General features: G+C 35.9%; 1 protein-coding gene across 1 annotated transcript; it reads right to left on the bottom strand.

The window, feature by feature from the left end:
- Positions 1-35,043: 35,043 nt before the first annotated feature.
- LOC140143535 (polyamine-transporting ATPase 13A3-like) lies at positions 35,044-70,784 on the bottom strand. The gene is made up of 29 exons (XM_072165366.1): positions 70,728-70,784; positions 70,239-70,406; positions 69,435-69,502; positions 68,849-68,992; positions 68,480-68,560; positions 67,261-67,330; positions 66,714-66,848; positions 66,148-66,211; positions 65,898-66,029; positions 65,213-65,380; positions 64,819-64,929; positions 64,580-64,626; positions 63,251-63,439; positions 61,089-61,150; positions 60,737-60,881; positions 60,102-60,203; positions 59,165-59,333; positions 55,275-55,395; positions 53,017-53,141; positions 46,562-46,728; positions 45,347-45,445; positions 43,692-43,924; positions 42,535-42,631; positions 41,871-41,943; positions 41,014-41,164; positions 38,579-38,730; positions 37,696-37,784; positions 36,260-36,343; positions 35,044-35,229 (listed from the first exon to the last, which is right to left on the bottom strand). Exons 1-29 carry the CDS (start codon positions 70,782-70,784, stop codon positions 35,044-35,046), a joined length of 3,489 nt encoding a protein of 1,162 aa, XP_072021467.1.
- Between the last annotated feature and the right edge of the window lie 1,305 nt (positions 70,785-72,089).

Raw genomic sequence — 72,089 nt, 5'->3', positions numbered from 1 at the left:
GGACATTTTGGTGAGAAACGGCCAAAATGGAAAGAATTTAAATTTTCTCATTCTTTTGGATGAGAAAATAATAATGTTTGTTTTGAGCTCAGCGGGGATTACCAATTCTCACCAGTTTTAATAAGACAATAATGATTGACACACACACACACCACGAAGTTTCTCATCCAAAAGAATGAAAAATTTAAATTCTTTCCATTTTGGCCGTTTCTCACCAAAATGTCCGTTTTCTCATTCAAAACTTCCTCTAGTGTGGGTACTAACTATTGTACTGTGAATGTGGTCCATGAATCTATTATACAGTGCATTTTGCTGTTGTGTCAGTTGGACAACTGCTTAGTTACTGACATGTGTTTGGAGTAGCTAGAGTATTGAAGTAATCTTATGTTTAATTTTGGTTCATTGTGAAAAGTTTCTGTTTTTGGCTTAGTGTATATAGGTGCCGACAAACAACAACATTGTGATGTTTGAACGTGTCCCGCCGTGATACGACGTACAGTTAAGACGATTTTGCTCCATATCCCTCCCAAAATTCAAGTAGTTGAAATGAAGTCAATTCAAGTCAATTGAAATCATTTGCACATTAACGTTTTCAGGTATGGCTAAAAACAACCAATATAAGTGGTCTCTCGATCGTAACTATATCTCCGGGATAATGTGCATTACCTACAGGGTGTAACAAAATGATTTGTACCGGGCTATGTGACATTTTCAAAAATATATCAAAAATATAAAATGACTAATTAATATAGTTTTTGTTCTATAAATAGAAAGGGGCATATGTTAACTTATTGATCTGATAATCTGAAGATGATAACTTGATGCATCTGGGAGCTATTGTCATTTAAACGAAGATCGACGTAATCATGGTTTTACTTAATGCATAGGTTCACTGCTTGAACTATTTATTGCATACATGCTCTTCAATATCTCACCTCAGTCCACATAACATAAAATTGCTTTACACATGCTTTTAGAACGATAGTTCCTGAAGTCCCTGTCTTACGACTCTGGCAGTGTGATGTGAAGCCATATCTTGAATGAACTTAACACCCGGGATGGATCCATTCTGTAACTATAAATGCACACTGAAGTGTGGAATACTGTGGAGCCATTCCAATAACTTTTACCAGGTCTAACCTAACCGACATTGTCTACGGTCTATAGCCATTTTGCCACACCATCTAGTAATCTCAATGAATCTTATACTACAATTTAAATTACCGCCCTGGAAGGTGTTGATACACAAACTTCCTTCACCCCACCTAAATTATTAAGTCAATAATATTACTCTCAACCAATAAATATTGATTAGAACTTATATATATTATTATGAATGAAGAAATAGGCAAGGAAAAAATTAAAGATTTCCATGATTTTCAACATAGTATTGTCACAAGGTATTTGTCGTAAAATAGAGCTTTGAAAATGGTGCGCTGCTGATCCAGCGTTACCATGAAAGTGTAAAAACACCCACTTTCCTTTAGAATTATGTAACTTCTGAGAAGAATGTGCTATCTTTATGATCTACAATTCTTATAGAAGATAAAATTACTATAATTACAAATATGTAAACAATTAACCCCAAACTGGCACATAAAATAGTAACAAAATTCGGCAAAAATGAGAAGTTGTCGGTACCAATCATTTTGATATACCCTGTAATGGAACAACTTGAAAAAAAATCACCCCTAGCAGAAAAAGAAGATGCGTTGTGTTGTTACTATTTTATCTTTGCCTCTTCTTCAAACATCGTTTAAGTTTTTTTGATATGGCATTTTACGATTCCAATTCTCAGCGGAAACTATAATTGCGTACGCAATGATATTATACCGCAGGGAAGTGTTGCTCAAAAGCCCGCTGTTATTATTATCATCACGTGATCAATAAAGAACAATATGCATATACAACAAAACTTTCCATCAACTTTACTGGGTATTTTAAAGTAGATTGAGTGGGAGGATTTCTAAATAAGCATATATCGTGTAGTTCTCTCGATTTGGTGAAAAATTAATCAGATATAATGTCAACAAAGTACTTTTCTTGGACAGTTTAATAACAAGTATAATTTTATAATATTACATATTAGTCAACCAATAGACAAATATTTACGTCAATTCATTTTATTTACTTCTTTTTTATTTTATTTATTTTTGCACAACCAATATTGGGTACTTTTTGAATCGCATGTTATAATTATGAACAGCTTTACTCTCTCAACGCGGGTGTCGACTGCAGACAACAAGTTTCAACAATTTTTTACACAATTCAAATTTCAGATTTGTAAATTTTCATGATCATATGTGACGTGTCATGTCAAAAGGAGACACTTTTGAGCAGGATCGTAATGGAGAAATAGCCAAAAATCTGCCCGGTGGTGATTTTTTCACAATTTGGGTTTGTTGCGAATTTGTGATGTTATTAATGTTACAAATATTGTCTGATAGTTTCAGACCGGAATATAACTGGCATCTTGTATTTTTTGAGACATTTTTGAAGGTAATTCCTACTCTCAACATTGTCAATAAAATTTTTAAAGGCCGATATCTCAATTTCCAATTTTATAATACTTACGAACTCAATATCTTCGCTTTGGAATGTCCGATTTTATTGGAGAAAACGGCGTTTATGGAGCAAAATATCTTTATATTTAAGATATTTAAAAACCTCAAAATTGATAACCTGCCCAAAAGTGTCTCCTTTTGACATGACACGTCACATATTTGGAATCGGCATGAAAAATGCATTAAAATGAATACAAACAAGCCTAGTATTGGTTCAGTGGTCTTAAGGTAGCTCTTGATATTTTGAGAAAATGCCTAAAAGATTACGGCTAGCGCAGAGCATTAAGACATATGTTAAAAACAAGGGAAATTAAAATGTTTACCATAGATTTTGGCTATTACCGTATCAACCGCGTTTATCCCCAAAGCAAATCAAAGAAAATATGTCAGGTCCTGGATGAATTAATCAAACAAAACAAATCTGTGATATCAACAGCGAGATTATAATCTAGTACTGGGACTATTTGAATTGAATCAAATCTTTTTCAAAATCCATGCCATTATTATAATACTGCTTTTTTTGTGTGTGTTTTGTGTGGTTTTATTTTAGGTCAATTGAGAAATGGAGTGACAAATAATTCTAAAGCTACAGCTAAATGACTAATGCAGATATGGTTCTGCTTTGTTTCTTGATGTTTTCCGTGCGTGGGGGGGGGGGGGGGTTGTATTATGTGTAGGGTGCATGTTTTGCAGTTCTGCTTGTACTCTGATATAGAATTTCATTGATTGGTTTCAGTGTCGCTATATTATGGCCCTTGGTCATGCGCAATTGCTTATGAGTAAATAATCGAAAGAGTGAAATAAAAACTATTATATTTTTAAACTAGATTTTGGATATGTTGCAATTTTAAGACTGAAAATTGCTACGACAGAACGTTAAAACCATTATAATTGAGTGTGTTGGTCTCACATGCCATTTATATTTTACTTGAATAGACAACTGGTATATGATCAACCTGATCTATTATCATTTTGCAAAGATAGCAATAACATCGTAAATCAGATGAGTGTCATTTCATTCAGTAATATTTAAGCAACAGAACACTTGGACTGCCAAACACTGATGTCCAGTGATACTAAAAACACCTTGGTTAGCACCATAAGAACAAAAAAGAAAGAAGGTAAAATCAAGACTCTCAGATTCTGATCCTTTCAAATTTTTGAGCAGCCTGTCTGTAATGATACTATCATAACATGGAAATCTGACACTTGTTTCATTAAATCACATGGCAGCTTACCAAGGTGTAAACATCCTGCCTATTATCTATCTTCAAGATCTGTTGAAGGGTATGGGGATTGAATGAAAGCTTTAAAATGCACATTCTAGAGCCTAGTGTCATACAGTATAGACAGCAAACAATCCACTTAGACGCAGATACATAAATCCATTCTTGACTTAAAGATCTGCATGTTTTGTTATTTGGTGTTGCCGTTGGCGTTGCGCTAAACGCAATGGCAAATTTACTGCAGCGTGAAAACACAATAACGCTAAAGAATCTGACTAAATGTAATTAATTGGAGGACCATCATTTTGACGACAACAAGTTACCAACAATGTTATAAGTGTGTTACCGTATGTTATCAAAGTGAATGGTAAGGGGGAGACTCGAAATGAAGTCCTTTATCGGCCATTGCATTGGCGGTTGGGCTTGGAGCTCGCTGTGTACGAGTATGCTGGTGCTAGAATAGTCATGCCATTATTTGAATCCAACAATCAAATGAAAATCTAATACTTTAAATTGTTTTTTCTTAAAATTAAATTTTTGTCAATAAAAAAAGCTGTACATAATAGAAAGATAGTTTTTTAAGGTTCACGAAGATTGTGTCGTCATACGAGGTATGTTGGTACTTATTTTGGTATAGACGGAGGAGATCCATACCAGTCTCATGGTAGTGCACACACATAAAACATATATTTTGAAAATCCGAGGGGTGGTAACCATATCCCCAATCCATCCCCTTTTGTTAAACGGTGTTGCAACGGCTTGGCAAGACGAGTGTTAAAGGTAATCTTTCACTTCACATTATTTAAATTATACTGTAATTTTGTGCTCAATGCTCCTTTAATCTCTCTTAGGCGACTACTTGAAGAAAACAAGCTGCTGATTCTCATTTATCGTATAAATCCTCACCGCCGTGTCATTTAAGCTTCCTGTTTATCGTAAGCAAGGTACGGATAGTTCAATGACTGCTACGACTGTTTGCTCAGGTGGTGAGGCAACTTGGCTCAGAGATGGTGTCTTTCCTTAAATACATTTAAGCGCGACTAAGCCTCGTCTACTGAAGCTCTTTTTGTAACACGTCTACCGAAGAGGAGGTCTTGCAACCCTTCTTGATTTTTCTATACTAAACATATAAAGAAACAAAGTACCAACAGTCTCCATGTTATGTCAGTATAAGATTATTATGTAAGTAAGTATTATGGAAAATCCCATTTAATTTCATTTTTGATTCAAAACTAATCTGATATTATGTCCGCATGATATAGTCGTGCTGACAAAATAGGGAAATAACAAAAGGGAAGCCCATGAATCTCAGTGTGAAAGCTATGGAGCGTAAAGTGTCTCAATGTCATAACAAGGCGCCCTAAAAGCCAACGCCCTTTATATCAGTTTAGTTGATAGTTGGTTTGTCATGGGACACAAAAACAGATCAAAACCAATCTTCGGTGAAAAATCTTAAAAATATGCAATTTTCATCAAATTGGCGGTGTTATATTTATAAGGCTGAAGACCCGCCCCCTCCAAATATGCAAAAATATTGTTGGTGCAGGCACAAACACGACCGGCAGTAACGGGATGTGCTCTTTATACAGATAAGCGCCCAGCATACGCATCATTCAAAACTGCAAATAAATTAAAGCCATAATGTGTGATTTGCTTCACAGCAACGCCCTCAATTTTTGTTCGAATTTCTACTTTTTTGCACCGTTGTAATGGCCATTGGTGTACATAAATGACATGTGAAGGACTAAGCCTGAAGTGCTTTGGTTACAGTAACATTTAACATTTATAATAAAACCGGAGATTTCCGGTTTTATTCTGAGCTCACTGATCGAGTGCTGGATAAACGTATCGCGTGCGTGTTTACCATTGAATCATTAAATAAGTGACTTACCGTATAAACTGTATGCAAATCGGGGGGCTATTCGTCTTACGTCTTGTTTGTACATCACACCAGCTGCGTGCAGCTTTGCCAGTATTCATGATAATAATACGATCGGCGAGATTATACACATATTGTAAGCTCTGTCCGTCTTGACGTATGATCTGTGTGCATATCACTCTTCGTAACTGTGTAAAACTACGCCAATATTCATGACGATAATACATTCAGCGAGCTGATACACGCATTGTAGGCGCTGGAATGAAATAGCAATTTTCTTTAACTTATTTATTTGGCTCGAAATTAAAAAGGGACAATGTGATTTAAATAGGAATCTATTCTTTATGCAAATCACACGTTATGCTTGCTAACAAGAGCTGACTCGAGCAGTGATGACTTCTAGCATATTCAGCGCGTATCACTGAGCTTTTGTTTTTTCAATCGAGACAAACAAATGATAAAGGCTTATATTAACCATGAAAACCAACACCATGTCCAATTTTGTACAAGTGTAGGCTTAGAGGACAAGGTGAAAAAAGCAAAAACACCAAGTTCAATTTTGTTGCAAATTTAGGCTTAAAGAACAGAAAATAATAACGACAGGAATTATGGGTTTATGAAAAGAAGCGGTGACGTTCAAATTACATGGAAAGGTACGAAACATTAACTTCTAAAATTGCATTCAGTAAAACCAATAAATTTTGGAATTACAGGCCAGCTTATCGTGCAAACTAAGTCTAATAAGGGATCTTTCCGTAGTCCAAGGCGTCATTTTAAAGGTGATGTACAACAACTTTACATGCATGCAGTGCGGCCACCCAAATTTTAAAATGAATGAGTTCTGAAGGAAACTATAGGTCTAGAACTCTTGAAAAGAACCTTTATCAATCAATAGGTCTAAAATTTTAGTTTGTGTAATTAACTATAAGTTTTCAACTGAACTTTATGTCTCGAGTCTCAAAATAAAGTTGACAACATAAAGTTGTCAATAGAGCTGACAGGCTGCTGACTCTGACCCCACTTGGGGGGGGGGTGGGGAAGGGGGGCGGTGGCCCAAATAGAGAAATTTTGCCAGGCTTATTGATAATAATCGTATGATATTGCATATATCGTATGGATTCCCCATCTCTCTGCCCCTCCTCTCCCTCTCTCCTCTCTTTTTCCTCTTTCTCCTCCTTTTCCTCTTTTTCCTTGCCCTAGGGGGGGGGGCCCAAATCGACAATTTTTGCCAGGGGGGGGGCAATTTCCCCCTGCCCCCCCCCCGGCAGCTACGCCACTGGAAGACAACGCGTTCTAACATGACAAAGGGACTGCATGGCAAAGGGCTATTTTATAGCTGCAATTATGTTAATATTCCAGAAATATCAAGTGAACATGGTTATGAAAGTATGATAATGGGAGCATCACTTCAGTGTTCTAAATTTCAGCAGAAGACAAGGCGTTCTAAATTATGACAAAGGGACGGCCTGGCAAATGGCTATTTTATAGCTGCAATTATTAAGTGAACATTGTTTAATATGTAAGTATGATAATCATGATAATGGGGGCATCACTTGATCTAAATTACTAAGGCAAATGGCTATATTATTGCTGCAATTATATTCCAGAAACATCAAGTAAACAAGTTATGAAAGTATTACTCCTCCGAGGGGGGGGGGGGTCGTTCCCATTGTGGCCAGTACACCATCCGCGATAATGAAAACGCGTAAAAAGGGTAGTTTTTCGTGGGTAGGCACGATACGTGCGTATCGTGTTTAGGGTGTCAAAAACATGAAAAAAAAAAAAAAAGGTAGCAAAATTGCAATTGCTAATACGCGGAAATGAAATTTAGGGTATGAAATTTGATGCGAGGAATTTCAAAGTTGTCATTCATTCCTAGCAGGTGCAGTGAGCCCGTTTCGTTGATTATCACTTTTTGCCAAAAGTGATAATCAACGAAACGAAGTTCTCACGGCTACTTCTGAATGAATTATGAATTGATTTTGATTGCAAATTATGCAGATAGTCACAGCGGATGTTTTGATACCCATTTCAAAGTTGTCATTCATTCCTAGCAGGTGCAGTGAGCCCGTTTCGTTGATTATCACTTTTTGCCAAAAGTGATAATCAACGAAACGAAGTTCTCACGGCTACTTCTGAATGAATTATGAATTGATTTTGATTGCAAATTATGCAGATAGTCACAGCGGATGTTTTGATACCCATTTCAAAGTTGTCATTCATTCCTAGCAGGTGCAGTGAGCCCGTTTCGTTGATTATCACTTTTTGCCAAAAGTGATAATCAACGAAACGAAGTTCTCACGGCTACTTCTGAATGAATTATGAATTGATTTTGATTGCAAATTATGCAAATAGTCACAGCGGATGTTTTGATACCCATTTCAAAGTTGTCATTCATTCCTAGCAGGTGCAGTGAGCCCGTTTCGTTGATTATCACTTTTTGCCAAAAGTGATAATCAACGAAACGAAGTTCTCACGGCTACTTCTGAATGAATTATGAATTGATTTTGATTGCAAATTATGCAGATAGTCACAGCGGATGTTTTGATACCCATTTCAAAGTTGTCATTCATTCCTAGCAGGTGCAGTGAGCCCGTTTCGTTGATTATCACTTTTTGCCAAAAGTGATAATCAACGAAACGAAGTTCTCACGGCTACTTCTGAATGAGTTATGAATTGATTTTGATTGCAAATTATGCAGATAGTCACAGCGGATGTTTTGATACCCATTTCAAAGTTGTCATTCATTCCTAGCAGGTGCAGTGAGCCCGTTTCGTTGATTATCACTTTTGCCAAAAGTGATAATCAACGAAACGAAGTTCTCACGGCTACTTCTGAATGAATTATGAATTGATATTGATTGCAAATTATGCAGATAGTCACAGCGGATGTTTTGATACCCATTTCAAAGTTGTCATTCATTCCTAGCAGGTGCAGTGAGCCCGTTTCGTTGATTATCACTTTTGCCAAAAGTGATAATCAACGAAACGAAGTTCTCACGGCTACTTCTGAATGAATTATGAATTGATTTTGATTGCAAATTATGCAAATAGTCACAGCGGATGTTTTGATACCCATTTCAAAGTTGTCATTCATTCCTAGCAGGTGCAGTGAGCCCGTTTCGTTGATTATCACTTTTTGCCAAAAGTGATAATCAACGAAACGAAGTTCTCACGGCTACTTCTGAATGAATTATGAATTGATTTTGATTGCAAATTATGCAGATAGTCACAGCGGATGTTTTGATACCCATTTCAAAGTTGTCATTCATTCCTAGCAGGTGCAGTGAGTTTGTTTCGTTGATTATCACTTTTGCCAAAAGTGATAATCAACGAAACGAAGTTCTCACGGCTACTTCTGAATGAATTATGAATTGATTTTGATTGCAAATTATGCAGATAGTCACAGCGGATGTTTTGATACCCATTTCAAAGTTGTCATTCATTCCTAGCAGGTGCAGTGAGCCCGTTTCGTTGATTATCACTTTTTGCCAAAAGTGATAATCAACGAAACGAAGTTCTCACGGCTACTTCTGAATGAATTATGAATTGATTTTGATTGCAAAATATGCAAATAGTCACAGCGGATGTTTTGATACCCATTTCAAAGTTGTCATTCATTCCTAGCAGGTGCAGTGAGCCCGTTTCGTTGATTATCACTTTTGCCAAAAGTGATAATCAACGAAACGAAGTTCTCACGGCTACTTCTGAATGAATTATGAATTGATTTTGATTGCAAATTATGCAAATAGTCACAGCGGATGTTTTGATACCCATTTCAAAGTTGTCATTCATTCCTAGCAGGTGCAGTGAGCCCGTTTCGTTGATTATCACTTTTTGCCAAAAGTGATAATCAACGAAACGAAGTTCTCATGGCTTTTTTTAAGCCAATTATGGAATCTATTTAGAGTGGAAATTATGCAGATTGCCACAGCGCATCTTTTGATACCAATTTCAAGGTTGTCACTTACTCCCATCAGGTGCAATGAGCCCGGAATGTTGATTTAGAAACACAGTTCTCACGGCTATTTATGAATGAATTATGAATTTATTTCGATTGCAAATTATGCAGATAGTCACAGCGGATGTTTTGATACTCATTTCAAAGTTGTCATTCATTCCTAGCAGGTGCAGTGAGCCCGTTTCGTTGATTATCACTTTTGCCAAAGTGATAATCAACGAAACGAAGTTCTCACGGCTACTTCTGAATGAATTATGAATTGATTTTGATCGCAAATTATGCAGATAGTCACAGCGGATGTTCTGATACCCATTTCAAAGTTGTCATTCATTCCTAGCAGGTGCAGTGAGCCTGTTCCGTTGATTATCACTTTTGCCAAAAAGTGATAAATTCTAGTTCAAAACAACTGCTTGTATCACAAGGGATTGATTTATACCCAAATCACGGATGGTTCTTCCATCTTAAGGTAGAAATGACCCCGTTTCGTCGAATATCAATTAGGGGGGGGGGTCCAATTGATATTCGACGAAACGAGTCAATTACACCTACTTGTGACTTCATTTCAAATTCAATGATACTTCAAAACAACAGCTTGTATCACCTATTCATTTCAAATTGAATAGGTTCAAAACAACTGCTTGATTTATACCAAAATCACGGATGGTTCTTTTATCTTAAGGTGTTAGGCACAATTACCTCGGGCCTTTCCTTTCAATAATGTCCACAATATCTCGCTGTGCGCATTTTAATGATAACTTAAATATTATGGTCGTTTGTTTTTAATACTGAAATAAAATTGAATTGAATTGAAGGTGGAAATGACCTCGTTTCGTCGAAATCAAGGGGGGTCCAAACTGATTTGTTTGAAGGATGATGGTACCTGCACATTCTTTGAGAGTTGTTCTTTTCAGGTTTTATCCTAACTGAAGCAGGTCCTTAAATATTGTACCAGAGAAAATCTTTTCTTATCTTCCCAGGGCATACTTTAAAGATGCTAATTAGACACTTCTGTTTGGTAATTAAATTCACTTCATTTCGGTATTAAAAACAAACAAAAAACCATTCAAACAAACAAACAAAAAACACGCAAAACATACAAGCGAGTTATACTTTAAATCAGAATGAGTTTCATGCAAACTTTTATTCATAAAGTAACTAATAAAACAAGGACGTCTATAACAAAGTCACGTTTTTGCAATACCATACAAATATATATACATTGAAAACAACTGTTTCACAGCTTCAAATCTCAACCACTTTTTAGGTGTAGCGTCTTTTCATTTCATCAATGTGGGGGTATGCCCCAATCGAATCACCAATTTTTACATTCGGTATTTTCCATAGAAAAAATGGGGTATTGACATACTGCGGTTTATGGTCACTGAATATATTAACAAATTCGGTAATTGGGTTGTTTGATTTCTCGAGTACCTATTGTGTTTTATTTTGAACTCATATCAGCAGTGTCAACAAAATATACCTAAATTTTCAAGAATGTTAGGTTTTATTGACAATATTAAATGATAAATCACATCTCGGCATCCACCCATCCAAATCCCTGAAAGGAATTGTCCAAATCCCTGCAAATATTAATAACATACTCCTACTCCAGATGACAAGATCTGAGCAAGGCAAGATCCAGCAACTTGCAAGGTTTTAGTTGCCTGATTAGAAAGTTATTACCTCAACATGATTTTTGCTTCACATATCAATGCAATGACAACGATACAATCTAAAATCAATCAAGCTAGTTTCCAGTCACCCAGTCCCTGCGAGGGTCTAGTTGTCCAGACACCAATCAAGCAAAGCTCCAATTGTCCAGATCCCACCATGCCAATTCTATTCATCCAGATCCCTGCTACCAAGATTTTAGTCACCCAGATCCATGCAAGATCCTCTTATCCAGATGTAAGCAGGAAGGGTTTCAGACATCCAGATTCCGCTATGCGTGGTTTTAGCCATCCAAATCCCTAAAAAGAGATCTAGTTGTCCAAATTCCAGCAAACGAGATTCCAGATGACCAGATCCCTGCAAGCCATGTTCCAGTCAATCAGACCCATGCATGGGAGGTTCCACGTGTCCAAATTCAATCGAACAAGGTTCTAGTTGTCCAGATTCAGCAAGTAAGGTTCCAGTCATCCAGTTCTCTGCAAGATATGGATTAGTCATCTAGATTACCCAAATAAGGACTCTAGTGGTCTAGATCCCCAGCAAGAAACCAAGTTCCACACATAAGATCCCTGAAAGAAAAGCTCTTATCATGTTCACCTCAGCAAATAGTAGTTTAAATATAAAAGCAATATAAATTTCAAGCAATGCAAGGAATAGCTAGGTTCCAGTCCGCCCAGTCCCTGTGAGGGTCTAGTTGTCCAGACACCAATCAAACAAAGCTCCAATTGTCCAGATCCCACCATGCCAATTCTAATCATCCGGATTCCTGCTGCCAAGATTTTAGTGACCCAGATCCATGCAAGATCCTCTTGTCCAGATGTAAGCAGGAAGGGTTCCAGACATCCAGATTCCGCTATGCGTGGTTTTAGCCATCCAAATCCCCAAAAAGAGATCTAGTTGTCCAAATTCCAGCAAACGAGATTCCAGATGACCAGATCCCTGCAAGCCATGTTCCAGTCAATCGGACCCCTGCATGGGAGGTTCCAGGTGTCCAAATTCAATCGAACAAGGTTCCAGTTGTCCAGATTTAGCAAGTAAGTTCCAGTCATCCAGTTCCCTGCAAGAAAGGGTCTAGTCATCCATATTCCTCAAGTAAGGACTCTAGTAGTCTAGATACCAGCATGAAACCGATTCCACACATAAAGATCCCTGAACGAAAAGCTCTAATCATGTACACCTCGGCAACTAGTAGTTTAAGTATCAAACCAAAAATGTGGACGGTTGTATTATCTGGATTAAAATAAGGATCTAATTTCCTTAATCCCAACAACTTAAGATCTAAGCTTTAAATATAACAGCACACTGAATTCCTTTTGTCCAGATCCCTAGTGTGATCAAACATGCAGGAAGAAAGAATCCTGTCAATTCAGTGCAATGGGTATCACAACCAGTATTTTCTATTTCATTCACATGTGGTGAAGTTATCCCTTATAAAAATGTTATAAAAAAAAAAAAAAAAATATATTGTGTTGCCCTCCCAAGTGTAAAGTGCAGAGGGTCGGACGGTCGGCAAAAGGTTTTTGGGGTTTTTTACAAATGCCAATTACATCTGTGTATGATATATATGTCAGTGTACACACACTGTGAAAGTACCAAGCTTATAGGCTTCTGATCTTTTCAGGCTTTTGCTTGAAATTCAGACACAAATTATTCATAAAAAAGCCGGTCCTTTTGGACCGGCACTTCTATCACTTCAAAATCATTCCACTGTACCAGCTTAACATTTTCATTAAATTGTCTTCCTTTCTTCATGGTCTTAGGTGTCAATCTGAATGCCATGTTGTAATCCTGAAAAAAGGAAAAAAAAGAAAGAAATCGTAGTATGAACTTTTAAAAATATATTTGCATATCACTCAGATTAACAAATTAAATCAGATTCAGATTAAATCAGATTCAGATTAAATTTATTTCAAATTCGTGACCCGTAGCCCAAATTACATGAAATATTACATTTGCATTATTAACATTAAAAGACATAAAAACATATAAAACATACATGAAAACACCATAAAATTACTCAAAAAATTAATTGCACTTTGAGGCAAAATCTCACACTCACACATCTCACACACCCTTACATCTCCACACACACCCCTTACATACACCCCACCCAAACAGCCCTCCATATACACACCCCCACACACCACAGATGCACTAAAGAATTTAATTTAATAAAACAGTAAGTAATAAATAACATAACAAAGTATTGCACATAAATTGGACAAGCCAAATTATAAGGAACAAATTGAATACATCAAGATAAAAATGCTGTCATAAAATCACAGTTAAACACAATGTTGCTGTCATAAAATCACAGTTAAACACAATGTACAAAAACCATGGCAACCAGATTTCACTTTATAAATTCTAAGATATAAAAAAGTTCTAGGTAGAGTATGTCATATTTCAACAGATAGTGGACGCCAAATATGCTTTAAAACCGCTCTTTTGTCGCTTAATTTGGGTCGATGCATTTTGTTTTTATTGGGTGCTTCCCCAACCTTCCAACTTCTTAGATTCACCTTAGGGGCTGTGCAATAATTATGAGCCGGGGGGTAAAATTTCCCCTCTCGGCCCACCAAAATCGCTTGCCCCCCCCCTCTCGGCCTGCCAAAAGTCTTTGCCCCCCCTTGCAAATGCCAAATTCTTGGGATCCCAATTTCCAAATCTTAAATGGTCTATATACATGTTGCGAGCGCAGCGAGCAGGAAAATTTGCATATTTAAGCGTTTCCTAAGCGTTTCCTAAGCCTTTTAGCGCGTTTTATTTAAAAGGCGCCCCATGAATGTGTGCCAAAATCGCTTCCCCCCCTTCTCGGCTTGCCAAAAATTGCTCGCCCTCCCCTTTTGGCTCGCCAAAAATTTCTTTTTACCCTCCCCCCAGGGCTCATAATTATTGCACAGCCCCTGTTATGTTGTCACAATCACACCACATGTTGTTGTGGTGTGCTGCCTTATAACATGTGATTGATCATTGTGAAGTAAAGTTAAGATCATCATCATTCATGATCATCCTCCACATTCCCTATATATTTAACTTGTAAACCTGAACTTGTAGTATTAATTCTTACCTGGATATATCCACAGCCATGCATGAGGCACTGACAATGTCACAAGCTACTCGGCTTTGAACGGCTGCACTCCCAAGCAACGGCGCAAAATAAATGATACAGCTCGTCGTACAACCAAGAGAGGGCGCACAGTACTAAATCATTTATTTATCTGGTAACAAACACACGGCGCATGTGCGAGCCGGGAAGTTCAAGCGTGTGAAAACGAAGCTGAGTGATGTAAACATGACCGAGAGCAGAAACGACTCGGTGCAGAAAATCACGTCTTTTTTATGAATCTAAACAAAATCACAGCAATCCTTTCACGGAATATAACGCCAAAGTCATATCTATCACATGTCAAAAAGAAGCTGAATTTATCAGATAAGCGAGAAAGGGTCGAAATTTCGGGTCAAAAATGTTTTCAAAAAAAAATCATATTTTTGTACCCAATAAATGGCTATAAAACATCCCATACACCAACAATCTGCATAATTCCCACTCTAAATTGATTTCATTATTTGCTTTAAAAAGCCATGAGAACTTCGTTTCGTTGATTATCACTTTCTGTAAAAAGTGATAATCAACGGAACCGGTTCACTGCACCTGCTAGGAGTGAGTGACAACTTTGACATGGGTATCAAAACATCCGCTGTGACTATCTGCATAATTTGCAATCAAAATCAATTCATAATTCATTCAGAAGTAGCCGTGAGAACTTCGTTTCGTTGATTATCACTTTTGGCAAAAAGTGATAATCAACGAAACAAACACTGCACCTGCTAGGAATGAATGACAACTTTGAAATGAGTATCAAAACATCCGCTGTGACTATCTGCATAATTTGCAATCAAAATCAATTCATAATTCATTCAGAAGTAGCCGTGAGAACTTCGTTTCGTTGATTATCACTTTTGGCAAAAGTGATAATCAACGAAACGGGCTCACTGCACCTGCTAGGAATGAATGACAACTTTGAAATGGGTATCAAAACATCCGCTTTGACTATCTGCTTAATTTGCAATCAAAATCAATTCATAATTCATTCAGAAGTAGCCGTGAGAACTTCGTTTCGTTGATTATCACTTTTGGCAAAAAGTGATAATCAACGAAACGGGCTCACTGCACCTGCTAGGAATGAATGACAACTTTGAAATGAGTATCAAAACATCCGCTGTGACTATCTGCATAATTTGCAATCAAAATAAATTCATAATTCATTCATAAATAGCCGTGAGAACTGTGTTTCTAAATCAACATTCCGGGCTCATTGCACCTGATGGGAGTGAGTGACAACCTTGAAATTGGTATCAAAAGATGCGCTTTGGCAATCTGCATAATTTCCACCCTAAATAGATTCCATAATTGAAAAAAAAAAAGCCATGAGAACTTCGTTTCGTTGATTATCACTTTTGGCAAAAAGTGATAATCAACGAAACGGGCTCACTGCACCTGCTAGGAATGAATGACAACTTTGAAATGGGTATCAAAACATCCGCTGTGACTATCTGCATAATTTGCAATCAAAATCAATTCATAATTCATTCAGAAGTAGCCGTGAGAACTTCGTTTCGTTGATTATCACTTTTGGCAAAAAGTGATAATCAACGAAACGGGCTCACTGCACCTGCTAGGAATTAGAATGACAACTTTGAAATGGTTATCAAATCATGCGCTCTGACTATCTGAATATTTTTCCATCAAAATCGATTCATAATTCATTCAGAAGTAGCCGTGAGAACTTCGTTTCGTTGATTATCACTTTTGGCAAAAAGTGATAATCAACGAAACGGGCTCACTGCACCTGCTAGGAATGAATGACAACTTTGAAATGAGTATCAAAACATCCGCTGTGACTATCTGCATAATTTGCAATCAAAATCAATTCATATTTCATTCAGAAGTAGCCGTGAGAACTTCGTTTCGTTGATTATCACTTTGGGCAAAAAGTGATAATCAACGAAACGGGCTCACTGCACCTGCTAGGAATGAATGACAACTTTGAAATGAGTATCAAAACATCCGCTGTGACTATCTGCATAATTTGCAATCAAAATCAATTCATAATTCATTCAGAAGTAGCCGTGAGAACTTCGTTTCGTTGATTATCACTTTTGGCAAAAAGTGATAATCAACGAAATGGGCTCACTGCACCTGCTAGGAATGAATGACAACTTTGAAATGAGTATCAAAACATCCGCTGTGACTATCTGCATAATTTGCAATCGAAATAAATTCATAATTCATTCATAAATAGCCGTGAGAACTGTGTTTCTAAATCAACATTCCGGGCTCATTGCACCTGATGGGAGTGAGTGACAACCTTGAAATTGGTATCAAAAGATGCGCTGTGGCAATCTGCATAATTTCCACTCTAAATAGATTCCATAATTGGCTTAAAAAAGCCATGAGAACTTCGTTTCGTTGATTATCACTTTTGGCAAAAAGTGATAATCAACGAAACGGGCTCACTGCACCTGCTAGGAATGAATGACAACTTTGAAATGGGTATCAAAACATCCGCTGTGACTATCTGCATAATTTGCAATCAAAATCAATTCATAATTCATTCAGAAGTAGCCGTGAGAACTTCGTTTCGTTGATTATCACTTTTGGCAAAAAGTGATAATCAACGAAACGGGCTCAATGCACCTGCTAGGAAGGAATGACAACTTTGAAATGGGTATCAAAACATCCGCTGTGACTATTTGCATAATTTGCAATCAAAATCAATTCATAATTCATTCATAAATAGCCGTGAGAACTGTGTTTCTAAATCAACATTCCGGGCTCATTGCACCTGATGGGAGTGAGTGACAACCTTGAAATTGGTATCAAAAGATGCGCTGTGGCAATCTGCATAATTTCCATTCTAAATAGATTCCATAATTGGCTTAAAAAAGCCATGAGAACTTCGTTTCGTTGATTATCACTTTTGGCAAAAAGTGATAATCAACGAAACGGGCTCACTGTACTGCTAGGAATGAATGACAACTTTGAAATGGGTATCAAAACATCCGCTCTGACTATCTGCATAATTTGCAATCAAAATCAATTCATAATTCATTCAGAAGTAGCCGTGAGAACTTCGTTTCGTTGATTATCACTTTTGGCAAAAAGTGATAATCAACAAAACGGGCTCACTGCACCTGCTAGGAATGAATGACAACTTTGAAATGAGTATCAAAACATCCGCTGTGACTATCTGCATAATTTGCAATCAAAATCAATTCATAATTCATTCAGAAATAGCCGTGAGAAATGTTTTTCTTAATCAACAATGCGGACTCATTGCACCCGTGAGGAACAACTGGTATCACAAGATGAGCTGTGACAATCTGCATAATGTCCAATAGCCGTGAGAACTTCATTTCGTTTCGTTTCGTTTCGTTTCGTTTCGTTTCGCTGAATATAATAAGCCATGTCGACGCAGTTAATTTTCTATATTATTGAGATAGTTACCTGAGTATTTCGATGTGTACAACACACATCCTCATCAGGAGGGCTCCGTCCAATGATGAACTGATGGAGTTGAATGTCCTGCTCTCGACCTTTGATGTCCTTTCTATTGATCGGATTAGGGCATTATAATGAAGGGAGCTCAATTCCTTGATCACGGTTGAGCGCTGGAGTGTGTTTTCTGATTTGAAGGGCCGATAATCCGATCAATAGAAAGGACATCAAAGGTCGAGAGCAGGACATTCACATGTTAAGGCGATTTAATACCCTGATTTTCATCAGTACCCATCTTCTTTTTTTTTTGTTGCAAATTTATAAAGTATATAAATATGTTCATCATCTCATGTCCTGAACTTATAAAATATCTCTACATAAAAAGTGGTTTTAAACCATTTTAGAAAATCATTTTAGCCCTACATATTTTTTTTTTTTTTTTTACTGTATCCTGGTAACTGAGATGTGTGTTTCATAACAACCCATAATTTATTCTATTGAACATGTCCAAGTAGAATACATGAATAGAATACATTAAATCCTTTGTTATACTATCTATAGAAATATACTCACTGATTATAACACTGAATAAATTAAATAGGCCTAAATAATCTCTTCCACATAGACAATTTTATACTACACCATGTATGTATCTTCTATAATATGTTGTTAGGAAAAGAGATTAAAAAAGGCTATAAGGTCATCAAAGGTCAGGTTATAGGTCAATTGGTTCAGGTCAAATTCAGGCATCAATTTTGAATACATGTGATAGTCTGTGATATCATACATGTCATAATGAGGCATCAATTTTGATATTTTGTCTGTTACTGGATATATAATGGAAATGTGTGAGGTGGATATACTAAAATACCTTGGGATGTAAATGGTGAGTACAATTTAGATTGCCTAGTTGAGTTGGATTGGGCAAATAAATATAAAATAGTTACCAAAATCACAAAAATGAAGCTTACGGAAAACTACCTAATATGGTGGTATAGGTGATAAGAAATACAATCTTTTTCAACATTGCTGTAGTGTGGTTGTGGTAACCTGTTACCTATGGCTTAATTAAGTTTCAGTGACATAGTGTTGCAAGTTCAAAATACAAAATATAGCTCGACATTGAAAATAGAAGCATTTTAACCGGTTCGTTTTTTGATAGTTGTGGAGCACCAAGTTCATGAAGTCATAAAAGAAATCAGGGACCACTTATTCCCATTTTACATATCAACATTATTTCTCTAATGTGTTAGCAACACATATCCAAAATTTTAACGAAATCCGTTGATAGTAAGCTTTCCAAAATGAAGTGAATTTAAATCATCAGTGATGTACCTCCTTTTGGCTCCTATCTTCAAAAGCATGTAAGCTTCATTGATACCGATGCCACCAATAAAACGAGAAGATTTGCCCCTTCATTTTGCATACCACTTTGTCCATTTTTTTTTGTAATTTCTTCACAAAATGTAAAAATGCAAAAAAAAATCAATGGGTGTAGTACCCCTTAAAGCAATAACTTATACAACATATCCACATAATGGCTTTTACTCGGCATTCATTTCACCAATTGTCGGCTTTTCAAACAAAACTTGTTCATAACTTTAGTACCAAAATGGTCCTCCAAATGGCTTCAATCGGGCCTTTATTTTGCTAACGGTGCACATCCCCCTCAGACACCCCTAGGATGCGCAAGCGATACGCGATGGCTGACACATCCGCCGCTCCTAATCGTTCCGCCGCCACTGGTTACTCGCGCATTTTGACAAAAAAGCTTGAAATCCTAGTTCCGCGTCCGAGGGCACACATGGTACTTTCCTGACAGGGCTCTTTTTCTTAAATCCGGTCCGGGGGGTGGGGGACTACCTCCTCGACCCGGCTTGACCCACTCTCCGATGCCCACTACACTTACCAACGTGCAGTGACTTTTTCCGCCTAAAATAGCCCCTGAGAGGGTTCCAAAGATGATGGTTCTTGTTCTTTACAATCTTAGCTTTGAAGTTTCTTCCCTGCGACAGTAAGGTTCTCTTTCTTGTGGATTTTATGAATGTTAATTAGAAAACTTTAACCTTTTGTGTTGAAGTTATTTATTTTTCCCCCCAAAAAGGGGAAAATGGGCATCTTCAATATAATACGAAATGTTAAATGTTCAAACGATAGACGGATGTTCCTCCCAGATACATACTATTTAAGCACATATCATAAGATTTGTAAACTTTACTTCGAGGACTGTTAAATTAAATATCATAAATGAAAAAAAAAAGATATCATATTTTAATAATATGACACACAATTTGTATCATATCGCGAATTTCAAAAAAGGCATTATTTGATATCAGAAGGACATCAGAAGTACTCAGAATGCAATTCGATATGTCTGATGTGCTATCATGTCCCACAAAACACCTTGCAAACGTCGCATTGTGGGATATCATTTAATCTGAATCTTCGATACAGTACAAAATAATGTAATTCTCTATTAATGAATTTCATTAAATATATCAGCACGTGTTTGTAAGAAGTTAAAACTTTCATATCAGTTAAATCGCAACATAGAACTTATATTAAAAGCCACTCTTTAATAATCAAGAAATGTTAAAGTTTTATAAGATGATTCTTATCAGCCAGTAGAGATTATTTCCCATTATATTATTTTTCGTGATTATGCGGATATGGAGATATGTATGATTTTATATCTGTTTGCTTGAAAAACAATTTATGAAATATTAAATAAGTACGTGTTCGTGTTATCTTATTGAACAAGGTAGAAGTAATCAAGATACAGTCTGATGCAGTAATCATGGTGATGCTGACATATGTGACCGTTCACGGCGAATGAGCCGTAAATTCCTCCCCCGGTCAATTTTGTTTTATTTCGTGTTTAAAAAATAAACATCATAAACTTAAAAATGGTATATCATTTGACTTCAAACGATATCCAGAAACGGGGTTATGGTTTGTTAAACTTTGCTCCTTCAACAAAATTATAGCTTTTTTCGTTTCTACGTGTGTCTCTTTTTCCACATTGCTGGCAATAAATATCAAACAGTCATAATTGGTGGTCATTTCAAATCATCCCCAAGTCAACGAGGTTTAAGAAAGTTCTCTCATTGTTAATTGTTGGTTATGCATACCTATACAAAATACAATGCCTGGTAACCCACCACTTGAACAGGATTTAGCAAAAGCAAACAAAGACCATAGCTATTAAAAGTTCTATAGCCATCTAAGGTAGAAGCTTATTATCCACTTCAACAATAGGATAAATGATTTCACTATCAAAATGAGATCGATGTCGGGCCAGCTTAAGTTACCGATGAATACGACCTTCGTACACATTTTACACCGTAACTCAGAATACAATTTAGGGAATTTACGACTCATTTGTGTTGCCGGGTCACATATCATCATGATCTTCTTCAACATATTTCCTGCCAACCACAATTTATATGTGGCTAGCTTAACGTGCCTCCTGGCAAGTTTGTGCAGTGAGATTAAAATTCCGTGCAGTGAGAATTAAACATCCGTGCTTAAAATATATCTATGCAGTTCGATAAACTCAATAGGTGTGCTTTAAATATAGCAGCTACTGTATGCACTTTCAGGTAACATGTCAATTTTTTCGCGCTGCGCGCCCTTAACATGTAATCACCATTTTAGACGTGTTTCTCGAAAACGACCTGAACAAGGTCTTACAGCTTTGGATTGCCAACGTGCGTGCTATATGTGTGGAAACGCTCAGCGATCCCAACAAAAAGACACGGGCGTAGATCCCGCGGGGAAGGGGGGGTGGGATCCACCAAAAATAGAGGCTATCCGTTTTCTTTAAGTTGCATAACCTATCAGCGACTGCTATACCTTGTTTAGGATTTTCACAAGAAGCTCCGGCATGTGCAACAAAGAATGTTTCAAAATAGCCCGCCAAAGTCATGCAAGTATCTCCGAGGTCGTGCATTAAATTGGTTTGAATGAGGAATACTACGGGAATCAGCGCCTTTTGTTAGAAGTCGCGAGTAACGTGGATAAACTCTATTGTTTCATATGGGGATGGTCATTGCAATCAACCTCCAGTTGACGCCTGTTTGTGGGTTTCTGACAAAATTTGGCCAGTTTTTCGTAAAAAGTGTCATGCTTTATGCTATTCTCCAGTATTTGTTACACTTTTGCATCAAAGGCCTATTTGAATATTTTAGCTTCAATGTCCAAGTAGCGTGTCTTTATTGTATTGTTTTCAGGTCAAACTTTAGCATTTGTGGAGACCAGGAGTAGAAGAGCTTGTTCCAGTTGATGTCTATTTGTATGGCTGTCTCCCAGCCTAGCCATCTACCTTATTGTGCCATGCTGTACAAGGATACCCACATCTATTCTCCATCTGATACGAATCTTCATCAGGAAAGAAACCAAGGCAATGTCGGCTATGTTGTCCTCTACAGAGCTCGGTGATGTTTCTTCATTACATGAATCTCCTTTCCACTGCTTTTTTTCTTGCCTCGATACCATGTGAGCATACCCAAATTGGGTATCATATATATATAGTATACTGCATATTTCATATGGTGCTTCACAACTTGCATACACTTAAATGAGTAGTAATACTATTGAGTTGTAGTCCGTTATTCTCCCTTTTCCTGTATAGGATTTGCCAATCTTAAAAGTCACAGCCACCTCTTGAGGTAGCGTGTTGTCAATACGTACCTGGAGATCCTTGACATATTCTTAACACGATGTGGTTTTCATAGATGCAGTTTTTTCTCTGTTGTTTTCTTTAAGAAGGTCTTCAATTTAGCTTTAATTCTTGACCTCATCTCTTTATCACTAAGATCCTAGAAAAGATCCTGAAAATACAATTAATTTACAGTTAATCCTACAGATATGTATCTTCTACTGGGATATATCATGGGCTACCTTCTCTCCCCCTCTACCCTGAAGTTTACAGAATTGAAAAAAAATCAAATGAAATATGCATGAATATTAAAATGCTGTCGATGTCAATGTTTGCAAATCAATAATGTAAAATATGTTTTTATATTTCTAAGTAAATCATTTTAAATAATTAAATTGCACCAAAACATGAAAATTAAAAGCGAAGGCCAATTATCAAAACTTATATAGTGCATAAAATATTTGCCATGGGCATACCTTTATTTAAAAGCTAGCGCCTCAAACTTCTATGAATATAATATTATATTCAGTTAAAGTGTTTAGCAAAGTAAGGTTGTTTTCATAACGTCTTCAAAGGGATAAGAATCCATTATAATGTCGTTTCACATTTTGGGTATCTTAATAAAATGTATTTTTAAGTATTTTTTTTTTATTTTAGGGTACCGCCGATTTGCACGTGGCTTCCTTATACTGCAGTGGTCAATTTTTGAATAGGTCTTACGGTTTCCAGCTCCTGGAAGCCATCAAACAAATGGGTCAAAGGACATTCAGATACATAATTAAATGTGGTAACACGATGCATATATTAAAATTACAATTCGCACCATGTTTATGATAAAGGTTTACATGTAGTTTAGTATGCGTTTAAAGGCGTTGTGCTCTGTAGCTGACTGTACAATACACAAGCTGGAATCATTCTTATCATTTTGCTACCTCAAGATATTGTCAGAGTGGGTAAATAGAAAAAAGTCACAGGCAGACACTAAAAGAGGAAACCAAATGGTGAAGTACTCGTACAAAATATTACCAGTTAGGGCTGACTTGATTTCCTTATTGACGAGCAGAATTATCAGTGTTATAGCTTGAAACTCACCCGAGATTCATCAATTATTTATTCTGGTGAACACGGTTGTTTGACGTATGTAGAATTGGCTTCATTATTAACTAAATGCAAACTATTGATGGCGCTATTTATCCTAAATCATATTTCTTTATTTGCAAGAGGTAGGTGATTAATACTGCCATTAAAACACCTGGAATAGGTGAAACAAGCAACAAGGAAATTTTATAAACATATTTTATCAAACAATAAAAGGAATTATTTGTATTTAAAGCTTGAAAGAGTAATTTCCAGTAACTAAATAGCGCCACCAATTTTGTCATTAATAGGTACATTTTATATCCAAAAAAGCTTTAAAAATGCTATAAAAGTGAATAATTTTGTAATATAGGGGAAATTGATGTTGAGAATATATCAAATTTGTTTGCACATGATGTTTTGTTTTAAAAACTAATAAATGATCCCATCAAACAACCGTGTGAAAGATATAATTCACACCATAATAGATGACCGATGGATCTCAAAAACAGAAATAGACGGATAACATAATATAACTTCACAATAATCTTTAATTCCGCATCATCAAATCAACAAAGTATCACAACATAATACAGATTACGGATTGAGTACGCTAGCGGTCCGTCTCCTTCTATAACTGGCTATCGACTACATAGGATTGTAGGCTAGCGTGATTGATGAGAGAAAGACCGCGGAGCGATATATTTAAATTATTGAAATATAGAAATAAAATAGCGCCATAACATCAGTCACCAACATTAGAAGGTTGTGGCTAACTAAAACCATTAATGATCTTCGGAAGGTAATGGTCGTCGCATGATACGATATGAAAGTTTTTCCTAAGACGATTTACCTATGGTCAACTGCTTAAAGTAGTTAAGTTGGAATTATTCGCACATTAACGTTTCCAGACATGGCTATACATAACTAATACAAGTGGTGTGCCATAACTATGGGGTATGGTACATTACTAACTGAAACGTCTTAAAGTTATCAGCCCCGAGGAAATACAGAGAGATGCGTCTTATTCTCACTAATGTATTATTTTTACTTTTTCTGCTTTAAGCATCGTTCAAGTTGTTTGATGTGGATTTTTTTTTCAGATTTTTTATAGAGAACATATGCTACTACTACCCATTGGAAAATATTATTGTGTATGGAGCGACGTTGTACCGCTAGGGTACGTTGCTAAAAGCCGGCTGTTATTACACTAGCATTATGCAATACATAAGGAACAATATGCTGGCAACAACAAAATTGTTCTCAATTTTCAAGGGTATTATAAAGTGCATTGAGTGGAAATGTCATTTAAGGACAAGACGCTACTGTGGTATGTTCTCGATTTATCAAAGAAGTACTTTGTAGATATCTGGTTAAAAGTTTACTTTAATAATAATTACTTTAGTCAAGCAAAAGACAAATAGATAACATTACTAAGTTGAATTTAAACTCTCTCATTAATTGTGATATATCTATAGACTTTATAACCTACCTTTACATGTAAACCTTTTAAATATAAATTACCGTGTAACACATTTGATCCTACTTAAATACTGCCTAAGGTCAAGATGTAAGAATTCAACAGGATATCATTAATATTCCTAATTCTACTTATCACCGAACTTAGTCTCTCTTCACCATTTAAAATTAATGAAAAGTTTGCAAATCCTTCATGAAAGATGAAGACTTAACCGTATTGTATCTCGCCTGGGGGGAATATTGTATTTCCAATTCAGTCTGAATGCGTACTTTAATTTAGTACTTTAAAGTGCATGATGTCAAAGTTACTCTTTTCGGGCTCAAAAGAAGAACATTATTATAGTCCAAATTAGCTAAAGTTCATGACTCTAAACATATTTACACTCATTATGTCAATCAAACCGCATGTTAACTAAAACAAATTTATAAGTATCAATTAAACTGTATATCAAAATTAGTTTTCTTTGGTGAAAATGTAAATGCTGTTTGAGTCAGCTGCTTTTAAAAATTCCAACATCCCCCGAGTAAAACTCTTGACAACATGTTTTACTAAAAGGCGTTCATTTCCAGCTATATAAATGTTTGGCAGACGACGAACAATAATGTAAAGTATGAGTAAATGGAGCAAAGTTATCCTGGGAATTTCAAACACAAGGCATATTTTATTACGTGGATATATCTCCCAAACCATTAGCGGCAGTCAAAAGCTGTTAGATTGAGAATATTTTAACTCACGTTGACGCAACCTTTGTTAGCAAGCAGCACTTGTGGTCTGATTCATTTTTTGTAATTCAGCGGTTCACACAACGGTATCAAGGCCTTACAACAGTTATAATTTTCCGGAGAGTAACTTATGCTTCTCAAGACTAATTAGACTCACACTTAATATGTCAACATGAATCTGATTGTTGTTACTGGAATCACTTCCCAAACATTTTGTATTGTATATACGGTTGTTTGAATTCATGTAAACTGTAGTCATTTTAAAGAAAATGCGAACAATGATGGCGCTGTTTATCTTTTTAAAGATCGTTTTTGCATCTTTATAAGCGGTAGACACTTGTACAAATGGCAAGGGCATTTTATCATGAAAATGTAAGGAATAACACATATTGTTTGGCTAATGTACGTTAAAAGCGCCCTTAAGTTGCACACAATCGTGCAGTTTATAGAATAAATATTACCACAAAAACAGAAGACGATGAATAATTTGATTTAGAAATGACAATCTATGTTAAAAATAGCTATAAAATATATGTGTATATTAGTGTGATTACTGTTGGTATTGTCCCGGTCTAGAATTTAATATTATATAATGTTTTGTTAGAAAAAAATAATAAATTATCACATTAAACAACCGTAATAATAACGCTGTTATCCTGGTACATTCTTACAGTAAGCAACAGAGACGTTGAAACTCAATCAGCCAATGACAAGCCGAAAATTACCCAAATGTGTCCTCATCACGAAATGTAATCACTAGTAGGAGAAAGAAACGAATTGCAGGCTACAGTCAAAAACAAAGATGGTGTACTAAGCGCTAAAAGTCGGAACACAGGATTCGCCAGAGCTTCAGGCATTATTCACTCCATCCCAGCTGATGCTGAACCTCCAAAAACCTATACAAGGAGAGGATGCTATCAAGATTTTTAAAGAGTACAATTAAAGTAATGTGGATTCAGGCCTGGGTAATTGCAAAACATCGATCCCACTGTATGTCAAAATGTTAGCCTTGACGATGTACTTGTTTTTATTTAGCATGTGGTGTACTTTTTCACCCCATTGTGAAAGTTGTGGTGCAATTTCATATGACGCAGAGTAATTTGAAATGCAGTATCAGACAATCAACACATTATGTCAGCGCAGTGTGATATCGCAATTTTGCACCACACTTTTAAAGTTTTATCGCAAAAGGCGAAGGAGGCGAACGCTGCTTTTATGATTACCTAAATATTGGTATTTAGAGAAAATGTACATTTTAGGCTACCAGTCGCTCTAGACTGAGAAATTTGCATTTGAATATACACCGAAACCTATAGGGTTATGCATTTGTGATGTTCACTCATAATTCTACTTGGATAATAAACTATTCAAGGAAAGATAATATCTCTGAGCCAAGGTGTCTCGCCACCTGAACTAACAGTCATAGCGATCATTGAACTATCCATACCGCACTGATGGTAAACAGTAAGCTTAAATGACACACCCGGCTGAGGATTTACAAGATCAACATTATTTTCTTCAATTAGTCGCCTGAAAGAGATTAAAGGAGTATTGAAAACAACATCAAGGAAATAATTTTACTTTAAGGGTATACGAGGTATTGTTGGTCGAAGCAGCTAAAAATCGATTTTCATTATCTGATTCAATATATTATTGAAAAATAACACTTTGGTGTTTTGCAAAAGTTCATTCTACAAATCACATACTTTGAACACTTGCTTAATTTATTGTAGTTAATGAGTTATATACGTTTTAGAAAAGTTTTTGTTTCAACCCTCTTTACAACATAACTCAAGAACCACAGGTCCTACAAAAGAATATAATTATGTGATATTTGAATTCTTCTACACGCTCGCTATGAATTTGGCAATGCAATTTAGGAGCAATTAGGCAAAACAATAGAACTGTAATGCCAATTAACGGCAAGCTCCTAAGATTAGCATTTCTATTTGGACACATTCTGCTTTACCAATAAAAAATCAATAATCAATAATCAATAATCGAACTAAATAAGTAAATAGATTGTAAAGGTTACATGGGGGTTTAATTACCTTGTACATTGCACCTGCTGATGTAATGTTTATGCTATTTCCTATCTGTTTAAACAAAAGGCGAATATCAGATTACCTCAATACAAATAATTAGGTCGGGTAAAATATTTACCTTGAACACAGCAAATGCAAATCAACAACTTGATGCGGGGGGGGCGTGATTGTCCTGGGTGAGGGCTTGATTAATGATAAACCTTTACTATCCTGGGGGTGCCGGAGTGGAAGGGAGTTAAGAAAATTTTCTGTAGTGCCGCATAACCTGTAAATAGGGATGCCTGAAGGGTTATTCTCGCCTTGTAATCAATAACTTTGTAGGTCCTGTGGTTCTTGAGTTGAGTTGTAAAGAGGGCTGAAACAACACTTTTATAAAACTTACATAACTCATTCACAACAATAAATCAAGCACGTTTCCAAAGTACTTCTTCAAAACATCAAAGTGTTATTTTCCACTAACATATTGATTTAGATAATGAAAATCGAATTAATTGCGAGTCTCAAGTTTTACAAAGTGTCCGTGTCAGTGGTATAACAATTCAAATTTTCAAATTGAGTTCGGTTCCTTTTTGTTTTGTTTAAAGCAATGAGAATAGTATAAAAAATTATGCATCAAATGGCTTCAATTGGACCTTCATTTTGTCAAATTGTTTGAGAAAAAGTAAAAGAAAATATGGTTCAAGCATGCATATAAACATATTTATTCGCCAATCTTTGGATAAGAAAAAATGATAATGAGAAAAAAAAAGGAATTATAAGAAACAATTACATAACTGATGCATTTGACTTTCTTTGTATTTAGCCTGTTACTTCTTCGGACAAACAGCTGAATTAGGCATAAATTCCGGTGGTAAAATGCCTACAGTTTTTCACCTGATTGGTCAATGTCAATGGCATTATTACAACGGAACACATGCTAATAGAGACATGATTTAGGCAAAAAGCTCAATTCGGCTGAAAACTGAATTGGGCATTTTTTGTAGCAGGGTGATGATATGTAGAGCGTAAGGCTATTTGCATGAAACGGGGTGTACATATGTAGTTCCCGGTATAAAATTATTTATTTGCAGTGTCTTTATTGAGCAATAACTTTCAAAAGTTGAAACATTATGTTGCAAAATGAGCGATTCCAACTAATTTATATTAACGAGTCTTTGTATTCAGATAATGAGTTTAAATAAATGTATTTCGCCTGTAACAGTTATATAGACATGAGACATTCCGAAATCAAATTAAGCCTAACTTATTTTTTTTTACAATAATATATATAACATAAAGTATCGTTACAATGATTTATCTATGTTCATCCTTATTTAAAAGAATTCACATTGCATCAGATAAAATAAATATAATCATCGTTTGCTTGACTATCAATTACGATTGAAGAAGATATGATAAGCAAACAAGGTTACAATTTTATTGTCTAGCTGTCACTATACCAGGATGTTCACGATTGAACATAACGACATTCATTCTTCTAGGTCCAAAGGTTGCTATAAAGATAACCGTCTTTATTATCACGATGTCATGGCGAACAGATGATGCGCTCCACTGTCTTTCTGGATTAAAATATCCGTGAATATTGAGTTTATGTTCATTGGGTAAGTTTCTCATTTATTTTGTTATGGTAAAATCATATATTTTGGTCGTTCACATGTTTTATAGATACATAAATTATTATGACTTATCTTATTATTATTCTTTTTATCTGTGTATTTTTCCTCTTCTTTTTCTTCTTCTTCTTCTTCTTCCTCTCCTTTATCATCATCTTCTTCGTCGTCGTCGCCTTCTCCGTTTTCTTCTTCATAATCTTTTATTTCTTCTTCCCTTTCTTCTTCTTTATCTTTTAGCTTCTTCTCCTTTTTCTTCCTCTTCTTTTATCGTCTTCTCATTGTTTTATTTCTTCTTTTACTACTTCATATTCCTCTTCTACTAAACATAGGCATAATAATTCGTTGTATATTGAGGAACAGGTTGCTTATTTAATAATAGCCATTGTAACATGCTTATATTTTTTAATTGCATGTACTTGATTATGAATTTCTTTGAAGCTTATAAAGTTGTTATTTGTTTTTTCAGATTCATCTAAACAAAATGGCGCAAATAAGCAGCCTGCAATATATCTCATTTGTGATATCTCTTCTCGTCGCCTTCATAACTCCATCATATTGCATACGGATCTATAACATTACCAGCAATGCAACACAAAGTTTCACAGAAGTGTTCCTAACATGGGAAATAGACTACGAAGGAGTATCATACGGAGATGTTGAAACCATTATTTGCACAGACACAAACCAATTTTTTGAGATATATAATTGTGAACGTCCAACAGCAAATGTTACACGTTTTAAACTACAGGATTTAAAATCAGGAAGAAACTATAGAAGCTGCATATTTCCTCTGACGGCATACGCGAAAGAAATTTTGGATGGTCAAGGATGTACGCCCAAATGTACGGACATTATTAACGATATATATAACGATGATACAACTTTTTTACCGGATCATTACGGCGCATGCGCACGATATATAACAAAGTATGATAAGTGGGACGTAAGAAGTCAAACGGCAGTGGTGGTGTCAGCATTTTTGATTATCTGTCTGTTAATCTCACAAGGTATCGCTTTTATTTGTCCCCGACAAAGACACAGTAAGGGTAATGTAAACGATGATGAAAAAGATGTATTTACTGCAATAGAAGATGACGATATGAATTATGGGAAACATAGAAATGACGTCATCGGTGACAATGATCAAACAGAGCCAATAGTCCGTGGCCTTCAATATGAGGAAGCGAGTACTTCGATGGGAAATGTGCAGTATCATAACGAAGGATACAATGATGACTTCTTCTACCTGAAATGAAATTAATTGTTTCTATTTCATCCGACCAGGCCTTCCGAATAAAATGACTTTGTAGTGAACAATAAATTAACTTGAATTTTACTCGAAAAAACATAAAACGTATTTAATCCTGTGATTGAATTCAAGTAAAATATTGAACCTAATTTCCAGACAAATAATGAAATGACAGTCTAATAGTTGTCGGTTAATTATTCTATACCGACAAACAGAAAAAAAAGTTCACAATAATGCATTTGGAGGTATTGTAACACAACCCGTACCATACATTTATTTTTAAGGAACATTTTCATGAGCTATTTTTAAAAGCATTTTTGTTACGTTTCTTTTTATAATTGTTTTTCATATTTTCTAAATCTGAATCCTCGAATCATGGAAAAAAATTAAAAAAGAAATGTTATAAGTGCAAAGATATTTTGAGACAAACCTCTTCTATGTTTGTCTTTTACTGGCTTCATTTATTTTAATTACCTTAACGCGGTCCAAAGGTTCATGTCTAGAAAACGTAATTCGTTTAATAAACTGAGCTCAAAAAGAAACTTATAATTTTTTACAACTTGTGAATCACAAGGTCATATCTTAAAATACTGTCAATAAAAATGAGCCAAAATTACTCACAGGATTACCTTAATACTCTACTCAAAAAAACGTCAGTAACCAAGCAGTTGCCCAACTGACACAACAGCAAAATGCAGTGTCATGGGACAGCTTCCTGGACTTCCTTCACTTTCACAGCCCAACATTTGGCACCCAGGACAAAAAATATGTGAGAATGCACACAAGATCCTTGCACAGATGATAAAACGTTGCTGCTTTCTGCTTTTCATACACTTTTTTCATGAAACAGGGCTGGGCTGTGAATGTGGTCCAGGAAGCTGTCCCATGACATGTGTTACTGACATGTGTTAAGAGTAGAGTATTGAAGTAAATCTGTGTGTAATTTTGGTTCAATTTGATGGACAGGATTTCAAGATATGACCTCGTGAAAAACTATAAGTTTCTTTTTGAGCTCAATTTATGTTTACATGGGTATTCTACATAATTACAACTACACTGTCAAACTGTCTCGGTTTCATCACCGGGTAAAAAATTTGAGCTAAAACCACCATTTCCTTCACACCAAATATTAATACCAACACACCACTAAGCCCTAACTACCAGCAACAAAGTTATAGTGCTCCTGGAGCACTGTGTGTCGACGAAAACTCAATCAATCTACAGACCAACTTATTTATTTTTTATAATAGCTCTCCTAATCCGAGACTGTTCCGCTTTGATAGTAAACTCCCTTCCAAATAATTATCAAGCTATGTAACGTGACTGTTGCGTCAATTATGATAGCCCCACCCCATTGTCAATTCAAATATGGTAGGCACATAACATGCATGAGCCAGTTCTATTGTCATTTTGTGCGCGCGTTGGTTATGATCAGACTATCAATGAAAACCCATTTCAAATATCGCCTTGCTTGCTGAGATCTATGTTGATTGGTCAGATTAAGTAGCCGCTTACACAAACGGCAAGACAGTGAGACCACGGACGTGATATATAGAAAACTCGTCTGACCCAGGATCGGTAGAAGTGAATTCCCACAAAATGCTGGGAAGTGGAAGGCAACTTGCCTACAGATTGGAAGGGTCCATGTATCGGGTTTATTTAATGTTATATAATCTACATTACCAGTCGTTCTCCATGGACCCGAGGGAGGGTCTAAATTACAACGATTATACGTTAGAGGTCCCGAGGTTCGAAGTTACTTTTAAACTTTTGCAACATTCACCTTTGGAAAATTCAGACAGCAATTACATTTTTCCACATTTCGAAATAAATGTGACGGCAATAATTAATATTTTGAGAATATCCTTAACACCTATTGGTACCCAAGTTTTCCGGCCGTGTCTGCACTCTGATCAAAAAAGATATATCGCAAATTCGGACTGCCTGTAAAGACCAAAGTATGCATTATTACTGCAAATATTATATCGCAATAGACGATAGAATGACTTTTTAGTGAATTTTGACACACACAGTAGGGAAGTAGTTAAACTTTTCTTTGTAACTAAATGTAACTTCATTAAACCAGATTAACTGCGCTCGGGACATCTTGCACATGAACACCCCGATTGCCACTGCGCTAAGCTTTAACCGGCAGGATTTCAAAATCAGGAAGAAAATACAGAAGCTGCGTATTTCGTATGACGACATACGCGAAAAAAAAAATGGATGGCCAAGAATGTACACCCATTTGTGCAGACATTATTAACGATATATACAACGATGAAAAAACTTTTCATGGAAGTCATGCACAGAGTCGAACAGCCCAATAGCCACTGCGCCACCTTCTCATGGATTATAAACTTTATAAACTTAATCTATGTGCATATCATTGAAACAAATACACTAGCTTTTAGTGTATTTTAGTTGACTGATGCATATAATATAAGCAGAACTTAATGCAAACAAATTTAAACAATATTAGCCACAGCTGTTTGGCAGTTGCAAAACCAAGAATAATTTAACGACAACCGTGATATGTTTCACATTTACGGATGTCTTTTGTAACCAATAAACCAAATATGTTTGTTTGTTATTTGACAATGTAATATTTTAATGGCTATGTCATGATATGTAGCATATATCATCGTCTTTTAATGTTCACTATTTCCCTGCAAGTTTCAGTGTTGCTGATTTATCAGTTGGTTCCAACTATAAACCATTGAAGGAGATTTTTTTCTCTTGGTTTTGTTATATTCATTTAGAAATAGAAAAAAGATAACTATTCCATTGTGCTTTGAAGACATTACATTGCTTTAGAAAAACATATCTGTACACACTTTACAGTATCATAGTATTTTTAAATTTCGATACGGAAATTATTCGAATTATGTACATTAAATTCATTTAAGAGGTGTGCATAATGTTGCGCTTTGGATTATTATCAAAAAGCTGATGCATGTATGCATGTAAAATAACAAAACTATAAAACAAACCGTAAACACAGGTATTGAGAACTGCCACAGCTCCGTTTGGCCAGTTTCGTAACACTTCATAAATAATTAAAGAGAATGACAGCCAACTAAGATATGTGTGCCTCAACCATTGTTCGAACTATACTCCAATGGCTGTATCACGATATGTATATATCACTTGTCTTTGATGTCAGTGTTATTTCGTGTCCAACAGTGTTCGAGTAGGAGAGATATTTTGTCTCTTGGCTTCGTTATAACTCTTTATTTAGAAGAAACTGTTCTTTTTAAAAAGTGTATTAAACATTTCATCACTTTTCACGTTTATTCAAACAAAAACATATACAGGGTTTGTGGTAATAACAACATTAAGGGTAAACGAGGTATTGTTGGTCGAAACAACCTAAAAATTGATTTTCATTATCTAGATCAATATATTATTGAAAAATAACACGTTGATGTTTTGCAAAAGTTCATTCTACAAATTGTTGTTAATGAGTTATGTACGTTTTACAAAAGTGTTGTTGTTTCAGCCCGCTTTGCAACGTAACTCAAGAACCGCAGCACCTATAAAAGTATATCTGTGATATTTTAATTCTTCTACACACTCGCTATGAATTTAGCAATACAATATTTGCCAAAGCTCGCTACCATTCGTAAGATGCTTTGAACTACCAAATCACAACAGTTTAAAATAAGTAATAACCTTAATGGGCGAAATGTATACGCTATGGATGACGTCACCAACTAATTTGCATCTCTTGATAGTGTAGATACTGGACTCGTTAGTTTAGCCGCTAGGCTTAAAAAAAGCACTCAGCTCAGCGGGTGAGTGTCTGGTCGTGGTATTTCATACCGTGTGAGCTACGTAGTACAGCTACTAAGCTGAATCTGTGTGTATTTTGTGATAAAAGCATGAGGGTTTCCGTTTTATATTAGACCCCTAGTGTCCGTTATAGGTCACAAAAGGTCACGTAGGGGTAAGGAAGCAAGTTGAAATATTTATCACTGTACAACAAAAATGTGCCATTTATACCTAAAAAATAGGTTTTTGTAGAATAACTCTGTAACTATAGTTCTTAGATAGCACTATATATTTTTTAAATCCTTGTGATCAGACAAAATGTTGGCGTATCAGTCGACAAGATTGGAGCATTTCCACATTTTTACCCCTGTGTGCCCTTTCGTGACCTCTAGAGGTCACTAGAGGTCAAACCTGAAATGCCTCTACATCAACTTTGGCACATGTTCTTCATGTGTGGACACTCTCATGCTTTTAACACAAAGTGCGCAATTAGCTTAGCAGCTGTACTACGTAGGTCACACGGGAAGAAATACCATGACCAGACACTCACCCGATGAGCTGAGCGCATTCAGTCCACCTTTTTACTGCTTTTTTTACAAATTGATTTTGCTTTTATTGCTTTTATTCCTGGATTAACTCTGCCGCCATGTCCGTCGTCGTAATAGATACACCATTACCCTCATTTACTGCCGACGATTCCGACCGTATGGGCTGCATTTCTATTTGGCGGAACCGTGTCACATTCGCCTTACGACATGGCCGACACGTGATCAAGTCAATAAAACGCTTGTTTCTCACGAAAACATACTGCAAAATAAATTGATATGTTATTATCATTAACATTATTTAAAAAAGTAATGTATAATGGTAGAATTTAAAAAAAAGTAAGTTCTATTGCATTTTATAAGGGCTTTTTGAGGGTCATAAATATATCCAATGATATTGTTTTTTTTCTTTAACCATGATAATTCCAACACGTGTGTTACTGACAAAAATCTAGGGTTTTAAATTTGTCTCTTCTTGCATGGTTGCTTTTAGTTTTTTTATGCTAACAGGGATAGGCAGATTTTCCTGGTCAATCAATTTTATACGTAATCAATAAAACTAAAACTATAGGTTTCATGAACTAGGAATCCAAAGTCGTATTAACGATATCGATTTCCCACCTGTAAAGTCGTATACAGACTCCGAGTATTAGACGTACAATATTGTATGTACAATATGTACGTTATTTAATCTATTGCCATTCTATTTCCAGTAATGTTTAAGTTCTAACGAATGTTTGATGACGAAAAATCGATAATATGTCACATACAATATCTAACAGAAATATATTATCGATTTTACGTCATCAAACATTCGTTAGAACTTAAACATTACTGGAAATAGAATGGCAATAGATTAAATAACGTACATATTGTACATACAATATTGTACGTACAATAAAAAGTCTGTATACTGCTTAATACTCAATAATACAATAGTGATTGTCTCGGTCCCAGCCGGTTTGTGTTCCTTAGTGACGAAGGAGCACAAATCGGATGGGACCGAGACTATAATAGTGATTGTAACATGATTCGAACCTTCCATATTCTGCATCTAATTGGTGATATGAAGTGTACTATGAAATAAAAAAAAATACAGGTGTCGGTTTCCTGATAACCTACATTAGCGTTTAGTCTTCACTTCAAAATGGCTGCTAATCCAACCCACAAGAACCCTATATTATTTCTCTAAAACATTCAATTAAATGCCATGAAAGATTTAGTAGCATAGTCTACACTTTGCTCACCATAAAAAGGGTATATTGTATAGTAAGATGGGTAAGTATACATACCTCGATTAGCAACGCTAAGGCAGTGTTGAGTAGAACTAATCCAAATAAGACGAATTTAAAACGATTATCTGGCAGGAAAATCATCTGGTAAGGAAACAAACATACATTAATGCTGTACTTTGTAGTATTGCACCAGATGTGATATTGAATAATAAATGGTTTCACGAGTTGTTCGAGACATTTTAATAGACTTTGTACTTCCAGAAGCAGAAGTTGGTTTGTGGGTTTCTGAATACTACGTTGCACCCCAGTGTTCATTAACATTATCACTTTAGTCCCGTTTCGCTTCAGTTTTATTGTTACTGGCGTATAGTACGAACACATTACAATTGCTCATATTATTTAAAATTGAATATACTGTATTCAATGTACAATGGTTTGTTTTCCATTTCATCGTCTATTCATCTTAAAACGTGTGATTTTTTAGTTTAAACGAAGCAAAATGGATCATTTCTAAATCAATAAAATGCAAAATGTATTCTCACTATCTTTGAAAAATATGACATATGCTACAGGCTAATTAAAAATGTAATAATTATGTTACTAATGTTTTAGCTGAAAAAGAGGGTAACTCATTCAATAATACTATGGCAGAATTGCTTCAAATATGATACCTGCTACCAACTGTCGACATTTGGAAGAAAATTCATCAGGCGAACATAATATCTGGAAACCTGGACTGTGCAAGATCCTCTAATGACAGCAACGGATTCCAGAATTAGGTCATATGCATGTATATAATGGGATCTCCTACTTGAAATCCATAAAAAACATGACCTTAATCTGCCACATATGGGTGTATACACCAGGCACAAAAAGAAACTCGTCAGTTATATTCATCCTTGCTGTTCAATAACTTGATAATTTTGGATTATTCTGAAATATACATTTTGTTAATTGGACTTTTCTTTCTCATTTGACACCCTGTTCGTGAACATTGAGCAAGAATTGATCAAGATATGCGCCTCCAAACTTTCAAACCCCACAATGAAAAGTTGCAATTTTAACGATTCAATTGTGCCTGTTACACTGTGTGCTTTATTGATTGGCCCGTGGTGCTTGTGTGCAATACAACGATGCGTTCCCATTGAAAATTGTTGAAAATGCAACTTGTGATTTTGGGGTTTGAGGCTTTGGAGGCGCATATCTTGGTCAATTCTTGTTCGTTTTTCACGAACCGGGTGTCAAATGAGAAAGCAAAGTCCAATTAATAAAATGTATATTTCAGAATAATCCAAAATTATCAAGTTATTGAACAGCAAGGATGAATATAACTGACGAGTTTCTTGTTGTGACTGGTGTAGATATTTACAATTCACACTCCATGCATGGATTTCAACTGAAATAGAATTTTGAAATTAAATCTGTAAAAAAAGAAGTCCTTAAAATTATAGCGACCTGTATGTAGTGTAATAGTGCCGAGTGCAGTTACTTACGTCCATTGGCCCGAGCAGCTGGTCAGGAATGAAGAACAACATAAATAGTGTGTAGATTGTGATTATCAGCATAGCAACTACATAAAGAACTGTAAAGATATAAAGAAATATAGACAATGTTCATAAGTGCTAATGAAACAGCTGAAGGCGTGCAAAGAAGCTCTATATTAAGGAGAGATATACAACACACGGATAATGGTAACGTGTAAGTTGTGTCAACGGTAATTATACATTGGTCTTTGTTTATTCAAATCCCTGCCTCTTCAAATTTGACACTTCTTGAAAATGAACAGCATTAAATAGTGTTATGACATTTTACAATATTAATCTACAAATTCACCTGATATAATGTTGTAGTTTCATGAGGCAGTCTTATTTTAATCAATGCAAACCTATTAAATTTTTTTATTTTTTTAAGAGTTTTATTAGCCGCACACGGTGCTGAAGTAGAATGACAAAATCCACTCTTGTATTTATAGATTGTGTTTGCATCTGTTACGGATATACAGTGCGGAATCGTCTTCAATCATGCTTAACTCGTGCTTAGGCAGGTATTTAACGACAGGTGGAAATATTGCGATTGTAAAAGGTATTCAAGGTCATCGACAAATTTACTTTAAACGGTTCGATTGGGCGACTGCACATTTCGATTATGCAAACTTCACAGAAATAGAAAACGCATTATACAGTAATGGAAATATATCACAAAGCTTGCCGTCTTTAGCCAAGCAAACCATTCTTACAATGTTGATTTTCCAGGTATTCAACTACTGTTTTGTTGTCCATTGAAGTCTCATTAGGTATAATACAGTCTACTGAACATCGTAAATAACTAACCCCATCTTAATTGATTGCCCTTTTTATTTCCTCTTTTGATACCTACTATTTGTGTAAATAGGTTTCCGATACGGAGGCCCTGGTGTGTAGATAAGGGCAACAATAATGTACTGAAACGTAGAAAGTAGAAACACTGAGGTGGACTCATACAAAACCAGATTCTTTTCATCTGGATCTTCAACTGGATTAGGATCATACCTGCAAATTGAATGGAAGAAATACAGGGTGTATCAAAATAAAGTATACAGTTTGAAAAATGCGACTAGAATAAAACGTTTGAGATATTTTGTCAAAATGCTTTAGTTGATATAGCTGAATCAACACCTTGTCCTCCCAAAACTGTAAAACCACTGGCACGTGACCATTAATAAGGACTCCGTGGCTATTTTTGAAAGAAAGAACATGAAAATCACATTTTAGCCACTTTCTTTACAGTAATTGACAGTCTTAATCTTCCATATGACCCTCAGGACATGGTCATCATTCCTCTGTATGCAGATATCGGCTCTCTTCAACTTGGCATTCACATCACGTCTTATGAGAGATCCGTCCTGCCTGGGTATATCAACTTGCAGTTCATCCAGGTCTACAGGATGAGTTGTGAAAACCTCTGTTTACAGAATGATAGCCCCACAAGAAGAAATCCAGAGGTATATGATCAGGAAATCTTAGGGGCTATTCCACTTGGTGCTTCAAATTAATCACACGATTGCCAAACTAATTTGCAAGGCGTTCTGTCAATTACCGTAATGAAAGTGGTGAAACTGTGATTTTCGTGTTATTTAAATGGACCTTGCACAGCTATATTTTTAAACGGCTCTCAAATATAGCCACTGAGTATTATTTTGTCACACGCCAGTGATTTTACAGTTGTTCGAGGACAAGAGGTTGATTCAGCACTCAAATAAAGCGTTTTGACCAAAACCTACCTTTTTAATCTATAGTGACATTTTTCAAAATGTCTACTTTATTTTGAGTCACCATGTATTATTAACAATGGCCATTTCTTCAAGCAGGGCAAGATATCCCTGTAGCCACTTTTATGTCAAATGACTTCTTCTGGTTCAGGCTAGTTGTTTCATATTTTTCTGGAGCCAAATGGCTCCTGGCTTCTGCTTATTTTGATCATTGGTTTACATCTACTTAGGAACTTCCACCCTGTTCTTTGAAATGGCCATCATAGCAGTATCGTACGGACAATTTGCATGATCAAAAGAGAGTTACACTCTGCCTAAAAGTAGTAGTACCGGTTACAATAATATTACATCCCATAACCTTTACAAAGACATCACATAGTCAGTACAAAGTTTATTAAAAGATATTGCCGCCTTTATGATGTTGCTCGTCAAGTTAAACGTGTCATAAATGTCATGGAAACAGTCACACGAATGGGCCGTACTAATCGCCTGAGACACCATGTGTTTACATATAACTTTATACATTTAGATCATTTTGGAGCAACTGGGTCAATGTCGACCTGGATTGCAAACATTGTGGCCACATGAGACACGCTACATAATATGCAACACGTTTACCGAAGAAGAGTAATATATCACCTATCTATCTAGTTGTCCCAAAAGGGGCTGACATAATATTGACTTAACTAATGAAATATCGCAGGCTACCTAGACCAGAGGTATATTATTGGGCCATGTCTGTGACCTGTTCCAACAAAAGAGTGACAACTAAGCTTTACTAGTCCTGACTGAATGTGTGTTTTATAATGTTGCCATTTTGTGTTTTATAATGTTGCCATTTCTGCACACTGGCGAATAACAGATTAATATAAATCGTCCCTATATAGATAGTAGCGCACCACGCAATTCGTCCAGCGCGAGAAGTGTCACTGTCGAGGATAAATATTCTGTTCGCGGTGGAGGTGGATGCATAACATGTTAGAATTAACAGGACCAAAAATTATATTTTCAGGTGTTAACTGGTCTTAAATTGTTCTCCTCTATGCGCACAGATAACTTAACCTCGATAGTATAATACAGAGGGGTGAGTATGTGGATATCTGTTATCCGTCACTCTGCAGTTATCAATGGGTTATTGTGTAGGTTAATCAACGTAATAGTGTAAAGTAATTCTTGCGAAAAAAAAAACTACAACAACAAATTTATCTAATTACCCAACCCAGCATACGGATTATATTATTAGAAGTAAGTTGGGGTATTTGATAATTAGTTTGTGTATTTTAATTTTAAAATACCAAACCAACAGCCAAATCAGCATTACCGCTACGTACAGTATATATTATAGTGGTCTTATTCAACGCCGTTATTTAAAGCCTTTTTTAGTGTTTATGGGACTTGGACACGTTCTTCCCACATTAGATACCGTGCTAAAATATAATAGCAAAAGAAAGATCTCTTAGACGTCCAAGAAATCAAATGCCTCAATTTACCAGCTTGACCAGTATTAGAACTAATCTGTGCGTTGTTACACGTAGGTTGTTTTATCGTTACAATTCATACATACCAGGACTGTTGTTTCACAGCCAAGAAAGCACCCAATTGAAAAAGCGTTTGTAGACTGACTTGTGCCAGAATGGAAAATATAACAGTTGGATTCATTAACTTCTTGTCTGGTTTGTTTGGCGATATCTGATCGTAGGCTTCAGTACGCCCCACTGTAGGATGAAACAAATGGTATAATATTAAATGAGCTGTGCCTGTACATAACACAATGCACGCGAGTGATCAAGCGGTTACGCAGTAGCTTGGATTTTAGTGTGAGGGACAAGGCCAAATTGTCGTCCTCATTTGTCAAAGTCCCTGAGTTACGGTTAAATGGTTTATAGAATGATGGGGCCGTAGTGGTCAGCGACAACCTGTAAAGTGTGCTGAGGCTTGTGGATCAACGTCTAGACGTTGTGTATGTGCGTAGTGCACTATAAATAATGACAGTGCTGCTTTTTTTCTTTGTTAGGACTAGGGTTAATGTGCTCTTTTGATTATTTTGCGTCTTTTTTGAACTACCGTAAAATTTCGTCTACAAGCATACATATGCCTCCAAACGAGGTTTTTTTGACACAAGAGACAAGAGGCAGACACTCTCAACAAAAACGTTATTTGGAGTTTGAACAACTATATTACTGATAAAGGCGGCTGTACAAACATGTATATTTGTAAGACCAATCTATTGCAATGTTTTGAGAAGGGTATTGGCCTTTCATATCTTTCGTTAAAAAAAACCCTCGTTTAGAGGCATATATGCTTCTAGACGGAATTCTACGGTATTTCAGAACATTTACCAAATTCAGATTAAGATTGCGACTGACAGAGACTTTTTAGGATATCAATCAAAATGGAAGATGATTTAACACCTATACTTACTCAAGAGTACAACAGTAGTACAAACAACAATATCAATATACAAAAACATCAGATCACTCAAATTGGACTGCACCTGTAAAACGCACAAATACATGCAACTATTTGAAGCAGGCAAACTTAATATACGGCTTGTAACAGGTTGAAAGAATGAGGTACACAGAGAAAGAGAAATCATACACAAAGACTTACACAGAGTACGTTCAATAGTGCAGTTTTTTCTGTCTTCGGGTCTGCAATTAGAATATGACCATTCACACCAGACTCAAAGACACATTAAACCACCCAATTTACTCATATTTTTAATCTAATAGTGTGACGGGGTGTAGGTTAGGGATGGCTTGTATGTAATGTGAATGTGTGAATGGCGCGTTGGGGTAATGATGGATGATTAGTAGGGTGTAGGGCGTTTGGGGAGTTTGATCTTTTTTTGCTTTTTATGCTTGTGTTAAAAGAAGAAAAAAACATTAACATTGTTGGGTTTTTTTTCTTGGCAACAAATGGAGCAAGAAAAACAAAATAAAATCAATCGATTTTTCTGTTTATCTCTGTGTTTGTTTTGTATGCCGTAGTATTAGAATGAAGAACTGATCATAGTATGTCTGTCATATACACAGACCATAGGGGTGGTAAAACGGTTTAGAAGTCCGTGTTTTGTTATACTTACAGAGTATAGAATCATTACACTGACGAATTGTATCATGCTGTAAAGAGCCATGAATTTAAACATTCCAAACGATGTAGTCAACGCTGCTCGTCCTTCCCTTTTTGAGGGGGTGGTAAAAATATAAAACAAAAAATATTATTACTGCTTTATGGAATAACATCACCATTAGCACTTTGTAAGTGTAATTATTGACGGTTTCATGAAGCATTTTTTTCCAAATAGAAGTACCGTCTTCTTTTGTTCTTATTACCAATACATCACGTGTTTGTTTGTTTCTGAGACATTGTAGGAAACAACGGAAATTAGCATCTTTCCTTAAGTAAAATAATGTACATTTAAACTTGCTGCAAGTGATTTGCCGTTTTAATGAGTTAATGTCTAATTTTCAACCATTAGAAGCACCTTCAAGATATCATGCCTGGTGGCGAATATCAACACTTTTTTATCACACTTTGTATACAGCTGTCAATGTCCATAAGCACCAGACGATGCGCCGTGGGGGACTTGTTGCTAAGTATTGTCTTCTGCATGCGTATACTAAGCATTTTAAAAATGGTGAGAATATAAATTATATCCCCCTCTAAGAGATAATTGAAACCGGAACTTTTTGACAGTATATCGAGGCAAGTATGTACTTGCACAAATGAACGGTTCTAATTCTGTTTCGTTTAACATGCTGTGACGAATTTGTACACGAGCTATAATATATATCACAATCCTTTTCATTTTCTTTCTTTTCTACGCTTTATCATTCTTCTACTTGCTCTCTTCTTCTTCTTCTTCTTCTTCTTCTTCTTCTTCTTCTTCTTCTTCTTCTTCTTCTTCTTCTTCTTCTTCTTCTTCTTCTTCTTCTTCTTCTTCTTCTTCTTCTTCTTCTTCTTCTTCTTCTTCTTCTTCTTCTTCTTCTTCTTCTTCTTCTTCTTCTTCTTCTTCTTCTTCTTCTTCTTCTTCTTCTTCTTCTTCTTCTTCTTCTTCTTCTTCTTCTTCTTCTTCTTCTTCTTCTTCTTCTTCTTCTTCTTCTTCTTCTTCTTCTTCTTCTTCTTTCCCTTCTTTGTCTGTCTTCTTCTTCTTTCCCTTCTCTATTTCTCCTATTCTGCCTCTTTTTAATGTTTCTCCTCTTTCGTTCCTCCTCTACCTCTTTCCAAATAGTAACGAACCTTATTGCAATTGGTACGCATGTAATATTAGGAGTTTTTGACGTAAATGGTGCAGCAACAGACGCTTCTGCTTCACACAATGCAATACCAGCATGTGCAGTTTTTAGAGCCCCACAATCATTCGCGCCATCTCCACACATGCCGACTGAGTAATCAAGGTGCTGAAGCACATCGACTAATTGGGTTTTCTGATCAGGTGACATGCGACCAAATACTGTGCCTTTTACTGCAATCTTAAATGGAACACAAGAAAAAGAGATTTAGTGAAATTATATCTATAAAAGAAAAAAAATAAAAGTCGGTTATGTGTAATATTATCAAGCGAGTTGTATGTTAAACTGAACAGTGTCACTTTGTATTTATACAGTGCGTATTAAATAAAGTAAATAGTTTGAAAAAATGCCGCTGAATTAAAAAGTATGAAATAATTAATCAAAATGCTTTAGTTGATAGGTGAATCAATATCTCGTCCTCCCCAAACTGTAAAATTATTGTGTGATCATTAATAAGGACTCAGAGACTATTTTTGTGAGCCGTGTAAAGTTGCGCAAATTCAATTAAAACAACATGAAAATCACATGTTTCACCACTTCCAGTAAATGACAGGACGCCTGGTAGAATTGTTTGGCAATCGTGTGATTGCATTGAAGCACCAAGGGGAATGACCCCTAAGATCTCCTGATCTTACACCTCTTGATTTCTTTTTGTGGGGCAATCTGAAACCAAAGGTTTTCACTAGTCCTACGGCAGACCTTGATGAACTCCAGAGACACAAGTTGACGTGCCCAGGCTAGACAGACCTCTCATAAGATGTGGTGTGAATGCCATGTTGAGGAGAGCTGAAATCTGCACACACAGAGGAATAGTAGCCATGCCCTGGTGGCCACGTGGAAGACTAAGGCTGTATATTACTGTAAAAAAGTGGTCAAGCATGTGATTTTCATGCTGCTTTGATTTTGATTGACTTTGTACAACTACATTTTTACCCGGCTCGTACAAATAGCCACTGCGTACTTACTAATAGTTACCTCGAGTGAATTGTCAGTTGTTGGAGGACAACTATTTCATTCTGACCAGATACCTCATACTTAATAATCTAATTGCATTTTATTGTTTCTCTCTTGAGTGATTAGGAATGGGCTTATTTTAAATGTTTGAATTGGGTTCAATTCGGTCTTTATTGGTTACTGCAATAGAAAGTGTTTGCAATAGGCTACTTTATCCTTGAAGAAACAACAACTACATGAGTAATATGTAGGCTTTTTCGACTGAATCATAATAAGTTGTAGTATTTTTAAATGTGAGTAAGCTGCCAGTTAACAGGATACTTGTGCAGTCGGTCCCTCTGTGAATGGCCGCGGTTTCGTCAGGCGTGTCTCTAATAGTTGTATTTCCCTTAAATGAGAGACACATAGTACAAGGCTGCACCAATGATAACCGACATCGTACCCGTAGAAACATTGTGACTACATGACTGATAGCCAAGTGACTTGTACGAATGGTAGTGTAAGAATTTAGGAAGAGTGTGGGTGTATATAAATCTGTTATAATGTTTTACAGGGTATGTGGGATGGTGGGTGAGCTGAGAGGGTTATGCTGTGTGCCTGTAGTTAGACATGAGAATGTGGTTGATTTTAGTATTATTAAAAAGTCACCTTTTCTAGTTGTTCAGGAAATTCAGCTCGAATTTGTTCGAAGGTTTTGCCATCGATAGCCAGGTGATGTCGTTTAGTCATCGATACAGAGACATTATCCTGGGAAGGAAATAGGAAACCACCATTATTGAACTCAGTGCAGCGTTCAGTGTTAAAGGTACAAGAAACCCCGGTCCAATAGCCGGTGGATGCAAATGTTAAAAAATGTATTTTCTGCTCTCTTCAGTCTTCATTCCTGCATTTGAATTAGAGAATAAACGATAGGAATTTTTATTTTGCCTATCCTCTACCGTGTGATAGACGACAGGCAGGTCCAATATTTTGAGTAGTGGATGCCGGCGCAGCCGGTATCCACTACGTTTATTCGTCTATCATAGGTAGAGGATAGGCAAAATAAAAATTCCTATCGTTTATTCTCATTCTTAGTCAGTTAAATATTATTTTAATAGCTGTAAACAATTTTTTAAAGCAAAAACTAAGTTACCGTCATAAAAACTCCCCTCATTATAAAATGAACGAAACTTGTTTACAACTTCACGTATTCTGTTGCGCGTTCGCGTATTCCGCACTAGTCTAAACATCCAGCGCGATACATACGCGCACCTCTACACGCGTGTTACGCATTATCATTACGCATGATGACGTGGGGTCATCTACGGCCTGATAGACGGCACCCGAAATCATGCGATTGTCCAATCAGAAATGTGTCTACGAACTAGACCACTCCCACTGACTAAGAATTGTAGGGTAAATGCTGTAAATGACAAAGACCACAAAGTCCTGTCTAACATTGAATATTCACTCAGTGTAAATAATACATCAAAATACAAAACTCAAAACATGGAAAGACAATATTTTTATTCGTAAACCATACTCTAAACAATGTCTTACATTGAATGTTTCACTCAGCGCAAATAATACATTAAAACAAACCTCAAAGAGTATGTTTAGGTCATGGGCCTCAAGGTAAAAAAACACCATCAATAGAACCACCCACCTTTATAGAATGGTATTGACTCTTAGAATTTTTTTTCTTTGTTTGATGTGATGTTGCTTTATTTATTATATTGTCATTATCTTGGATACCTCTCATGCAGAAAAACGCAGCTGTGACATTTCAGAAAGACAATATTGTTCACAAAAGAGTTGTTATATGTTTGGATAGAAACAGACAATTAAAATGGAATAATACTGATATAATACACATTTGCTTACATGTTTCTTTCCATTCTGTATTTTTTCTTCGTTAACATCTTCATGTATAGGCGGTAGCAGTGTATATAGCACATTACCCGCATTGTAAGTAACTCGATACACATCATCTATAGGCGAAATCATCTCACACTTATGTGCTACGTTGATGGCAGTCAATATATTATCACCTGTGCATAAGGAAACAAAACCAATCATGAAGTCGCTAAAAAAGCGCTGTGATTTATAATGCGCTACGCACAGGCACAACGCCTAGATGTTGATCAACAAGCCTCAGCACACTTTACAGGTTGTCGCTGACCACTACGGCCCCACATCATTTTCAGGGACTTTGCTGCTTCAAGAGCGCACACCCTAGACATTCCACAAATAACCTTCGCAACCAGGATCAGCTCCTCGAGTTTCGTACGGGTTACAATGAGACAAATTTGCAGTAAGTTCCTTGTCCAGGGGAATTTCAAGCTAACTCAATTTTTACCACGAGTGCGTACTAGGCACCGCCAGGGTTCGAACCCGCAACCTCTCGCACCATAGTCGAACGCCTTATAAATTGAGCTAACTTGACTGCTAAATAGTGATTATCTGCATAAAATCAAATACCCTGCTCCAAAAATTCATCAATTGGCCTAAATATTAAAATCGTTTTAGGTTGAATACCTAGAGCTAGACAGTGCTTGCAAAATGAATATTTTCTTGCATGGCATCTGAAAAAGGTGCTTAAAATCATTGAAAAATACCAAGCTGTATAACCAAAATGTGTATATTTCAGAGTAAGATGCAGACATATTTTCTACCATTACTTTACAATTTTGATGAAAAAACCCTAGATTCACGTTGCGCATTTTTTTAATGTTATGAAAACGTTTTATATACCCATTATACCCTTTATATAACCCGACATTGAACGTTTTCTGACAACCTTTTTATAACCTTTTGTGAATGATATTGAAAACGTTTTGTGTTTGCTGGGACTGTTCCAGCTGGATTGTGCTCCTTATCACAAAGGAGCACAAGCCCACTGAATGTAAGCATCATTAATGTATTACTGACAATAAATTTCCCCCTAAAAACACTGAAATTACATCGTCAAATTTGAAGGCTTAGAGCCAGCAGCGGCTTTCATCACTTAAACGGTTTTGGTCCTCCATTTTAAAGCCATATTATAACATTTCTTTTAAAATAGATTAGTATTTATTTTCCCTAAAATGTTAACTTTTACTGTCAGATATTTCCCCTTTTAATTTTGAGCCGAACAAGTGAGGTAAAGCAAAGAAAATTGGAATTTACTACTAGCGCCAATGCATGTTACTCCGGCGGATGTAATACAGTACGATCCTCTGGCGTGTGTGTGTGTGTCCCGCACGCCGTGTACGTAGGGGTGTGCCTATGAACAACAAATACGTGTTCGACTAATATTTCTATCGTAATAATAAAACGACGGTTTCGGCGGTTTATTCATTTATGACAAAACTACAGCACCTAAAGTCTTGATTTTTGCAGAGAATCTTACATTACATTTGTTTGAGGGCGTTCTTCTCAGCAAATGTTATAATATGGCTTTAACATGAACTTGTAATTACACGCTGTTGATGTTCCAGAGTTATCTATGTGCTATTATATCAAAGAGAATTAGAGATTCATTGCTTTTTATAGGGATATAATTCTTGCAGATAAAGTCAAGACTTTAAGACTCAAAACATCGATTTTGAACATAGCCGTAGTCGATTTACGCCCTCGCAATGAACTAAATTTTGCTCTGTGTTATTTCGACTTGATACCTCTCTTTAAACCTTTTTCACCTTCCTTATGTTTAATCAACAAATTACAATACTTCATCTGACCCGCAGCTTAAAATAGCCTAATAGGTAGCATAAAGCTACTTGAATGTAATTTGAAGAGATAGCACTTATGGGGTTTTGAGGTGGCCTAAAGGTGCAGTTAAGTTAAATAGTTTCTCAGAAATCAGACAAGTCGAAGAGTCAGCTTAAATCAATCCCTACTACAGGGACCTTCACATTGTATTATTGTATTTGCCATGAGAATATCGGGTTGTTACGGGTCAATGGCCTTAAAATCGTTGGTTTGTAGGAGTATTACAATGATCATGGGTGACTCGGCCCTGATGTGGTAAAATCTTGAAAATGGGTGTTTCGAGAAAACGAGCTTTAAAGTTTGAACTCTTGACGTTTTTCTTTCGTCATAAAATAAATTAATGCACACATTTAATATCTTACCAAATATTTAAAAAAATACTACATGTATTAGCAAATATTTTGCTATTTTGGTTGAGTAATTTTGAAATAACAACCATTTTTGGGAATCTTGAGATTGTTTTGACGTGTTTTATGAGTTAGAGTTTGCCTGGCGCCCTCTAACTAAATTATCTAACTAAGTGTCAAAATAGGTTCTGCTATCTCCTCAACGAAATATGTCACCAACAGAGAGAACGCCTCACATTACCCAAGATATGGATTTATCTCAAAATGTCAAAATTTCAAGTTAGATCGTTTTACCAAATCAGGGCCGAAATGCACTGCATGTTACCACCATAATATCAATTATGTCCTGTTATCAAGCCTTATACATTAAGTAAAAGTGCCACAACTTCTTCGTTTTCGACTAAAATTCTTCTTTTAGTCAAAATTAGGATATTAGTGAACTAGGATATCATTAGTGTGCCAGATGAAATATGAGATTAATGGGAATATTAATTTTTGTTTAAGAAAAACAAAAACAGCAACAACAACAACAAAATAACTGACGTTATAACTCAAAACGCAAATCCGTGCATAGCCAATTCCGGATTTAAGCCGACGCAGTGGTCGTTGAACTGATACATCTTTTGATACTGTGTTTTACCTTTCTAATACCTAATCAACCCAATAACAATACTGTATCTGACCTGCAGCATAAAATATCCTTATAAGTAGAATTAAACAACTTCAAGTAATGTGAAGAGATATTACTTTAGGGCTTTCAGGTGGCCTAAAGGTGCAGTAAAGTTTTAATAGCTTCTTAGAAATCAGACAAGTCGAAGAGTCAGTTTTAATCAATGTCTACTTGAGGGACATTCGCATTGTATTATTGTATTTGCCATGAGAATATCGTGCTTTTTTATCAAATATACGGGTCAATGTCCATAGAATCGTTGATTTTGAAGAGTACTTGGGGTAAATCTACTACATGTTACCACCATAGTATCAACCCTAATGTTAAAATGCGTAAAGTAAAAGTAAATGCCATAGCTTCTTCTTTTTTGACTACAATAATTACTCTTTTCAGACTCTTTTAGTCAAAAATGGACTTTGTTTGCCTTATTTGGCAATTCATTAAAAATAATACCCATATCAAGAATACAAAGGCCAGTTTTTGAACGAGCTCATTTTGAAAACTCCCAATATCACATGATTTTGAAACTCGCCATGTCGCGTGATGTTGGTGTAACCAATCGACAGTCTTTAATGGGGCAAAATTAACACCACACGGCGTTCAAGTTGGCGTACCGTATTCATCTAGTAAATTTAATGTCTAATTTACACTGGAAACATTTATCTCCAAATCTGATATATTATAATAATTTAAGTTAAAAACGTGTTATATATATATATTTCGATAAAGCAGCACTCGCAACAGATTTTCACTTTCCAAACTTAGTTATGAAAAACATCATCTAACCTGTCCTTACTGGATCAAACAGAATCATCGGGAACTATAACCACGGCGCATTATTTGGGTCTTATTCGTAAACAACGTATTGAATATGACATTTTAGACAAAGTGATATTAGCCCTATGGGGGCAGGTCCATTCTCTTCGCCACGTCCAGCCCTAGATGCTAAAGGTCATATTTATTGGTGATTATCAATCTTGTCCTAACTCATCACCATCATCATCATCATCATCATCATCATCATCATCATCATCATCATCATCATCATCATCATCATCATCATCATCATTATCACCTTATATTACATCATAACTACCCTCGCCGTTATCAATAGTCATGTTGACCTTAAAGAATAGATTTGCATAAAGAATAGATTCCTATTTAAATGTTAATTTCCCTTTTAAATATCAAGCCAAACTAATGAGGTAAAACGAAGAAAAGTGCTTTTCATCCCAGCGTCTATATGTGTATTAACTCGCCGATCGTATAACATGTATTATTGAGCGGAGCTTCAGGCAGCTGGGACGCATAGATAAGACGTAAGACATATATATATAGCGATATGCATACAGTTTATACGTCACTGATTCAATGAAACATGTAAACATGAGCTCACATGCACGAGACATGTTAGCCGTTATTACATCGGGGGAGTCGAAATAATACCAGAGATCTCCGGATTTAATATAAAACTGAAATTGTACTGTAATTAAAGAACTTCGGGCTTAATTCCTGGAATTAATCTAAACATTAGTTTTCATAAAATTTTATGCTAATGTGTTTTGTATATTATGTCTACACATGCGTATAAAGCATAATGCAGTTTAAAAGAACATGTGACAGTATGTATGAGAGAATTTTTTTAAATCACAGCCACTTTAAAAGTGTAACTTAAATATAAATATCAAATACATTTTACAGACTACTCCCAAGGCTCTGGATTATCTGTACTGAGATATTCCAAAACTGAATTATACCGGGTATCAAATACATATATTTTTAAAATAAATTTTGAACTTTAAGCAAACATTTGTAGTCGCTGAAGAAATCCGCAAAATTAGAAAACTCTGAAGATATTCGTAAAACGCTTATACACTAAAGTGATGTAATTGAAAGATAAGTTTAGACAGGAAACAAAATAATCTAAAACATGAGTCGAACATTTATTCAAGCCCCATATCTATATTATTTTGAAAGGTGATCCTCGTAAGATTTGTGGTCTTTAAACGCGAAGATTAAAAACTACGCCTTCGTCTGAAATCTATCATTTAATCGCTGATTTTATCTCTTGCTCTTAATTTTTCTATTTTTAAAAGATTTAAAGTGACATTTACAGAATTTTGTGCGAGCGGTTGACTTTATTCATTAGAATAACTTGATAATGTGCTGCATTCCTAATCTAACATGACTTATCATTCAAAAATGTGTTTATTCTAACAAATTGGAAGTTTTCTTGTAAATAGAAACGGCATTCAAACCTTTACTTTTAATTTATCACATGGCGAGAAGCTATAGGCTTCAAAATGTCTGTAACTAAAAACATATTTTTATCTTCTTTCACTCAAGGAACTCCTTTTAACGTATTATGTTTTCATTTTCAAAACTGTATTGCATAAACTATTACCGTAATCCACCTCACAATATAAAACAAATTTTATTTTGAAATGCAAAGTTAGAGAGAACCTTGCAACAGAAACATATACATAAGTAGGATTTCAAAGTTTCTAATCCTACATGGCGGCTCAATGATAAAGGTGTGTCATTGTGTCAAAGTATGTCCCAAGTAACAACACAGTGCCTGCTTTGCCGGCACTTTATTTTACTTTGGAATGAGTTAAAAATAAAAAAGGGCCGTATCTTCTGTGGGATTTATTTAAGAAATAAAGGGTGTCCGTCACTCATGAATACCCATACAATTTGCCTCATTCTCCAGGCCCTGCCCTCTATCCGGGGCTAATTTACTAGTTTAAGCTTGTTTGCTATAGTTTTTAGAGCAACATTGTGTACACAATATTGTCTTTGAGCAATATTGTCTTTGAGCAATACTGTCTTTGAGCCATATTGTCTTTGAGCCATATTGTCTTTGAGCGATGCCAACCAGCCACATACCTCAACGTCGCCTTTGGTCAACAGAGGGCGCTATTTATTGCCGTATTTTCAGTCTCATATAGACTGATTACGAGTATACCATGCATATAATTCATTTTCTCTTTTGGGGATAAAGGGTAGCCAGAAAAGGGTTGCTTGGTATGTCCTTGGTTCTTCCAAAGTGAGTTTACTGTGCTGCTTTGCCCTCTACCTGGTTGCCTCATTTGCGAATACAGGTTACAGCACTGGTCCTCATTGCATCAATTGCATTTCGTACCCTCCTTATGCGCCGTATACTTGCGAATACAGCAGTAATACGGTTGCGAAGATGTTGGAGGCTAGCTGGTGATCCTCTCGCTCATAGTAAATGCGTTCAAAAGCTTTAATCTTTGATGTAGCCAAACCTCATCCGTGGACAGAGTGCAAAACGGGTACGTTTCTTAACGAGGGCATATCCTCAAAAATTGGGAGCCGATTCAAATAATTATTTAGGTTTATTAAAGCTAACAAGTTAAGGTTTTTTTACATAGTAAAATACATTTGATCAACTTTTCAAAAATAGGAGAAAAAGAGGGCGCAATGAGGGTTCTGTTTTTATTGGGACACCCTGTAGTAAGTTCGGGATTATATAATTTGATTCTTCCGGTCACTACAAGAGGCTTGTTTATTTGTCATTGATACTGTAATATGATCGCACCCACCTGTCACCATTTTTGTTGATATTTGTGCATCTCTGAGTTGGAGAATAACAGGTTTAGTTTCCACCTTCAACTTGTTTTGTAAGATAAGAATACCAAGAAACTCCAAATCGCTTTCAACTTCATCTCTGTATTAGACGAACAAAATAAGATAAAAATAAATCATTCTTTGGTTATATAAAAAGTGAAAACAGGAAAGGATTAACCATTGTAGAGGAATATATCTAGAGGCATAGGTGCAGCTGCAGATGTAATGATGACATGGGAATAAAATTAACAAAAGAAACTTAGGGATTTAAAGATTAGGTCCCCTTTATGCACATATCAAATGCAACCCCGGCCCCTGGGGACCCGGGGATGGTCCGGGACTTGACATCATGTGACCCGGGATTGACTCAAAATGTGTCCAGGGTGAGCTGGTGTTGGCGGGACTTGACGTCGGCCAAACCCCCGGGAAATTGGGGTGGGACTTTACCAGGGCGAGGGCCGGGATTATGTCGTAACTTACCCGGGGTTTTCCAACCAGTAAAATGGGCCGTGAACATGCCCGTGGGTTGCTAGTAAGGATGCCCGCATTTACGGGCCGGGGAATCCTATCACTTAGCCGTATTTGAGCCGTGGATGTATATTAATAATCCACATTAATGTTACTGTTCATATAAATCCATTCCAAAAACTAATCTTGGCTGTTGTTTCCAAATTTTGCAGTAGGCCATGTATCTGCTATTTAGCGGGGCTCTAAAGTTAGCACGTTTAACCAGACCACACTGGCTTCTTGACATGCATGTGCAAACGAGAGCCTGCTTTTTTATGTTATTTTTAAAAAGTTTTAACCACCCGCCGAGAGGAAAGTTTTAAATTATTAGGCCTACACTAAAAACAAAACTGACCGTGATAATAAAAGAATCCATGATACTTTTGTGACATCTGCGATCGACTGCTACATGGCCATAATACTTAATAGAGGACTATACTATAGGTAGTGTATACATGTCCTTTATAAATTCTCGAGCTGTATTTTTCTTCTTAAAAAAATTATTATAAGTGTATGATATAAAAATTGAATTCAATGTCTTGTGTTAATATACAGATTTTCAAAAAAATTTCCGAAAGTGTAAATTTCACTTCTGAATGTTAGACACACTCTTAACTTCAATAATTATAGTCCGAATCTGAAACATGGATCTAGTTTCCTTCTAACTAACCATACGTGTGTTCATAATCGGCATATGGATAAACTGTGCACGTTGAAGCCCGTGTATTGATACTTAAACAGTAAAGCAAGTAGGCCTTCACTTAATATATACTAGCTCTGCGCTAGTGACGAGAATCTGGGTAGCCTAATTTCATTTATCGTTTTTAGATGTTCCGCAACAAGGTGAGTAACTGACGTATTTGCAATGGAACACACATGTGGGCCTATATTTGAAGCGTGTGCATCCACCAGCATCATATCCAGAGCTCGGCAGTCCATTGAAGACATACCTGCCAAATTTTGAGCCCGCATGACCAGTGTGATGACAAGATTGCCGCGATATTAAAACCATATTAAGATCCAGGACTATATCCGATGCTCAGAGCCGGGAACTTGGGCCGAGGAATACCCGGGGTTTGCATCGGTTTGCATCGGATATTTGCCCCGGGGGGGCGGGGAGTGGTTGCGAGTTTTGCCCGGGTGGGTCCGGGATTGGCCAGGTGTTTACCCGGGACTTGAACTTTAAAACCCCAAATCCACGGCCCACGACCCGGCCATCCCCGGGTCCCCAGGGGCCGGGATTGCATTTGATATGTGCATTAATCAGTCTCATTCATTAAGTCCGGATGTTTGTCCTGTTTCCTACTATATTACGATGCCGAGTCTTTGGAAATCTTATGAAATGAGGTAATACCCGTGGTCATACCCTCCTTTTTCTTTATTATTGACCTGTGCACATTGTTATAAAAAACACCACCCACCCCATAAATGACTAGGATTGACTCTTCTTTTGGATTTGGATACAGCTTTAAAATGTTGGTCGTTGCCTTTGTAAACTAAAAAAGTTATCGAAGAGAGTCAAAGAATAAGGGGCATATGAGTCCTTGTTTGGCTCTTTCGAGGACAGATAATTTTGATTAATTAAAATTTAACATATTAAAGTTAAAACTTTTTAATCTTAGGAACCGAAAGTATAAGTTTCACATTACTTTTTTTTTTAGAAAGCCCATGTATCTTGAGGGTGGTAATTGTATTTAAAGTAAGGAAAACAATTTGGATCAAATACCTTGATATATCAAACACCTTCGGCAAGTCAATCGCATTATCAAGAGTTTTATATGCTAGAGCTAGCACACGGAAGCCTTCTTGGGTGTAGTAGTCTAGCACGTCGGCAAAATCATCCGGCACTGTGTTTGTAACAAAAAATATAGGAAAAATATTTGTTTGCTTAATTGCTCTATTCTCTGTAAGTTTCTAATAATGGCAGGGAGAACATCTAACTTACGATAGAAATATTCAATATAGTAAATTAGGATCGAATGTAGTGCGTTTGAATATTTTAGTCTAGTTTTGGATTTGTCACATGATCGCAATCGGTAGATTGATTTCTAATCTAAGGACTTTTAAGTAACATAGTGCATCGTAACATTCGAATTATGTATTTGCGATCTTTACAGTGACATACCATCATATCGTGTTTTATTACATACCATTTAAAAACTAAAACGATAACGCAACACGATCTGTCAGAATTAATCCTCCTTTCCGTAATTCTCTGCACAGTGGAACGATTATATATAATTGCGAAAATACGTAAGATAGATGGCGCTATGACAGGTAAAGTAACATCAGATTCAATTGTAGCAGGCTTGATATAACGCACTAATGTATATGGTCGAATCCAACCAAAAGTGTACACGGCATGTTCAGGGCCATAACTTAAAAGTATTAATCAATTGGCATTCGTTTTTGTATTGTGTTTATGCACCTTGATCATACGCTTCGCGCCATATATAATAAGACCCCCTTCTGTGAAAAACTTAGACACAGAAACATGCTATTTTTACCCATTTTTTCAAAATATTTCTTAAAGTATTTTTAAAAACATCTAAATCAGTTATGAAAAGAAGTCATTGGATTGAATCTAAATTGATTTCCTGAAAGGTGTGTATTCAAAGATTGCCTGTTCAATGTTTCACATATTTGTACATAATTATGAATTTTTGTGATAATTTTTGAGTGGTATTTTTTACATTACCTACGAATACAATTTTTCATAGCACTAGATATATCTTTAAAAAATGGAAATCACTAATAAATGCGCAATTGATACAAGCTTTGATATGTCCAATACTGAAATGCATTGCATTCGGACATCTTTATTATTGTGTTTAGCTGCCAGAAATTCTAAATGGCACAAAGGTAGGTTTGGTAAAAAATATGCATTACCTCCGAATACATGTTAAAAGCTGTGCCATTTCCACAAAGTGAGAGAATAGTAAACAATAGTTAAGCAATAGGTGCAGGGTAATACACTCTTTATTTCTACCAAGTTTCAATAACCTGCGTTTAAATATTTCTGAGATGTCAACAATAAAAGCAAGTATTCGTAGGTAAATGTCGGTAACCGAATGTTACCTACGAATACACTTTGACATCATGACAGTATTGTGAAACACTGCCATTCATGCCAATGCCCATATTGGTACATAACGAAGGCCTGTATGTTTGCTATCAAATCATATGTCAATGAAAGTTGTGAATTCTCATACATGCCCACCATGCAAAACTGAATACGGCTTAATTGGTGAAAAATATGTACTGAAATAGACGACGGTCTGGTCATTTGAAAGAAAAATCAGATTCAAAGAAGATTAGAAGGGGATAAATACTTGGATTTGTCAACTGTCATGTGTGCTTCATTTTATATGTTTACCGACCTTCTGGTTTCTGAGTAATTTGTGTCCAAATTGATTTATTCGAAGGTAACTTTTGACGTTTTCGCTAAGGTTACCTACGAATACCATGGAAAAAACGACTGTTCTCATTGACTCATGATCTAGACAACACATTGATGGACCCTGGTATAAAGCTAATTGTAGTTGCCCTCAAACGAAAGGCCACAAGACGTAACTGACTCCAAGATGGACTTTACAAGTCTGCAATAACGGTTTTAAGCGATTTGTGTGCAATTAAGCAAATTAAAGTCACTTTAGTGCCTTTCTTTCTTACTTCAATCCTCTTTCAACCGCTGTGAACCGGCATTATTAATACATGATAGGGTCTAAAGTATCAATAAACGCACATAAAGAAAATAATACATTCAAAGTGCTTTATAAAATGAAGTTTTGATTGCGATATCCACCAAAAGTCTAATTCTTACCTACAAATACTGAAATGTTACTTACGAATACAGCATAATACATGACATGTGTAATGAAGTGTCCCTACCAATGAAAATTAATTGTCAAAAACTTTAAGCGGTACTCCAGGACACTATTATTACCCATATACGGATTCATTCAACAATTATTTATTATGTAAAATTGCTGATTTACTACTTGTATATCAAAATGAAGTGGTCAAAATCTGGCTAAAAGCATCAAAAATTTTTGATCTAAGGTAAAAGCATTTATTCATTTGGACGTACCATCTGAAAGAGATCTAAAACTACCATTTTATTAATTCATTACCATAATAGCAAAATTTAAACCTATAAACTCAATACAGATGTTGTTAAATCGCTCATGTTACCTACGAATACCCGGGTTTCTTCACCTTTTCATTGTATAAAGCGTTAGGTGTATGCGTATAATTCCTAATATTCTTGAAAACATATATCATACTCGTTCTTATACAATGTGTAAATTGATTCATACTCATTTGATAAATAAAATACAGAAACTGACCTAAACTTCATTTTCAAAAATAAACTAGCATAAATTGACTAAGATCATATTGATCTCGTTATAAAAATAAAAATAAATATTTTCTGGTCGAGTTAGCATTTTCCTGACACCCTGTGGTCTACATTACACGAAAAAAGCGTTAATGGGAATATTCCATTTGTTTTAGGTTGATTAATATTGCGATAGTGAAAGCATCCTAGTGGTATTCGTAGGTAACATTGGGTTTTGATATCACATTTACTATCACACGTCCTGGATTTATTTTTCAAGATTAGTAATGGCACTTTTGGTTCCTATAAGGCCAATATGTCATCAATCAATGGGCAAAAGGAAAAATTGTGGAGACATTTTTATTTCGGAATTTTATTTTTGGCCCGTGGACACTTTTGGTTGGATTCGACCATATACTTATTATTATATAGTGCATATTTCGGTTACATGTCGATAGTACGATTGATCATCACAGTCCAGCTACCAAATAATTCAATGTAAACCTTAAAAGGGCATTTCGTGATCCACAGCATCATCCTCCACCTCTTGTCTCAAAAAAAAAAAGCCTCTGGCTACATAATGTTTGCGTACAGAACATTTCTTGCAGATTAATTCGTGAAATTTGAATTTCGTTCTGGTATACCAGAACGAAATTACAACACATTGTCTATGGAGCAGTGTAATACACATTATCATGCATAACTCGCAAACACAAAATCGGAATCAATTGAAATTTTGGGAATACGCTTTTTTCGTGGATATCTACTGAAAAATGTCATAAAATGAGGATGCTAGGATCACGAAATACTCCTTTACTCATTACCGTACCGTAATCCTAAACTTCACTCTAAACCTAACCTATAAATAAGTCCTAATCCAGACATAACCCTGATTATAATCCTAACTCTGCAAACCCTAGTCTAACCCAAACCATAACACTGACCACAAAGCTAACCCTAACCTAGTCCCTAACCCTTATCCGAACCTGAAATGCCCTCAATATTAACTTAACCCTTTTCTGACTAGTAACCATTGGAACTAATTTTATCATTTCAATTTAGTGCCATCCCATCGATATAATAATAGTGGTTGACATTATTTGTAATCATTTGTGATTTGTCAGTTTCTTATTGCTCTGTCGAGGAAATAAATGTGACGAAGATAAATTACGACTAATACGATTTATTCAAATTTCACAAACGGACATTTGTTTATTGCTTGTTTTATTGTTTGTTTATGATGGTTTCCTGATTGGTTGTTAATTTGGTTAACCTACCTGTTTCTGGTTTTGACAAGGACGCCACCATTTCCGGTGCACCTTTCACAAAAACTTCTATTGGTTCGTGATCTTTGTCTTCATTTTGATTGGTACGTGTCACTACACTCATGCGCTGAAGGTTACTTGAAAAGGGGAACTGTCGAATGATGCCGATTTCGTAATAGGTCTGAAACCAGAATGTAATTATTATCGGTTGATTTAGAACACTCATTATAGTTCTAAGTAAGATGTAAAAAGATATCTGAACGCCATGACTGCGGAAAATTACGACACCGGAAAATACACCCTTTCATATAACTCTAGACACAACAATACAGGCTTTTGCCACATTTTCACGATAGGCGATCAGGTACCTAACAAGCGCTACAAAGCGTGCCTCTTCACACCTAACAAAAGGCTTACTAGCGTTGAGATGGAAATACTTACTATTATTACCTCTTACTTAACAAAAAGAAACGAAACTTAATTTTAAAATTCTACCAAGTATCGACCGGGGTTCGAGCCAGCAACCTATGGATCCACAGTCGACACGCTTACCACTATGCTACGAGTCATCATGCCAGAAATCCGTCTATTTATCATACTTATTATTTACGGAATAAGCGCATACACACAATATACTAGTACTAGTATGTTAACAATGAATACGTATATAATCTACGATTAATAACTAACCCTAACCCTAACCCTAACCCTAAATAGGCTGATCATCGCTCGCTAGCTAGCTCTACTGCGCAGAAGCACGCTGCGTATATTTCATTGGGCAAAATAGGTACCTAATCGACGCTACGAAGCGAATCCCAAAACACCTGTTTGATCGCTACAAAGCGTGCTAAAGTGTAACAACGGGGTGAACAATAACAAGTTACTGTCAGTTTGGATTTGCATAATAAATAATCTAACAATGCCTCATGGTCCGTAACACAATACTTACATTGTCATCGTTCACATAGCTGTGTGGTGTTTTCACAATCGTAAGGACAGGTCTACTACTTGATTCGTCACTGGAATCCAGTTTTCGTGGTTCTTCAAAGATCTGAATTATATAATATACAAATAAATGTATATAAAAATATTTTGACGATATAAAGCAAGAATGCAAAGGTATTGAGCACAAATAGCAGAGTATGGCTACCAGAACGTAGTCTTTCAAGCTCGATGAGAGAGAAATACCGCGGAGTGATATATTTAAATAAATGATAAATTGGTAGCAAATAGCGCCATAACAGTAATGACAATCGGTCCACCAGCAGTTCTTCATAATTATTTTGGTGACATTCTTAACCATTAATCATAGTGTGCAACGTTCGCATAGTGCCGAATAGCAAACAAAGATAAACTGTCCGCGTCCATATCCTTTTATACTATTCTGACTACAGAGGGCGACGTTTCAGATCTTTTTACAATATAAAACCGATTTGCATTGGTCCTTATTCTTGCTGGGCGAATCACATAAGGTACTTCAGGGTTAGATAGGGATACTTTGTAGCTGTATACGAGTCAACATTATGCGAACAATCACGACGACTTAATATGATAACAATAATTAACAAAACATTTCCGTCTTACCCATCCCGTAGCTTGAAACATCTTAAGATCAATTGGATCTCCAGCTAGTTCTTCTTCTATCATCGTCAAGGAATGACACGATGCCATACCTGATATAAGTCGACTGATTTGAATACTATTGATCCTATTCTGCAGTGGCGAAAATCTTTAAAAAACGACAGATTTTTAATATGCCAATCTGAATAATATATATGAACAAACCTTTCGAACAAGCGTTGATATGTACCATTTATGAGTGGTTTCTTGTATAATAACAAATATCATTAGATTTTCTTGCAAAACAAGAAACTTCAGATCCTAATATCTAGCAACTGCCACGCCATGTTATACTTAGAAGTAAACGCTCACATACCTTTTATGTAACACTTCTTGGACTCCCATTAGGTCCAGACCGTCTTCAGTTAAAGTTCCGGTCTAAAAGTAACAAGGCAATTTTGTTGACTTGGTAAAGACAGTGGGATGTTTGTAACACGTACTTAACACGCTGCAAAACAATTTTATCCCGATGATCCCATTGGGTAATGGTTTTCAATTTTATAGTAATCTATATTGATCTTTGGCTGCCTAGGAATACATGCAACTGGTATCTATCATTACTACACTGTATGACCCTAGTCGTACTAGGTCTCTCTTTGTAGATCAATATTCCAAAAACACAATTTGTCAAATGTCACCTTAGAGTTTTCAGTGGAATTTAAAGGAGGATTTCGTGATCCTAGCATCCTCTTTTTATGACATTTTTCAGTAGATATCCACGAAAAAGCTTATTTCCAAAATTTCAGTTGATTCCGATTTTGCGTTTGCGAGTTATGCATGATTATAAATGTGTATTACACTGCTCCATAGACAATGTGTTGTAATTTCGTTCTGGTATACCAGAACGAAATTCAAATTTCACGAATTAATCTGCAAGAAATGTTTTGTACGCAAACATTATGTAGCCAGAGGAATCCAGTGGTGTAAAAATCTCAACTTTTTTTGGGAAAAGTGGGGGGATGAGGCTGTGGATCACGAAATGCCCCTTTAACTATACATGTCTGCATAGCACTTGACGACTAATTAAAACCATAATGTGTGATTTGCTCCACAGCGACACCCTCAACGTTTTGTAATAATTGTAACTAATTGTAATGCCAGTGGTATACTAAAATGCAATGTGAAAGACTCTCTCGTTTTATTCAGAGTTCACCGTTCGAGTGATGGCTAAACAACAACAACAACAACAACAAAACTGCATATTTATATAGCGCCTTACGAAACACCTCAAGGCGCTTTACAGAGAATATACTAAAATACTTAACTTACAACTTAAAGGCCCTTTCAGTGATTTCACAGGAACATTAAAAAAAATGGAAATTTGTCAGAGTTGCTTAGAACTAAAGAATAAGTCTACAGAATTTCATTAAACCACTTTTCCCTGAATACATCGACAAATTAGTCAAAAACAGAAGTTTTAGAAAGGTTTTCTACTTCAACTCAGATCGACTCGAGAAAATCGAGATTTTCGTACAGTGCGCCACCAATCGACTGGAAAAACTTCCTAGTCCAGTGTTTCTAACACGGGGAAGTAGAGTCTAAATTGATTTAAAACAGACGCTTAATTTTTGTAGTAGAAAACAAAATAAGCAATTAAAGGTCACCGAGGCAAACTAACGGTCAATTCAAATATGAAAAACAGTTAAAATTGTGTATTTTGTTTAAAATAGTAGCTACTGATGTAATAAGTAGTAGAAACAATACGCAACGCGTGTTGGTACGTGGAGAGTGAGCTTCTTTCGATCTCGAGTCGGACTTTTTGTACTGTCAGTATCAAAAGTCCAGAATCATGCAAATGCTTTATTTTGTCTAAAATACACGGCTTTCGACCGAACCACTAGCAGGCTATGTTAGCACATCTATGCCAATTACAAAGGTACCAAAATCTGAATTTTGATGATTTTTACGATCGTCCGGATGAGCAAATCACTGAATGGGCCTTTAATACAACTTAAATTATACAACTATATTACAAGACGTGATTAAAATACTAAACACATCGCGTGCATGTGTATCGGTGAGTCATTGAAGATGTGAGGTATAAACTGTGCGCATATCGCTATTCGTCAAACGTCTTTGTTTTACCTCTTTTGTTTGGCTTCAAATTTAAAAGGGGGTAATGTGATCAGTGAAGACTGACATTTAAATATGAATCTATTCTTTATGAAAATCACATATTATCGCAAGGTCTCATGATGGTCACCCCAGGGGCAATAATAGACATCTTATTATTATTAGAGCCAAAGCTGTACTCTCATAAATGGAAAGATTGGGGTGAGGGAAAAGTCCAAATTAAGATTGAGAAATCTTAAAGATTGAAAATTTTAACTAAATTCCATTGCATGTTCAATCTAATTTTAGACTTTTCCCTCAACACAATCTTTAAGATTGATTTTTCAATCTTTGGTTTTAAGAGAGTAAAGAAGAATTTTGTAGATTTTTTAAAGGGATCCTTGAAAATACGTTTATGTAGCCTACCTTATCAAAACATACAACATCCATCATTCCACAGAGGTTAATCCTGGTTGGACTAATACAGAACACCCCTTGCCGTTTCAGCCTCAATTGGGCATACACCATGCCAATTGTTAGCGATGCTGGTAGAGCTGGTGGTACAGCAATGGTGATGATATCAAGAGCACGGATGATAATGACATCTATTGGCGACTGAGAATGATCAAGAAAAACAAGGAAATGTACATTTTGAACGACTAACGCGTTTATCACACCCACCAAGCGTCAGTCAAATAATGGCTTCAAATTACAGCGTGAATCGATGGTTTGCTTTATTAAAAACTCGTGACTGGGGTGTGTCCTTCATATTAAGTATTAGCCCATCGCACAGTGTCATCATCCCTAGATCTTCGTGTCAGAAATTGCCATGATAGTAGGGCGAATCCACTAGTTCTTCAACAGCCACGCGTGGGGATTTTGTTCGAGAAAGGCCTATAGAATCATGCTAAGCACACCACCGGTTACGATAAAAAATATACGTTTCTTCCCCATTACGTTTTTTGTCAGATTTTGTTTTCAAGACGCAGGCACAGTGACGCTTATCATATCCTTTCAACACGTATATTCAACTGCAAGTCTTACAAAGGTTTTGTACAAATACCAAAAATAACGGGACATTTTCAAGGCTTTGAGAATATAATCATATCATAAGAATCTACACCTTCAGATCACCACATGCAGTCAATTTTCATTAAAAATATGAATCAAATCAATTCATCTCGAATGTGATCTTATTGTCCCGGAGTTTACTATTCTATATAGACTCGAACTTCAACAATACAGTGACAATAGGTTTAGCCTGAATATTTTGAAAGAAAACTCATAGCTGAATTGATTACATCGCGGAGCTATTAGCGATTGGTTTTAATAGCCAATGATTTGGTTTTTACCCAATCGCTCACCGAGCGCGGAGTATAAGTATAAGCTTATTTTGTAATAGAAGCTACTCTCAGTAGCCGACGGGCAGTTTTATAAAGACACGTGCTTTCATGCCTGTACAAAATAATTCTTTACCTGGCGTGGACGATGTGCATCGTTAACCTTCCTTTGAGCGCGGAGTATAAGTATAAGCTTAAGTATAGCTACTCTCAGCAACCGACGGCAGTTTTATAAAGACATGTGCCTGTACAAAATGTGCATCGTTAACCTTCATTTGCTCGTCCTACTGCTATGTGAACTGCTAGGACCCAGTGACCATGGAGCTGTTACTAGGTTTAAGCGGTATTTAAAAGCCCCATGTTAGGGTTACATATGCTTCGTCCACAATGCTCACAATGTTGCGTCCAAACTTACCCCAGCTTTTACCATGATTATAATTGTGTAGAGAAAGCCAATTCCAGCTGTAAGAAAAGTATATCAATATAAAATATTATATATTATTATTATTAGTGTTATTATTGTTAGTGTTAGTGTTGTTGTTGTTTATTATTATTATTATTATTATTATTATTATTATTATTATTAGTCTGAGGGCTTACATATCACATTTATTTCAAATATCGGAACTATCGGAACAAGTATAATTTATGTACCCATAATAGACAGCATTATGACAAATCGTATAGCGTCTCTGTGAAGTTTAATTTCCGTTGGTCTCGGATATAGAATAGATCGTACAAGACTTCCTTTCGTAGTTGAAAAACCTGTATAAATGAAAAATAAAATGACATAATATACGTCACTTGACATTAAGGGGTCGGTCACCCACATTAACACTTTCATTTTGGGGGCCTGTGACAACATCAGTCATATCAAGGCAAATTGCATTTTGAATACGAAATTTCAAAAAAGCTCTAAAAACACCTTAAATGTATTTGAAAAAACATTTTGAATAATGTCTGAATTTGTATCAAATAATTGAATTAAAATCAGTCACGACTGTTTTTGTCGCCTTTCTATGAAATCAACTAGTTCTGAATCACCTACCTGTCCTCACAACCACGGCTTTTACCATCCCAGTGCCTCTTGTCTGTATAATCCGTGTTCCACAGAACAAAGTGTTTCGTTTGTGGTCATCCGGAACATATATCCCAGGTGTTGCCTTATCAGAAGAATTTTTCGGAAGAGGGATTTTTGTAACTGGTACACTTTCACCTGTTCTTGAAAAAAAAATGATGGTAGTGGTGAGAATATTTTTGAATGATTTTTTTAAATATTACAAGCAGGTTTGATATAATTTGATATAACTTGACAGAATTTTAATTTTAAACAAAGGGGTTTTGTGAACTTGTGTAATCATGGGGGCAGATATTCACTAACATGTTCGTGAAGTGTTACCACTACACTGGTGGATTTTATAGATTGGCAACCCATCATATTTAACTGCTTCCTGCGATAGACAACGGGCAATGCAATGAGTTGATAAAAGTTATTATTTATCATGCAGGTACCTTGTCATTACAGGTACATTGATAACACATATAACGGTATACTGTAAAATCTCGTCTTCAAGCATATATATTGTTTTTGATGACAGCTATGCTTGTAGACGATGTTTTACGGTATGACATTTATGAGAGAAAATGTGGAAGGAGGGGTGCAATAACCCCTTCTTCTTAGTTTGTGTTACAAAAAGTAGCTCAGTAGGACGAGATTTAAAAGGCAACATTACCAGTTAACATGCTCTCATTCACGATACAGTTCCCTGACAACAGAACCGCATCACATGTCATGGAACATCCACGCGGAGGAATAATAATCACATCTCCTGGAACTACAAGGTCTTCTCCTAGTTCAATCTTCTCTGTATTGGAAGACGTGGACGTAAATTCAAGATTAATATAATATGTTAGATGATAGTATTTTATTTTAATTACTAGGTAAAGAGATCATTTAAAGTTAGTGACATAGTGGTATGTTACCTCCATTTCGTAGAACCTGCACAGTTGTATCCGAGTACACCATATCGCGAAGAGTGACACTTTGCTGTACGATAAATAAATTAATAGATTAATAAATTAATAAATTAATAAATTAATAAATTAATAAATTAATAAATTAATAAATTAATAAATTAATAAATTAATAAATTAATAATAAATTAATAAATTAAATAAATAAAAGAAAAATGTCAGAAGGTGTGTTGGGTGTTTTTCTTCCAAATAATTTGGAGCCAAGTCATGGTCAGGATTTGGTCGGCCATTACTGGGTCCCCGCAACACCCAACTGGTGTTGTGACTGCCCAATTGGGTGGATTAAAGCCGCTTAAAATTTGATGTTAGATTATTTTGTGTTGTAAACTGTCATCATTCTTTTGTTTACATGTAACACGGGTGATAGAATACAGTTCAAAATACCCTCCAAGGCCGCATCATTTCACATTTTAGGTAAGATGGAGCCGACGGGGATCCAGCTATGGCTGCTATTGAGGTGTAGGAATGCGTGAAATTGGATTCGTCTATATACATCCTTCAATAGATTGTCTCACCGTTCTAGTTGTATAAAGCGACACACCAATCGATATTCCGGACATTAGTATAATGCAAACGGCGTAATAGTAGTACTCGTCTGCAAACCAGACACTAACGCTGAACAATTGGAATATGTAAAACGGATTTAACACCTGATAAAAATGAAATAAAGTTGATTATTGTGTTAAAACAAAGCCACATTCAGCCATAGATGTCAAAGAAATGCTGGTTACTCGCACCTGTAAGATTAGTATCTTTGAAAAGAGCGGTATTGAATTCAATCTATGATTGCAGACATACACATGTGATGAGTGCAACCTGCTTGTAGTGCAGGGCGATCTATTCAAAAAATGTAGTCATGTATTCCTATGGTAGTTAACCCGATTATTACGTCATTTCGACAGCGAATAGCTGTCTCATTTGACATTAAACACATACACACTCAGGTATAACAAATACAATTTCTGAATTTTGCTTCAACTCCACTTTGTTTCATTTATCGTAAGCTTTTTAATTGGCAAGTATAATATAAATGTGTCATATATTTTCATCAAATGGTCATACCTCTTGTACAAGAAGCAATAAAATGGGTTTCACTCTGATGATTATTTGATTGAATCCAAATACAGCTTGTCTGTTGGGAAAGCAAACAAAAGAACAAAGAACCGACCAGTAAGATAAAATAAGAATTTATAGTATGTATGTATGTATTCAAAGGCTGTTCAAGGGTACACGTTTTGCTTTATTACTTCACCAATTATGTAGGCTGTTAGTATCTTAAAATGTCTCACAAATGCTTATAAGATTTATTCGACGTCATTATGTTTGTTTTTCTTTTGGGTAGATTCAAAATTCGGAAACTTTGCAGATTCTTGTCCTCAAACAAGTCTCAAACAAATGGTAGTCACAGCAAGTAGCCTTACGTACAAGCATTCTGTGGCATTATTTTGATCAATGTTGGGAGCTGGGTTTTTCTATACAGGCACTTGTATGTTGGCCCTGTCCTACATGCATTTCAATTGAGCTTTGCATTTTTCAACACTACGATTTTCTTAGTTTTTATTATATATCCGTCACTATTAAGCATTTCCTAACAAATTAAATGTTGTTATGAATTCGCTGGAATCACTGATAGTATCTTTAAATTCTGTATTATATTTGTGACCGTACACGACAAATCAGCCTTAAAGTCGGCCCCGGTCAATTTTGTTTAGAAAATATATATCATAAGCTTTAAAATGACATATCATTAACTTCAAACAATATCCAGAAGCGGGGTTATGGTGTGTTGAACTCTGCTCCTTCAACAAAATAGTACCTTTTTTGGTTCTATACATGTGTCTCTTTTTCCACATTGCTGGTAATAAATATCAAACAGTCATAATTGGCGGTCATTTCAAACCATCCCCAATATCCTCTCATTGTTAATTCTTGGTTATACATACCTAGACAAAATACAATGATTTGTAACCAACCATTTGAACAGGATTTAGCCAAAGCAAACAAAGACTAGAGTTATTTAAGGATTCTATATAAATAAGTAGAAGCTTATTATCCTCTTCAGCAATAGGATTATTGATTGGTTTAAACAGTGTTCAAATGAGATACTTGTCGCACCAAATTGAGGCACCTATGAATACAACCTTTACGCACATATTACACAGTAACTCAGAATACAATTTGCCGACTTTACGGCTCATTCATAGTGTACGGCCACATTTGTATATAGGCCTAAAGTCTGCGATTGCGATGTTCAACTCAATTGATTATCTACCACACTAACCTGTGTGCTGCTTGTTCGTCTGTCAAACCTTCATGGTGTTTGGTGTAAAATTCGGCACATGGCGTGTTACCATCCAATGCTCTGTAACGCAACATATACCATAATATTATTGACTTGGTTAGAGCTAGAGTTGTAGGACAATTTGAAGGTCCAGATTTAATGTACATATACAATTTATGCCAACTTGTTCTTAATCTGGACCATTTATCAGTGGTGTCATGATTTAAATAGCGGGAATGTATCTAATTTAATACTTACGCCCTGATTGGTTTTGTTCTTCATATCACGTTGTATCAATTGAGTTAAGAAAAAAATGAACAGCACAAACAAAACAAATTTCAATAAAATTATTGAATTGTTATATCTTACCTCAACTTGAAGAATCTCTTCTCTGATGGATCCCAGATGTAGTTTACTTTTTGATATCTAAAGTAGTTGATGGAGCTGTTTCTCACAACATCCTTTTTAATAATTCCCTTCATGCTTTCTCTGAGATGTTCTTGATTGAAGTCACTGGGTGTAGAAATATAAATAAACAGATTGCATAGCAACATAATCATATTCACTCTTTAATAGTAGGCCAGCTGCTTTTGGTACCAATTTGGACACCAGCGTGTTAACTTCTTGGTGAAGTAAAGTATACGGTTTATTTAGATTCGTTTACTGGCTCCGGATAGTTTTAGTGTTACACTCCTCACTAATGCTTGAGTTAAGAATTAATTTCAAAATTTCAAAAAGTATTTCAGATTGTCAATCTGGTAGCAAAAAAACACAATAATATACAGTTTGTTCGAGTTTGGTTGCGGAGTCATCATGGTTGTATATGCCACAAATAGTCTGCTTTATTAAAATCTTGTTCAGTCTACTAGGGGACCAGTTAGGATTCAAATTGTGTAAGAGGTCTATTTATTTTGCATTTGATCTTATTGATTATAGTTAATTTGATAGTACTTACTTGTACAATAACAGTCCGGCTATCTCCAAAGGCTGTATAAGGCTTACATGTTGCCGATTGTAGATGTCCTGTGAAAGTAAAAGATTACTTCTAGAGTATAACAATGTAAAAGATTGGTTTAAATCCCTTGATTGGATTTAATTGTCGACGTCACTGATACAACTTGATGTGATTGTCCTTTTTCGTATAGTCTTTTTCTTGTATATGGCTACCAAACATGTTGCAAGGGAGCACGGTGGCCTAGCGGAACGGGCACTGACTCATAATCGAAAGGTTGCGGGTTCGAGCCCGGCGACGCCATCGTGTTGTGCCCTTGAGTAAGGCACTTTATCTCGATTACTCCTCTCCACCCAGGTGTTTAAATGGGTACCGGCATTCTTAAATGCTGGGAAGGTAACAGACTCGCTGTAGAGGAGGTGTAGCGATCCCCCTATAGCAATATTACATGGAGGAGTCTGGCCCAATCGCCAATGAAAGAGAGATGGGCACTCCGATCACTGTTTATACAGGATCGACTCCTTTACCTTTTACTTTTACCAAACATGTAACATATAACAAATAAGTACTAATCGGTACGAAATGTTATTGTATGACTAAGTTGGAGACAGTTTTACTTCCATTATACTTAGCTCAAAAGAAATCGAATAGTTAGTACAAAACCATCTACTTGAAATAGCTGCCCTATTGACATTTGACAATTTCGGTATTCTATGTTGTACACAATACGACACATGGCAACTATTGTAGATAGGTTCTTGCAACATATATACCCTAGAAATATATTAACTTTATAGACCCCTTTACCTGAATCAACAAGGCATCCGCTTCTTCGATGGAACAAACTGTTCCTGTTGCTTTTAGTTTCCAGTCTTTGCGCCAGTAAAACACAAGTAGCAGAAACCCCAGCGTGAGGACGTAACACACGTAGCATATTGCAGTTTTCGTTGAATCCTTCTTGTACCCAGTGCATTCCTGTATGTGGTATGTTTATGGTGATAACAACAGCAGCAACAACAATGACGTCAACAACAACGATAATAATGAGAATCATGATACAGTATTAAAAATTCAAAACACTTTTTTAAAATTGTATCCGTGAGTGTTATATTAAAAGAGATATAATTTAGTATTTCAATAATCCAGTTATAAATAATACGATGCCAGGCATTATTCAAATTAAAAAAACTATGTAATTAAGGAGCTTAATTAGCTAAACTTGACCTGGAAATTGATTGGTTAGTTATAAAAGGTACATTTCTAAACAACAATTTATAATAAAATTACTATACTTACGAAAGGATCATCCTTGTCTTCAGCTATTGTGAATTTCTCACCAAGTTTCCTATCCATAATTACGTTCTTTTAGTAGACCTGGTTATGCCTATAGGCCCAATGCAAGATATAAAAAAAATGGAGAAAAGAACGAATTGTAAGGCCACCCGAGTTAGTGGTTTGATTTTAAATGATTGTGTTTTTGCATAAGTATTATATATAACACAGAACATCCGGGAAAATAGCGGATGCAACTTGCAAGTATAGAATCCACAACTTAAACATAACCCCTAACGCTTTTTGAAATATCGGAACAAAATATTTTACGAAACGTAAAAACGTAAAAATGTAAAAATATATGTATAGCCTTACTTGTTTTACTTATCTGGACCAATTGATAGCGTCCCACATCATTCATAATGATTAATTATACATAAAAAGAGGCCGTTCAGGGGTCTTTATAAGACAACGTTCCTTAACATAGACCTGACCTACTGTATTGTTTGAGAGTTTACTCCTGTGGGCTCAGATTTGTAAAAAAATAAGACTACACATAACGTTTTACATTTTGTATCTCTTTCAAAAAGTGTTAGGGGCTAGTTGTGGATCATATCAAAGTAGGCCTACGGAGTAGTATGTGAGTACTTTTTGGATCTCTTTCAAAAAGTGTTAGGGGCTAGTTGTGGATCATATCAAAGTAGGCCTACGGAGTAGTATGTGATTAATTCAAACACTCATTATTATAGCATTGCTGATAATACAGTGGTTGTATTATTATAATAGATTTTTTGGGAAAAGTTAAAGAACAATCATTGACCTAAGTAGGAGACTCAGTTAGCACGAGCATCATCATTTTTGTTAATAACTGCATGAAGAATGAATTGTAATCCAAGCAAGTTTACAGCGATAATATTGACAATAGATAATATAAAGTTATGTATTCTTTATTTCATTGCTTTTTCCAATGATAAACGTATCACTTAGTAAATAATAACGAAGCAATAGTCATTTCGTACCTGATGTCAAGTAATTCCCGATGTTATATTTCCTGAAACAACTTTTGACTTCAGAAATCGTCGTAAATTTAGTCAGCTTCCCTCCATTTTCTTATGATGTGTACTCCCACTGAATAAAGAGATATCAAAATCAAAGATAAATATAGTATTTGCTGAACTGATCAGTGCCTAAGTTCGTTAACTCATGACTGACCTTATCATTGACCTTTGGAACATAAACAGTCCAAACTCGTATATTATATCAATCAACCTGCAAGTACCAGTTTATCATTGCTTTTTAGATCATCCTCGTGGTACGCAATCATATTAACCCCGGGGGCACTTCAATATGAAATGGATATAGGTGTAGGGCTGCCACTTTCGCAGT

The sequence above is a fragment of the Amphiura filiformis genome, unplaced genomic scaffold (genome assembly GCF_039555335.1).
Source record: "Amphiura filiformis unplaced genomic scaffold, Afil_fr2py scaffold_22, whole genome shotgun sequence".
NCBI classification, from domain to species: domain Eukaryota; kingdom Metazoa; phylum Echinodermata; class Ophiuroidea; order Amphilepidida; family Amphiuridae; genus Amphiura; species Amphiura filiformis.
This window is presented reverse-complemented; position numbering and strand designations above follow the sequence as displayed.

Coding starts and splice junctions, on each gene's coding strand:
- LOC140143535 (XM_072165366.1), bottom strand. CDS start 70,784: ATGGATAGGAAACTTGGTGAGAAATTCACAATAGCTGAAGACAAGGAT. Junction 64,930..65,212: donor AGCCGTGGTTGTGAGGACAG/GTAGGTGATTCA, acceptor TCATTTATACAG/GTTTTTCAACTACGAAAGGA. Junction 36,344..37,695: donor AGCTGCTCGGGCCAATGGAC/GTAAGTAACTGC, acceptor TTTCCTTACCAG/ATGATTTTCCTGCCAGATAA.